General features: G+C 45.4%; 2 protein-coding genes across 5 annotated transcripts; both read right to left on the bottom strand.

Annotated features, from left to right (window-relative positions):
* Window positions 1-38437: 38437 nt before the first annotated feature.
* LOC122376252 lies at window positions 38438-60555 on the bottom strand. Of its 4 annotated transcripts, none has more exons than XM_043356049.1 (11): window positions 60239-60555; window positions 59548-59759; window positions 59198-59302; window positions 56338-56508; window positions 55787-55933; window positions 55294-55386; window positions 54666-54835; window positions 46732-46878; window positions 44025-44221; window positions 43305-43481; window positions 38438-38635 (listed from the first exon to the last, which is right to left on the bottom strand). In XM_043356049.1, the coding sequence occupies exons 1-11, from the start codon at window positions 60327-60329 to the stop codon at window positions 38535-38537; spliced, it is 1611 nt and encodes a 536-aa protein (XP_043211984.1). In that variant the 5' UTR covers window positions 60330-60555; the 3' UTR covers window positions 38438-38534. The 4 variants fall into 4 exon arrangements, with proteins under 4 accessions (XP_043211984.1, XP_043211987.1, XP_043211985.1 ...); XM_043356052.1 differs by having other exon boundaries at window positions 56338-56537; window positions 60239-60553; XM_043356050.1 differs by having other exon boundaries at window positions 59548-59784; window positions 60239-60533.
* A 3175-nt stretch (window positions 60556-63730) lies between these two features.
* On the bottom strand, window positions 63731-65102 carry LOC122376251 (uncharacterized protein C5orf49 homolog). Its single transcript, XM_043356048.1, has 2 exons — window positions 64697-65102; window positions 63731-64425 (listed from the first exon to the last, which is right to left on the bottom strand). Exons 1-2 carry the CDS (start codon window positions 64873-64875, stop codon window positions 64170-64172), a joined length of 435 nt encoding a protein of 144 aa, XP_043211983.1. The 5' UTR covers window positions 64876-65102; the 3' UTR covers window positions 63731-64169.
* Window positions 65103-66130: the final 1028 nt, after the last annotated feature.

The raw sequence follows: 66130 nt of genomic DNA, 5'->3' as shown, positions 1-66130 counted from the left end.
GACCTGAGGTCAAATTTTCAACTTGACCTTTCGAGGTCATATTATATATCATTCGATGCGCCTTGACGAGCTAAGAACGATGGCGTTCGAATCGATCCTCTGTCTTGTGTGCAAGACAAGTTATTCAAGAAAAACTACCGCGAAATTCCTGTTGTGAAAATCGTAACATTTTGTCTTCGGTGACCTCTGGTGACCTCGTTTTTTACCTGACCCAAAAATGATCTTAGTATTTCTTGTCGATCTCATCTTAACCTATCCAACGCCGTTTACCGCTTGTCGCTACGTTGCGCCGTTTTCGAGATCTCAGGGGGGGTTGTTTTCAACCCCCCCTGCAGTTCGTGTTCGGCTCAGACCCGCTGCAGTGCGCGTGTTAACAGCGATAATTGTCGTTTATCGTTTATCGCTCATCCTATCGCATACGGAAGCCACTGCTATAGGCACGATTTCATTCAGGAGGAGTTGGCCCACCTGCTCTGCTCTTGACGGTCGGGCCACCCGGGGGCTCTGGTGATCAGGGCCCCTTCGGCTTCATGTAGGCCTAACCAGGGGGCCCTAAGGTGACCAGGGGCCGTATTCACGTCGACTTCGTAAGTCGATTTTCTTTCGTAAGTATAATTTGGTATTCACGTCGACACTTCTTAAGTTTTTATCAACGGAGTTCACGTGATTAAAAAAATTTACTTAAGAAGTAGGTCAAACTTAAGAAAATTCTTACGAAAATGATCGACGTGAATACGGCCCCAGGGATCCATCAGGTGACCAGGGGACCCTTCGGACCCCTCAAGTGACCACACTGAAAAAAACTTACTCCCCATTTTATAATTTTAGAATGTCAAAAAGCACTCCTGCAATCGAATAATTTTATGACCTGGCAATAAGCGCCTAAAATGGGGAGTTTTGGGGAATAAAACTAGCATATAGAATATATTTAGTATCCGAACGCTTATATTACTCGTGCTAGGGAGTAATTTTATGACGGAGGATAAAAGTATGCTATCTTTGGATAAAATTACACCAGATGATAATTTTATTAACTTAATACTAAAATTACTCCCATTCAGGGAATAATATTGCCATGCACTGAAAAAAACTTACACCTAGAGAGTTATTTTTGGAGTTTTTCCACTCCAGTTTGGCGAATAATCACGCACCAATGGCATATAATGATTATGTTTTGTAGCGTATTCTTACTCTCTGCATTGCATTAAGGGCGTTTTTGAAAGTTATTCTTAAACCTGCACTGAGAAAAAAATTGACTCCATATGGGTCAAAACTCTTGAAAATGCTCCCCTGAAAACTCCTTAAAACCATTGATAACTCCCTTTCCAGCAGAGTTATTGAGTGTGTTCTAGGGTAACTTCGAGTCTTCCTCATTTTGCGATAGAGTTTTCAAGAGTTCTTAATGAATGGCGAAATGACTCCATGTGTGACACCCCATAACTCTGTGACGCAACTCTCCATTACTTCCGAAAACCCTTTCCCGAACGTTCCGACAGGAGTAAAAGGGGAGTTACGAAGGGGTTTTAGCATACGTCGCGAGGAGCTGCCGGTGGCCGCCATCTTTTGCGCGTAGTACACAGCACGTTGTGCGGGGCGGCGGGCGAGGTGGTAGTGAAGAGCGTGTTGACTTAGACGGACCTGACCTATACAGTGACGGATAATTGGACCTTACTTTGGATTTAAAGGTAAGCTTAGCTGTATTTCTCATCATGCTTTTATAGTGCAAAGTGTTATAATGCTGTGATGAGAACATATGGTAACCCCATGTTCTTGATGGGCTGGAATGGTCTCTGTAAGGGTAATTGATTTGTATTGTTCCTGAGTGAGATAAAGATCGGAAACAGCATGCTCTGAGTTTCTAGGTATTGGCAAACATCATACATTATTTCCCTCGAATAAATTGGAAAGTTAGGATTACACAAGCTTTACACGTCATGGATCCTATTGTTATTGCCCAATTATTTTAATATCTATACCAATGACAAATATCAAATTTGAAGGGCTTGCAAAGGAGAGCCAGAAAATAAAACTATCTTGGCATAAAAGCCTTGATTTTCCTAGCCCCTACTATTCAGAAACGAATTATTCGACACCAGTAATATGTATATGATCGGTAGCTTTCGGGGGCTGCTGCCTCCTTCATCAGCCTGCTTTTTAAATGCATTAGAACACAAGACAATACGTGTTTCAAACATGTCTACCAAAAAGTAAACCGCCACGAGGAAAAGTTGTAACGGTACGTCTCAAGCATAGATGCACAAAACAGTTTGATACATGATAACAAATAATAACACATAATTAAGTCGCCATCGTCCGTAACATCCGTAATAAATCATTCGATATTAATCGTGATCCGTGGTCGTAACAATCGATTTCGTGATCCGTGGTCGTAACAATCGAGTTCGCACAATCGGGGTCATGACATATTAATCGAGTAACAATCGAGTTCGTAATAAAACAATCGAGTAACAATCGAGTTCGCACAATCGGGGTGATGACATATTAATCGATGGTAATCGTTATAGAATCGTAGTCGTTACATACTCGCAGGCGCACAAGCTTGCATAAATTCGCTCTGATAGCCACACGCCTATACAACAAAACAATTTTCAACAATCCAAAAGCAAGTGTACCTATTTTTGACAGCTCACTCAGCCTCATCGAAAAACGCCTTACACACGTAGTGCCCGGTACATATCAGGCACCTCCCACCCGGGTAAGATGTTAATGCTATTGTGTCTATCTACCCTGGAAATGTAAAAACCCTCCTTCACCTTTCGTTTACCCCAGTTCGTTTCATAATCCAAAATTTTAACTTCGTCCCATTTGATAGAGTGCCCTGTCTCTAGCACATGTTTAGATATCCCTGAGTGATCCCGGTTTCCGTTTGCTATAGCTCGTTTGTGTTCCGATTCCCTCGTCCTTAGCTTTCTCCCGGTTTCTCCTACATAAATTTTTCCGCACTGACACTTATACTGATAGACCAGCCCAGCCTTCTCCTTCACCCCCAACCTGTCCTTAGGTTTGACGAGTCTAGCACTAAGGTTGGCTGCAGGCCTCGTGCTGACCTTCGCGTAGGGTCGAAGGACGCGCATTACCTGTTCAGTCACCCCCTGGATGTAAGGGATACTTACATAAGCCCGGTTGTCCTCTTCCGCTCCCCTAGCTGTCCGTCCGGAACCCTCCCCCTCCCCCATCCTAAGCCGTTCTTTATTCTTTACCCGCCTCTGAATACGTCGCACCAATCGCTTGGGGTAGTTGTTCTTCTCTAGTGCCCGTTCTATTTTCCCTGTCTCGCGTTCCTCGTCTTCAGGTGTTGTCGTGAGCCGTGATGCCCGTGTGAAAAGTGTCTGTGGGACTGATGCTTTGTGTTGTGTGCTGTGGTGTGACTCAAAGTGAAGGTACTTGTCTGTGTGTGTCGCTTTTCTGAACACTTCGGTCTTCATGGTCCCCCCTCCCAGCCTATGTACCCTTACATCCAAAAACGGTAGCGACCCCTCCCTCTCCTCTTCGAACGTGAGCTCAATCCTCTCATGCTGAGCGTTGAGGTGGTCGAGTAGTTCACCTACCTTGTCTTTCTTTACGATCACGAACGTGTCATCCACGTAGCGTCTCCATAGTTTCACTGGGTGTGGGAACGACTGAAGCGCACTAGACTCGAACGATTCCATAAATAGGTTGGCCACCACTACGCTCACTGGACTCCCCATGGCCGTGCCCCACTTTTGTTTGAAGAACTTTCCGTTAACCCTAAAGTAAGTAGTACCCAGACAGAGTCGTAATAGTTTAATGATGTCCTCGACCTCTAGTGCTGTTTCCGCCCTTACCCTGCTCTCCTCGTCCAAAAACTCTTCTTCGAGTCTCTGGCGTGCTACGTCACATGCTGCCTCTGTCGGTACCGACGTGAATAGCGCTTTTACGTCAAAAGACACCATGGTTTCATCGTCGCTGAGCGTTACACCACGTAAACTCTCTTTGAAACCCACCGTGTCCTTAACATGATGTTCGGACCTGCCCACAAGAGGAGATAGGATGCCTGCTAGGTGTTTCGACAGCGCGTACGTCACACTGCCTATGCTCGACACGATGGGTCGTAGCGGAACTCCCTGCTTGTGCACTTTCGGTAGCCCATAAAGCAATGGCGGAGTCGGGTCCGACGGGTACAGTTTTAGATACGTTTTTCTGTCCAGCTTGCCTTTTTGTTCTAAGTCCTTTAGTGCCCCCCTCACCTCCCGTGTGTACCTACCGGTTGGGTCCCTTTCTAGCTCAGTGTACGTGTCGTGATCCCCTATCAGTGTCTCAATCCTACTCTGATACTGCTCACATGTCATCACACATACAGATCTACCCTTGTCTGCAGGTAAAATCATAATATCTTGCCTAGCTTGAAGGTCATGCAGTGCCTTCCACTCCCCCCTACTGAGATTTTTGTTTTGCGGGGGACGGAAGGAATTAATGGCTTTGGTGACCTCGAGGCTGATGAAGGAGGCAGCAGCCCCCGAAAGCTACCGATCATATACATATTACTGGTGTCGAATAATTCGTTTCTGAATATTTACCATGTCCCAGTACAACAATTCCATATTTAAAACTAGCCCCTACTACATATAAAAAAAAAAATCAGTTACCTACCACTGCCACTGCCCATGAATGATGAAAACCACCGACAAACCATCATGTTTAAATAAATTTTGTCTAAATTGTTGTATGTTTTTAGAAAGTGTTCATAATTGAATTCGTTCTTTAATGTTAACATGGTTACCTATGCAGCGTATAACGTCTTAGCTTATTTTTAGCGACCTGCTCAACTTTTTGAGCGTTCAAGTAGGTACGTTTTATAGCATTGCCCTACTGTGTCTGCAACTAAGATGGAGGCTGTTAACTTGCCCTTTAGACTTTCACTGAAACTTAACTTTATCAAAATTGTAGTGCATAAAAGTATGCTAACTTTGCAATCTCTTGCTTTCATTATTTTGACATCATGTGCCGAAATGCAGTATCAGTGCCAACACTTGAGGTCGCGTATGTCTCGTCTCGTCCATCTTGTCTCATCTGCCTACCTCTCAGTCTCCTCCCTCATTTCTTCCTTCCATCTTTCCTCGCTTCCTTTCTCACTCCCTCTTTCCCTCCCCTCTCTCTCTCTCTCCCTTTCTTTCTCCCTCTATCCCTCCCTTCCTTCCTGTTTTCCTTCCTTCCTTCCTGTTTTCCTTCCTTCCTTCCTTCATCCCTCCCCTCCTTCCCAACCTTTCTCCTTCATTATTTCCCCTTCTTCTCTTTTTTCTTTCTCCTCCATTTCCTCCCACGCAATGTTAAGTGTACCTATAATTTCATGGTTATTAACATTTTGCAGGGGATGAGCTGGAGAGCCTGCAGCGCATCCCGCAAGACACGTCGGAAGCCAACGGAGGCCAGCAAAATATCCATCCCACCATCGTGAAAGGAGAGCCGGACGAAGAAGACGCAGTATTCGTCGAGGCCCAGGAGGTGGTAGGGTAGCGGCACCACCAGACCAAGCATTCCTGCTGTGGTAGGCCGCCTTTTGGATTCTTAACATCAAAACTCGCGACCGTGAAGCATATGGAGTGAGATCCCGGAGAGCGTGCGGTGGCGGGATGTCGAAAGCGTTTGTTAATTTTTTAAGCCTCCCACCGCCCCGGACTATGAATACACATTTCTTGAAATATATTTTTTATCTGTGCTTCGGTACACGACCTTTGGGTGGTTACGCTATTCGTCCAATATTTATTTTCGGGGGGGGGGGGGAGGGGCTGGAGTGGAGTGATGGGAAGTTTGGGTGAGTTTGATGGGGAGTAACAAGAGGTATACCATGAAGCTGTAAACGGAGTTTTGGGGAATCATGGAATGGAGTAATCGGGAGTAATTATGAGGCAGTAGGAGAGTCATTGAGAGTAATGGAAGGGAGTTTCAGGGAGCATGTTGTTTGTTTTGGTAGGGTAAAGGAGAGTAATGAAGAGTTTTCTAAAACGGTAGGGAGAGTTACAGAGAGTTTCTCGAGGGAAGTTTTGGGGTGTAATGGAGAGTTTTAGAGGGGGTGTAATGAGGAGTACCACCTGAGAGTTTTGGGGTGTCGTTTTGGTGAACTCCCCCTGGGGGTGTCATGCGGAGTCAGGATTTTTCTCAGTGTGGTACTAAAATCATCTCTTTTGTGTTTTAGCAAGTGCTAATTTTATCTTCTAATTTTATCACGTGTCCTTTTTATTCTTTCGGGTTATAAATTTATATCAGTCTCAAAGAGGCATGGGGTAATTTTAGCTTATTTCACAGTGATAAACAAGGTCATTGGAATATATTTGTGCTGAACTCCCATTAGATGGTAATAAATTTGACAGCTAGAGTACTTTTATCAAAACTGCATAAAAATAAACCGCTGTGGAGTATTTAGGGTAATTTTTATACTCCATTACGGGTGATAAATTGACGCGACAGAATAAAACTATTCTCATGTAGGTGTAAAAATTACGTCCTTCGTGATAAAACTATCATGTCCGGACAATAATTTTATAACCATGGAGTAATATTATGTGGTAGCATTACTAACATTATTCTTCGGGAGTATTCGGGAGCGTATTTCAAGCAATACTGTATCACTTTCTTGATAATCCTATTCCGTTGTGACATAACTAATCTAAAAGTGATTAATCTATTCGTCCAGCACAGTATTATTCCAAGAATAATATTTTCGGAATGTCTCTGCAGTTCGCGACCATTCGCGACCGCCATTGTGCTCAAGTCGTCAGAACCAAGGCCTTCTGTCAGAGAACCGAGCAAGCGTCCCAGTCCTCGAAGGTAAGCTGAAATTACTGTATACTTTGTGTTTTGTTAGTATGACTTTACAGTAATCCGTAGTATGACCATACAATCCAAGAAATGCGTTGACGTAGATTTGCGGACGAAGATTTCCGCGATGATGAAATTCTGGAAGACAAATTGTCACCCATGACATGCTCAAGGCCATTGAAACCAGGGGAAACAGCCATGTCAATTACCCTGATTTAGGTCAAGTTGTGATCAAGATTGTTATGTAGAGCTCATAAGTTATAGATTTTGTGATATTTTTTAAACCATGCAACTCACAGTGTAAGTAACAATATAAGCATCTCACTCAGGGACACTGTATGGAAATGCTCCAAATACCTAGGTATGGCATGATAGCGCAACTTTCTGCCTCCTGCCGTCGCCGCCGTCGCCGCCCGCGGGGTCATCTGACCGGTTACCCCACGCGCTGCAGTCGGCTCTGAGTCTGCGCCCGCCCGAGAGTCAGAACTGGGCTCCCTTGTCTGACCTGACCTGACCTTACCTGACCTGACCTTCCACAATGATATAATGTTCACTTGATGCTGCTTGATGTTAATTCCATTCATTAATGTGATTTTGCGATGTTTCCAGGTGTATAGACTGACTTGGGAATGATCATGGGGCTCGAGGAGGACGTGAAGGAGCATGTCCTGCACAAAATCAGACATACCGCGAAGAAGTACTCGTATGCCCAGACGATGATAAACGTGGAGTCGGCCGACAAAGACGGTGAGTTTTGAACGGGCACAAGCACACCTTTTCGGATGAGGTGTTCCGCTAGCAACACATCATGCCGGGGGGGGGGGGGGATACTCTTCTTCTATATAACTGGGCTCGAGCCGATCATCGTAGACAATATATTCCTGGCCAGGGCTGGAATAATGTTTAGATCTGACTGATTTTTTTTAGCGAATGTAAAGTTAGGCCCGAGGTATTTTCGATAAATACGAGGTCAGGCCAAAACATTAGCCAAGGCCAAGTGTAGGAAGGTATTTCCCACGCATGCTTCTTCCTGCACGATGGAGAAATGACGTTTCACATATCCCAATAGCGTAATACATTAATAGCAGAGGGCAGGACAACTGTTTATTTTCTTGATGATTTTTTTTTTGCTTAACCCGCGCGGGGCTGGGGGGGGTAAATTTTACCCCCCCTCGCGAATTCTTGCGATATCTCAAAAACGGCGGCGCGCAGCGCCGCCAAACTTTCAGTACCTTTTCGTACATCAATTTGACACGTTCCCTGAAAATTTGAGCGAAATCCGTCGGAAATTTTTGAGAAATTGACGTTTTAGTGACGTCATGTTCGCCATTTTCGCCTCAAAAACGGCAAAAGTTCAAACGCCGCTAACATCTTCATTTTTAAAGGAATCAAGACGTAACAAAAAAGGTTATACGTAATTTTACTTTGTCTATCAAATGGCTATCTCGGTTTTTTGAAAATTTTGGATTTTGGCCTAATTTTTTTTTTCTCAAAAAACTGATTTTTTTGGGAAAATCATTATAAAATCCAAAATTTTGAGTCTAGCGAAAAAAACGGAATATATGTCAGAGAAGTGGTCTATGTGCACCTACATACCAAATTTTAGAAGAATCGGTTCAAAAATGTGGAAGTTATTCAAAATTTTATGACGTCACGACACACAAAAAATTTTGAAAATGACTTTTTTGGAAGTTCTAGACCTCGTACGGAAACAAAAGTAGCACCATTCGATTCGTCGTGAAAAACTGCATCAGATAGACACCTTTTTAGGCCTTAACAACCAACTTCAAAATTTGACCTCACTTGACCTGACCTTGACCTGACCTCGACCTGAAATTCATCCAGAGGTGGTCCATATCACTTATTGAGTGTGCCTATTGAATTCTATGAGTAAAATGACCCATAAAACATGTGTCGCACATGCCCTTTTCTATATTTTATTTTTTGGTGACCTGACCTGACCTGACCTGACCTTGACCTTGACCTCTGAATGATATTGTATGCAACGAATATTGTCTTGGTAGCCTAAGAACACGTTTTGGGCGATCAGTCTCAGTCCATGACTCCATTCTTCGGCAACTACGGTGCAAGGCCGATACTGTAGAAACTTGCAATTTGTACCCTTGACCTGACCTTGACCTTGACCTCAAACTTTAAATTAAGTACATGTTTTTAGTATTTCGTGATGAGAGCTTTCGATTGGCGTTTGAATTTTCCAAATCGGACCATTAGTTCGGGAGATAACAGGGGGGGGGTAAAATTTACCCCCCCCAGCCCCGCGCGTTCGGCTGGAGACCCCAGCCCCGCGCGGGTTAAAGGGACTATCCCACCTTTAACATGGGGTTTGAGTTGAGATAGCCAAGTTTGCGGCGAGGTTCAGAAACCACTATCTATCTAGGTTGCAACCCCCGCGGCCTCTTGGTGTTGAAGAAATTCGTTCCCTTCATTTGAAAATGGGCCTTGTACAAGGCCCTATCTTCAACATGGAGCGACCGTTAGTGTGACGTCACCTCGTTTAGTCATTCTGATTTAAATGGGTTTGTTCGTTGAAAAATCGCTTAAAACTTGGTCTGAACTTTGTTGTGGTGCCTACAGAGTAAAAAGCATCAGCTTTATGACAGTAATGTGGCCTGGGGAAGGAGGTAATTTTGGGCTGTGACGTCACATATTTGAAAGTTTGTGTTTGGAATATGGGAAGCCTAAAATGTTTAATGAAAAATAAATACCAGAACCGTGTTCCTGGTCATCCAATCTATAAAGTCGGGCACAATTTCACTGGTTTTAACAACATTTTAGAAGGTGGGATAGTCCCTTTAAAGGAAGACTGCCACCTTTTTTACACAAAACGGTTTTCACTAGACCTAACCCACCTATGACCTACCCTGAAGTCTGTTTCCCGAAATTCGGCCTAGTTTTCAAGATATCCGCGATTGGACTTCAGATTAAAGTCATCACAAATGTGTGGAATATGGGAATGTAACATTACCATGTTAAAATCCCATCTCCCGCACTTTTTGTGATGGCATCAATGTGAAGTTCGAATGCGGATATCTCGAAAACTAGGACGAATTTCGGGAAGCGAGCTTCAGGGTAGGTCATAGGTGGGTCAGGTCTACTGAAAACCGTTTTAAACCGAAAACCGTAAAAAGGTGGCACTTAAACGACGGGCGGGACAACATGTTGTACCTCACCTTTGGACAGCCAATCGTCGTTGGTTTTGCTATTAGTCAAAAAGTGTTGTTTAACTCTAGTGATATTGAAAAGTCATGGTTGTCTCCATTCAGGTTGTCTCCATTCATGGTTGTCTTTATTGTCTCCAAATATACCACAGTTACATGCAGTTTGATACCTACTTGCACTCCATACTTAACCATGACAGCGGAACATCGGGTACTAATTTCTTATTTCACTGAAATATTTTAACGACGTATAATTATTTTGTAATTATGCACCACGTTTAGTTGTAAGAGTGTATCGCACTACGCAAACGTACTACGCATCGCACTACGATTTTGAGAGTGAAAAGAAATCAGGAAGAAGCGAAGAATCGTCTCCAGATACTGTAGATGGCATAGCCAGCTACTGTACGAACGCGGTTCCTTGTTTATCTCCTAGGTTTCCTTTACGTTTATTTGTACGATATGCATTGATGCCAACTGACTGCAATATTCTTTTTCACGGCAGACGACGAGCTGCTAGCTCTACTTGCCTATGGTTGTGGAACAACCATTGGCACCTTGGCGGATCCGAGAAACGGGGTTCGTCAGGCAGGTGAGGAACTATCGGTGGACGGTGTGGTGGTCTGCCAACTGCCGGCCACCAGGTTGGAGACCGCGTGGCCCTAATGACGGCCGCCCACGCTGTCTTCTACACAAAGTTCACGGGGCCCTGCAGGGCCCTGTTCGAGATTCTTTACCGGAGTGTGGGATTCGATGTAAACCTATCTGGCTTATCACAGAAGGTGTGGGAGGTTACCCAGGTAGTGTAGAACCAGCATCGGAGATGCCCACTTCGAATGATTGGCGACCTGTGGCTCACCTGTGGTTCAAGTGACTCGTGACTTGTGGCTCACCTGTGGCTCAAGTGACTCGCAACGTGTGGCTCACACTACTGGAGCCTCTGTATTATGACTAATTCAGCTGCGGCGGTCTCAGTACGCCAATGAGTCTCAGTACGTCTTTCATAGCCCAGATCACGCTCGTTTTATATGCCATCCGTGGCGGTGGTTCTGTGCGCAGATGTTATTCGTTAGCCTCAGTGTTAACCATACACGCTCGTTTTATCTGCCATCCGTGGCGGTGGTTCTGTGCGAGATGTTATTCGTTAGCCTCAGTGTTAACCATACACGCTCGTTTTATCTGCCATCCGTGGCGGTGGTTCTGTGCGCAGATGTTATTCGTTAGCCTCAGTGTTAACCGTAACGCCCTTGTGAGTTGCGACCTTGAACGTCCTTCCAGTGATTTCGCATTGCGGCCGGCAGAGACGAAGTTTTGTCTCCCAGTTGAGAAGCCGCTTCTCAACTAGGAAGCAAAATTACGTCCCTGTCGGCCGCAATGCGCCATCACTGGAAGTGAGTCCAAATTAAGATGTAGGTACCTGCTGATACTCAGGTACCATTCGTTAATCAATTGTTGGTGTTTCAATACATTGTTTAAATGCATTCCTTATTTTACACTTGGTCATAATATTATCACATCACCCCGCATTATCAGGGGTGGTACTTTTACACCGGGGCTTGATTTTACCGGGGAGTTACTCCGGGGTAAAATTATCGAAAAAAGGAGTGCTTTTTGGCATGGCAATATTATTCCCCGAATGGGAGTAATTTTAGTATTAAGTTAATAAAATTATCATCTGGTGTAATTTTATCCAAAGATAGCATACTTTTATCCTCCGTCATAAAATTACTCCCTAGCACGAATAATATAAGCGTTCGGATAATAAATATATTCTATACGCCAATTTTATTCCCCAAAACTCCCCATTTTAGACGCTTATGCCAGGTCATAAAATTATTCGATTGCAGGAGTGCTTTTTGGCATTCTAAAATTAGAAAATGGGGAGTAAGTTTTTTTCAGTGTGCCAAAAAGCACTCCTTTTTTCGATAATTTTACCCCGGAGTAACTCCCCGGTAAAATCAAGCCCCGGTGTAAAAGTACCACCCCTGATAATGCGGGGTGATGCGATAATATTATGACCAAGTGTAAAATAAGGAATGCATTTAAACAATGTATTGAAACACCAACAATTGATTAACGAATGGTACCTGAGCATCAGCAGGTACATCTTAATTTGGACGCACTTCCAGTGATGGCGCATTGCGGCCGACAGGGACGTAATTTTGCTTCCTAGTTGAGAAGCGGCGTCTCAACTGGGAGGCAAAACTTCGTCTCTGCCGGCCGCAATGCGAAATCACTGGAAGGACGTTCAAGGTCACAACTCACAAGGGCGTTATGGTTAACACTGAGGCTAACGAATAATATCTGCGCACAGAACCACCGCCACGGATGGCAGATAAAACGAGCGTGTATGGTTAACACTGAGGCTAACGAATAACATCTGCGCACAGAACCACCGCCACGGATGGCAGATAAAACGAGCGTGTATGGTTAACACTGAGGCTAACGAATAACATCTGCGCACAGAACCACCGCCACGGATGGCAGATAAAACGAGCGTGTATGGTTAACAATGAGGCTAACGAATAACATCTGCGCACAGAACCACCGCCACGGATGGCATATAAAACGAGCGTGATCTGGGCTGGGGCATTCCACGATAGATCGACCAAAGCCGTAGACCCTCATATTTTATTTTTTGCTTAAAATTGGCCTTATGGGTTGTTATGGGCGGGGAAGCCAGCTGTGCCAAGGATTTTTTTCTTCGAACACCGGTTTCCGAGATATAGCCTCAGGCAATTCCTGGAGGTCACGCTGCAACCCTATGTTTGGCTGCTTATAACTCAGAAGCTATTGGTTTTCAATGGTAAAAACTTTATATGGTTCAACTTGCAATCAACCAGCAAACGTTTTGGCTATCTCGGATTTTCGATTTTCGAAAATTTTGATCACGTGACATCTTGATCTTTTTTCCAAAGAGTGACCTTGATATTTTCCCAACCGAAAGTCGCAATTTTGTCTGATGACGATTAAAGCCTTATCAATTGTCATTCATATGCGACAATAAAAAAGTGGCTTTCGGCCTGCATTGACCTGAGATCAGGTCATTTTTTGACCTGTCCTTTATAAGTCAATGGCAGAAATATCGGCTACCACCGAAACGCTCTGACCGGTTCAAATACTTTTGAATCATGTTGAGTTAGGCTGTTATTGATGGCACTGGTGCAGCTTTGTATCAGTGACCCGCTGAAAGGTCATCCGAGGTCACGCGTTGAACACACAATAATTTTCCGTTTTTGGCTGTACCTTTTGATCTAATAAAGAAAGAGATGTAGAATAGGCACCAATCCGTTTGCTTTCGCCTAGCGCCAGTTCGTTTTGAATTTCGATACCGATGACCTGAGGTCAGGTCAATTTCTTGACCACCCCATTATAAGTCAATTGGGGAAAAATCAGCTCCCTTATTTTTACACTAAAACGCGTCGGAATTGCCTAATATACTATGAGTGACTCCATATGCGACTAACTTTGACTACCTTGAGACTTTTTTTGCTCTTGGTCAACTGTGACGTTGCTCTTGGGTCATGTGACGTCATTAAAGGTCACCAAATGTTTTTTGCTAATAACTCCTTACAGGTTTGAGATACAGCCGCGCGGATAGACTCATTGTGTTCAGCTCGTCAAGGCCCATCGAATGATATATATGATGACCTTAAGGTCACGTGACCTAAGGTCAACTTTTGACCTTGACCTTTCGAGGTCAACATACACATGTTTCGATGCGGATCGACGAGAGGATCACGATGGTGCTATTAGTTTGTTCCTAGATGGGATACTTTGAAAGTTATTCGAGAAAAACTTAATATATATGTAGTGCCGCCATTTAGACTTTCTTTTTACCCCTGTGACGTCATATTTGACCTGACCTGAAAATGACTTGAGTAAAAATTGTAGACCTTATCCATGTGTACCCTGTGCCGTTTACCGCTTGTCGCTATCTTGCTTTGTTCTCGAGATCTCGCTGTCGCTCCCGCTCGTAATAATGGGAAGGTCATAAAAATGACCTGACCTGAGGTCAACGCAGGCCGAAAGCCACTTTTTTATCATCGGATATGAATGACAATTAATAAGGCTTTAATCGTCATCAGACAAAATTGCGACTTTCAGTTGGGAAAATATCAAGGTCACTCTTCGAAAAAAAGGTCAAGATGTCAAGTGATCAAAATTTTCAAAAATCGAAAATCCGAGATAGCCAAAACGTTTGTTGGCTGATTGCGAGTTGAACCATATCAAGTTTTTACCATAGAAAACCAATAGTTTCTGAGTTATAAGCCGCCAAACATAGGGTTGCAGCGTGACCTCCAGGAACTGCCCGAGGCTATATCTCGGAAACCGTTGTTCGAAGAAAAAAAAAATCCTTGCCACAGCTGGGTTCCCCGCCCATCACAACCCATTCGACCAATTTTAAGCAAAAAATAAAATATGCGGGTGTAAATTTTAACCCGCGCCCTGGTGTGGGTCTGAGCCACCTTCGCCCTGGTGGGGGGGGCCAAAATGACCCCCCCCCGTCTAACTCGAAAACGAAGAGGGCTAGGAAGACGCGGAAAAAAGCAAACGAAAGCCCATAACAAGTACGTTCGAAAGTATTTCGGTCATTTTTTCGCTAAGGTCAATATTGAGGTCGCTAGAGGTCATCATAGGTCAAATTTCAGTGTTTTCGGTGTTGCCGGACATATTCCGCTGTAGCTCGGAAACTAGAAGAGCTAGAGAGCCGCGGAAAAAAGCAATCGATAGCTCTTTTCAAGCTCTTTCGCCAAGGTTCGTCAGATTTGACCTCAGCTCAACGGTTTGGCCTACAGAGGTCATGCAAGGTCAACTTGGCAAATTTCGTTGAAAATGTTTTTAACTATAGCATGCATTCACGAGAAAATAGAGAAACGATTCATGCACCATCGTGCTTGGCTCGTCGAGACGCGTCGAATGATATATAGTTTGACCTCGAAAGGTCATTTTGAAAATTTGACCTCAGGTCAAGGTCATGACCTTACCGAAATAGGTCATGCTGCATATCATTCGATCCGCATTGACGAGACAAACACGATAAACGTCGAACGGAGTCTCTATCTCTATTCAATAACAAGTAAGTGCAGAAAAACCGCTGGTGACCTCTGGTGACCAGGGAGATGACCTAGCGTGACCTCAGCGAGGTCACAAGCAAATGGTTTCACATGGGCTGTGATTTGCTGACCCAAGACACTTCAATAACGAAATATAGGAACAATCACGCCCGATTTAGCTGAAAAACAACTACTTTTCGATTCTCCCATTGACTTATAATGGGGAGCAGCGATGACCTGACCTGACCTTAGGTCACATTTATAAAAAATCCGAGATAGCCATTTTGTAGAGCTGGGTGACATCTTCAAGTACTGTAAATTTTACATCGATCGGATAAAAGCTGTGCCTTTGAGAGAGCTTTGAACTTTTTTAGAGGTGGTGTCAGTTTTGGTGACCTTGTGACCTGACCTGACCTGACCCGAACCCCCAAAAAAGGACATGATGTAAAAATGTTGAATAAACAGCTATACAAAGTTTCAGGGCGCTAACTCAAGTGGTTTCTGAGTTATCGCTGAAAAACCACAGGGGGGGGGCCAAAATGGCCCCCCCCCCACCAGGGCGAAGGTTAAGTTTTTTTGGTCGATCTATCGTGGAATGCCCCGGCTATGAAAGACATACTGAGACTCATTGGCGTACTGTGACCGCCGCAGCTGAATTAGTCATAATACAGAGGCTCCAGTAGTGTGAGCCACACGTTGCGAGTCACTTGAGCCACAGGTGAGCCACAAGTCACGAGTCACTTGAACCACAGGTGAGCCACAGGTCGCCAGTCATTCGAAGTGGGCATCTCCGATGCTGGTTCTACACTACCTGGGTAACCTCCCACACCTTCTGTGATAAGCCAGATAGGTTTACATCGAATCCCACACTCCGGTAAAGAATCTCGAACAGGGCCCTGCAGGGCCCCGTGAACTTTGTGTAGAAGACAGCGTGGGCGGCCGTCATTAGGGCCACGGTCTCCAACCTGGTGGCCGGCAGTTGGCAGACCACCACACCGTCCACCGATAGTTCCTCACCTGCCTGACGAACCCCGTTTCTCGGATCCGCCAAGGTGCCAATGGTTGTTCCACAACCATAGGCAAGTAGAGCTAGCAGCTCGTCGTCTGCCGTGAAAAAGAATATTGCAGTCAGTTGGCATCAATGCATATCGTACAAATAAACGTAAAGGAAACCTAGGAGAGAAACAAGGAACCGCGTTCGTACAGTAGCTGGCTATGCCATCTACAGTATCTGGAGACGATTCTTCGCTTCTTCCTGATTTCTTTTCACTCTCAAAATCGTAGTACGATGCGTAGTACGTTTGCGTAGTACGATACACTCTTACAACTAAACGTGGTGCATAATTACAAAATAATTATACGTCGTTAAAATATTTCAGTGAAATAAGAAATTAGTACCCGATGTTCCGCTGTCATGGTTAAGTATGGAGTGCAAGTAGGTATCAAACTGCATGTAACTGTGGTATATTTGGAGACAATGAAGACAACCATGAATGGAGACAACCTGAATGGAGACAACCATGACTTTTCAATATCACTAGAGTTAAACAACACTTTTTGACTAATAGCAAAACCAACGACGATTGGCTGTCCAAAGGTGAGGTACAACATGTTGTCCCGCCCGTCGTTAAAGTGCCACCTTTTTACGGTTAAATATGGTGATGAAATTGACCAATAACATGGCAGTGAGATGTATTTTTACATAACAAAATAGGCCGAAAATATAGAACGAGCTTTCGTCTTACGACATCATCGGGTTCTTTTTACGGTTTTCGGTTTAAAACGGTTTTCAGTAGACCTGACCCACCTATGACCTACCCCGAAGTCCGTTTCCCGAAATTCGTCCTAGTTTTCGAGATATACGCATTCGAACTTCACATTGATGCCATCACAAAAAGTGTGGGAGATGGGATTTTAACATGGTAATGTTACATTCCCATATTCCACACATTTGTCATGGCTTTAATCTGAAGTCCAATTGCGGATATCTTGAAAACTAGGCCGAATTTCGGGAAACAGACTTCAGGGTAGGTCATAGGTGGGTTAGGTCTAGTGAAAACCGTTTTGTGTAAAAAGGTGGCAGTCTTCCTTTAAGCCAAAAAAAAAAAAAATCATCAAGAAAATAAACAGTTGTCCTGCCCTCTGCTATTAAATGTATCACGCCATTGGGATATGTGAAACGTCATTTTTCCATCGTGCAGGAAGAAGCATGCGTGGGAAATACCTTCCTACACTTGGTCTTGGCTAATGTTTTGGCCTGACCTCGTTTTTATCGAAAATACATCGGGCCTAACTTTACATTAGCTAAAAAAAATCAGTCAGATCTAAACATTATTCCAGCCCTGGCCAGGAACTGCCAGGAACTATATTGTCTACGATGATCGGCTCAAGCCCAGTTATATAGAAGAAGAGTATCCCCCCCCCGGCACGATGTGTTGCTAGCGGAACACCTCATCCGAAAAGGTGTGCTTGTGCCCGTTCAAAACTCACCGTCTTTGTCGGCCGGCTCCACGTTTATCATCGTCTGAACATACTTCTTCGCGGTATGTCTGATTTTGTGCAGGACATGCTCCTTCACGTCCTCCTCGAGCCCCATGATCATTCCCAAGTCAGTCCTTACCTGGAAACATCGCAAAATCACATTAATGAATGGAATTAACATCAAGCAACATCAAGTGAACGCTATATCATTGTGGAAGGTCAGGTCAGGTAAGTTACTCCAGCTCACAAAAAGTTTGAAAGCGCGCCACGTCAAGTGTCAACCTCTGGTGATCTTTTACCTGATAAAAATGACTGAAATGCTTTCGTCATGGTTTGTGACAAGATTCCCAACTCCGCCTTGAGCGTTTCGTTACGGTTACGTTGCTTAGGACCCGCCAAGTTAGATGGGAGAGGGGGGGGGGGGCGACTTCCCAGCAGTCGGTAGAAAAACCAGAGGGAGTGGGTTAAAAATTATACAAATTTTCCAGATGTTTTCCTATCCAATTTTGTTCCCTGATAGCGCGGATATAAAATGGTGCCACTAATTATATAGTTAGATCAGTTCAACCATCCCCCGTTAACGAGTTTCAAAATTCCTTTACCGTTACATCACGCTGCCGTGCTGGCGGAAAAAAAGTTCCCACGCATTCATAATACATAGGAAAGTCATACTAAAGTCATACTAACAAAACACAAAGTATACAGCAATTTCAGCTTACCTTCGAGGACTGGGACGCTTGCTCGGTTCTCTGACAGAAGGCCTTGGTTCTGACGACTTGAGCACAATGGCGGTCGCGAATGGTCGCGTCTCGCGAACTGCAGAGACATTCCGAAAATATTATTCTTGGAATAATACTGTGCTGGACGTATAGATTAATCACTTTTAGATTAGTTATGTCACAACGGAATAGGATTATCAAGAAAGTGATACAGTATTGCTTGAAATACGCTCCCGAATACTCCCGAAGAATAATGTTAGTAATGCTACCACATAATATTACTCCATGGTTATAAAATTATTGTCCGGACATGATAGTTTTATCACGAAGGAAGTAATTTTTACACCTACATGAGAATAGTTTTATTCTGTCGCGTCAATTTATCAGCCGTAATGGAGTATAAAAACTACCCTATAATTACTCCACAGCGGTTTATTTTTATGCATTTGATAAAAGTACTCTAGCTGTCAATTTTATTACCATGTAATGGGAGTTCAGCACAAATATATTCCAATGACCTTGTTTATCACTGTGAAATAAGCTAAAATTACCCCATGCCTGTTTGAGACTGACATAAATTTATAACCCGGAAGAATAAAAAGGACACGTGATAAAATTAGAAGATAAAATCAGCACTTGCTAAAACACAAAAGAGATGATTATAGTACCAGGTTTAAGAATAACTTTCAAAAACGCCCTTAATGCAATGCAGAGAGTAAGAATACGCTACAAAACATTATCATTATATGCCATTGGTGCGTGATTATTCGCCAAACTGGAGTGAAAAAACTCCAAAAATAACTCTCTAGGTGTAAGTTTTTTTCAGTGTGTCATGGCACCTGGATCATTACAGATAAGATAATTTGTCATAATTCTTAAAGAATTGGGTGGTTTTGACTCGTTTACTCGAGGTGCAGGTCGCATTTCAATACTTTTCCATAGGCTTGCAATGTAAAGGTCACGACTCTGACCTAACCTCAGGTCACAGCTCAAAAATTCTGAAATATACAAACGACACATACTGCAGGTACTGTTTTGAAGACTTGATGAGAGGAAATAACTTCGTGAAAAACTCAAGCTCTGACGTGTTTGCAAACTTTTCTGAGGTGGGGTCAACAAACCCGCTCTGGTTACCTGACCTGACCTGACCCGGCATTTTTTTTTTTTTTGCTGAGATGTGCGCAATGAGCATTTAGGAAAAGTCACCAAATATGAGCTGAATGTCTCGCGGCGTTTGGCAATTGTACAAGAAAATCCTGAAAGGTCTCCCCGTCCGAAATAGGGTTAATGTGTACATATATGAAGAGTTGCAGATGCCAAACATACCCAGATCTAAGACTGCAGTTCCCAGCGCCGCTGCAACGTTTTTAAAACAAACGTACATAGGACATACAAACATGTTTATTTGCATCTGTTTTGGATAATAGCAACTCATGGCGCCATCACCCGCGATAACTGTTAGGATTTGAGATATATTTTTATTTAGGCCATTAGTTTGGCTGTAATGTTTATTAATATTAGTTGGGCGGAGTTTGGTAGTTTTTTATTTAACTTGTGGTATGTTGTGCTGATTGCGGGTTGTTCAAACCTTTCAAATGTAAGGACCTTATTGAACTCAACCCTACCCCTACACTACCCTACATACGACTGGACGCTTTCCAAGCCCACAAGCATCACGACGCCGAGATGGAATGTATCCGAGAAATCACCCTCGCCATCTGCTCTAGAGCTAATCGTGTGGGGCGGCGTGTGGGGCGCCGCTTAGCCTATGGGGGTGCACTTCTAGTGGATGGGGGACGGGGGTGCACCTGCACCCCTTTCATATGGAAAGTTACTTCCCTGATTACAGCTCCCCGTATTGCACCTAATCAGGGAACGGCCAGCAAACGAAGGAACTATTTCTGGATGACAGGCGAATAACCGCTCACGCAAGGAGCGGAGCTCCGCCCCGTCCAAAGTGGCCAACAAAGCAGAGACAGAGGCAGCATCACATCTTCCATCAAAGAACTGGTTTCTGGCTTGGAAGATGAGCTCCATCTTTGCATCCGAGTCGGTGCTGTCAGGAATCAGCTGGTCTAATGGAGTGAGAGTAGTGAGACGACTAGCTATTGTATCAGAGCTGCCTGGTCTTCGTAGCATTTGCACCGATTCTTCTCGATCGGACTCTGAATTCTGTCCCTCCTGCGTATTACTTGAGGCATTGCTATGTAGCTAAGTCTTTGGCAGAGTTTCATTATCCATGCTTTGCAAACAGTGCCATAACAACACAGTTAATTAATCACCAAGCTTCTTTGCAAGTTCCAATACAGTTAAATCGCACGCGATTTGAGTGCAAAAATCAAGAAAAGTGCCAACTTGTTCCCGTAAAATATTTTGAATATTGACCTAAAAAAATGAGTCATTTCCAGATAAAATAACAGCGAAATCAGTTTTCGCTTGCCAATAAAACTCACAGATATTGAAGCTCCATTATTAAAGGAACATTTTAGTATATGCCATTCTTGATAAAACTTCTTAGCCACGCAATACCAGCGCAAAATAAAGAGACACTGAAAACACGACCAATCACTCCGATTTACCATAGGAAAATACATAGAAAATGTATGTCTCAACTGCGCCAAATATACAGACAGTTATATACCTACATGTGACGTCATGATTAGCCCGACCAATCAGAAGCAAGTTGTTTTCAGCCACAAATAATTAATTTCTGAACTAACTAGGCATTTTTTTAACAAAGTGATTTTAAATTAAATCATTAAAAATTCTGAGCTTTTTTATTTTACCAAAACATACAGAGCATGCAGATAGGTCCCAACCCTATTGCAGAAGTGTTCGGCGATCAGCCCCGAAATCGGCGCCAGCTACGCATCGGAATAAATTCATTCTTCTATTGCATTTTGTTTTCACATATGCTACGTGTTTCATCATTGATAGCCTATTATCAAGAACTATTCCAAGGTATTTGAATGAATTTACCCGCGGTATTACATGTCCGGATAAACGCAAAGTACATTCTTCTAACATTCGATTGTTTTTTGTAAATACCATTACAGCAGATTTTGTAGGAGAAAAAATGCAGCCATTTTTTAAAGACCAGTCATCTAGACTGTTCAACGCATCTTGCAGACGTGGAACAGAATGTGCTGGATCCCTGTCTGTGCACCATATCGCACAATCATCTGCAAACAATGAGTGTTGGATGTCTGGAGATATTTGGTCAAAAATGTCATTGATCATAACGTTGAAAAGTAAAGGAGATAAGCAGCTGCCTTGTGGTAGGCCATTTTCGAACGAAAAAGTGTTGGACAAAATTGACCGAAAGCGTACTTGAAATCTGCGGTCACCAGTCAAAAAGCCCACCAAATATTGCGCAAGGTGTCCACGTATGCCGATTTTGTGGAGTTTGCAAAGCAAGGTGGGTCGGTGCACCATGTCATATGCGCGGGTAATATCCAGGAAGACAGCAGAGGTATGTTTTTTAAATTTAAATCCCTTCCGTATATCCGTTTCTAACCGAATGATGTGATCTAGGGTACTGTGATATTTTCTGAATCCACTTTGATATTTGGAGAGAAGTTGATTGTTTTCCAAAAACCATTCCAAGCGTTTTTTAACCATCCGTTCAAATATCTTGCCAAAGCAACTTGTGAGAGAAATGGGACGATAATTTGCCGGGTCTTGTCGATTTTTTCCTGGTTTTGGCAAAGCGATGATGATAGCCTCCTTCCATGCTTCAGGAAAAACTTGCTTTACCCATAATTCGTTGAATGTGCATAAAATAAACTGCAGAGTGCTGCTCGGAAGATGTCGGAAAAACTGATAATGCAATTGATCGGGTCCAACTGATGTATTCCCGGTCGAGTCAATTGCATTTTGGAGTTCTGACATCGTAAACAAAGTGTTATATTCTTCATTGTTTTCTGATCTAAATCCATTTGCTGGCAGACGAGAATGTTGCTGAGCATATTCAATAAATCCAGCCCGATAATGCCGTGAAGCACTACATCGAGCTAATGTGTGGGCAATCGTATCAACTACTTCTTGCGGTTGCGTTATATTTGTATTGTTAACGTGTAAGACTGGAAGGGAATGAAAACTTCTTTTGCCTGATAATGAACGAACTAAATTCCACACCTTACTTAATGGAGTTTGATAATTGAGCTGAGCGAGGAAGGACCTCCAAGAAGCTTTCTTTGCCTCTCTGATTATTTTCCTACACCTAGCTCTTTCTTGGTTGCGAAGGAGAAGAGTGGTATTGTTTCTATGTCGTAAGTATAAACGAAAAGCTCGTTTGCGTTTTGCTATAGCCTGAGCCACATTTTGGGACCACCATGCGACTCGTTTGTGTTTTGTTGAATATGTTGTCTTTGGGATGGCTTCTTCAGCCGCTGTCAAAATGGTGTCAGTAAGGAAATTGATTCCTTGTTCTGGAGATTGAAATTGGTCGTTATCAATGTTACAAAAAGCTTCAAACTTAACCCAGTCTGCTTTTTTTAGGTTCCAGCGAGGAACAAAAGCAGATGTTGCTTCGGCCTCCGAATGGAAGGTCGTCTGCAGTTTAATCGGATAGTGGTCACTATGATGAATGTCACCATCCACCTGCCAATCAAAGAAAGTTGCTATTTGTGGAGAGCAAATAGAGAGATCAATGGCCGATTCACTATTGTGTGCGAGAGAAAAGTGAGTATTATCTCCCTTATTTAGAAGAACAAGCTGATGTAAATCCAGAAACCGCTCAACTACTTCGCCGCGCTCATCGGAGACTCGAATGTTCCGACCCCACATTGGATTGTGGGCGTTGAAGTCGCCAAGTAAGAGAAATGGATGCTGAAACTGTGCTATGATTTGGTTAAGATGCCTTTCTAGTGTATGATTATCTGTGTTCGGAGGAATATAAATAGAACAAATATCTATATTGCGACCGTTCAAACGAACTGTACAAGCGACTGCTTGTAACTGTGTATTGAGGGGTATTTGCTGATGAACGAAATCATTATTGATGTAGAGTGCAGTACCGCCATGGCGTCTCTCGCCATCTGTCTCGTCATAGCGGTATAGAGAGTAGTTGAATAAAGAAAAGTTGTAGGGGTCTGTTGGAAGAAGCCAAGTTTCTTGCAAAGCAATAACGATGGGTGCTAGAAGTAAAAAGAACATTTTGCTTTCGGCCCAGTTCGAAACTAGGCCTCGGCAGTTCCACTGGAGTAGGCTGTTTATTGTTGTTCTAAGAGTGAGTATCTGTTTGTAGCAGCACGACGGGGCGAAGCCCAACTTGACGCACGGTTGTGGCCCATTGACACTCTGATAGGAGGACGTGACGTGCGAGCGCTTGACGACTGACTATCCTTTGATGGAGGCTGGGGTCGGGAATCTTTCGACCGCTGGACCCTCTTCCAGTCTGTGGTGGAGCGACCAGCTCCGGTAGAGGGCTTTGGCTTCTGGGCGATCTCCTGTGAGATCTCGGGCTGCGATTCAAGAGGGGAGGAAGGCATCGGGTCACCAAAAATGGTCTCCGTCGCGTCGTTGGTGTTCGTAGATGTGGTCGTAGATGCTGTCAGGGGTTTCAGACACTGAAGAGGGGGGAGTGCTGAGATCGGTTCAGTCTGAGTGCTGCATGAGGTGGTCTCTGTACGGGCGGCCTTGGCATAAGACCGACCAGGAGCCGGAGTGGCTGTTTCGGCTTCCACACGGCGACGAGCGTCGGGGTACGAGCAGCCGGACTGAGCTTTGATCTCACAGATACGCTTTTCCTTCTTCCACGTGGGGCACTGTGAGGACGAGACTGAGTGCTCGGGGCTACCACAGCTCAAGCAAGAGACTGGCTTAGTGCATTCGGAGTTCTCATGAGGAGCCTCACCACATCTCTGACAGCGAGCAGCCTGGCGACAAGTGGAGCTACCATGTCCAAATCGTTGGCACTTGAAGCATCGGAGTGGATTTGGGATGAACACCCGGACATCTTTTTTGAGCCAGCCGATGGCTATCTTTTCGGGCAGGGTCGTGTTGTCGAAGGTGAGGACCAGCAAGCTGGTGTCCCGTCGCTGGCCATCACGGAAGGTAGTCAGTCGTCGGATGTGGGACACTCCCTCTCCTCTCAGCTCGGACAAGATCTCAGCTTCGGACATGTGGCGGAGTTCGGGGGCGAAAATCGTGCCTTTAGAGGAGTTGCGAGCCTGGTGGAGAGAGACTGTCACCTTCTGACCACAGAACATGGTTGTCTTCAGGAGTGCTTTCGTGTCCCTTCGATTGTGTGTTTTGATGACGAGAGTGCCGTTAGCTGGAGCTTCGATGTCTTGGCCATGCTGTCCACAGATAGCAGCGATCTGCTTCTGAGGCCAGAAAACGTTAATCTTCCGGAAAGAGAAGTCGCTATCGGTAGCCTTAACCCTCGCCCTGGCAGGGGGGGGGGGGGGTCGATGCGACCCCCCCCCTAAGGTTTTTCGAGGATAGCGTAAAAACGGCGGCGCGCAGCGCCGCCAAATTTGACACAGCCTATGGGGCAACCTTTTTACATATGACCTGAAAATTTCAGGTCCGGGTGACCTTGGGTCAGGTCACCAGGTCAGAAAAACCGGTACAAGGTCATGGTCAAATTTCAATTTTCTTTTTGCACCTGTCCAACTCACAGTTTTGCACTGATTTCCTTCAAACTTTCAGGATGTGCTAAGTTCACCGAGTTGTATAACATATATTTCGGGTTTTTTGAGGTCACTGACCTGAGGTCAGTTAGAGGTCATGACGTCGTAATGTTAAGCCTATGGGAAAATACTAAATTCGGAAAATACTGGAGATATCCGCTTTGTTATATCACTTTTGTGCTTTGAAACCACAGTACTTAACATCAGGTCACTTGGTGCTTCTTTGTTTGGTGTACTTATCCATGGGTCAGGTCAAATGAGGTCAACTGAGGTCAAATGACGTTTTTGCTAATAACTTGGCACATAATGACGCTAGAGCTTAGAAAATGGTATCATTGTGTTCCTGGTGATCAGCTGAATCGAATGATATGCGATATGATGCCATTTGGTTAACTTTAACTTAATTTATTAATTTAAGTTTACTTAAAATTTAAGAAAAACTTTAAGTACACTTAAGCAAGCTAAAAAGTATATCATTCGACGCGCCTTGACGTGCTGAGTTCACTGGTGCTTTTGTTTTTGCTCTATCTTAATTAGATCAAAAGTTATAAGCGAAAAACTTTTGACCTGTTTTTAGCGAAATTTTTACATTTATACCCCCCAAAAACCCCCTAAATATTAACCTAGAGCAACCAAATTTGCACAGGGGCGAGAACTCCAGGGGGCCCACCTACCTACCAAATTTGGTGTTTCTAGGTGCCATAGGAGCCACTTCCCCTCACTTCCCCTCCTGACTCCATCCCAGCCTGACGTGCGCCACATTTGTAGCCCGGTGAAGGTCAGCAGTTGAGAGCATGGGAGCTCTGATTGATTGAGTGAAGTGTCAAGTTATTCAAATTGATTGAGTGAAGTGTTAAGCTATTCAAAGAAGAAAAGTAAAAAGGTTATAGAAATCATCCATCATCAGTTCAAAAGCACCTACCACTAGGGGGCGTTACGTGTCAACTAGCAGCCAGCAACAAGTTGGTAAGGAAGGTGCCGATAAAAAAGAAGAAGAAAGCGCCAAAACATCCCGAGACAAAACTGGAGGGCATGGATCGCAGGATGTGTCCAGTGAGAGTGATTATAGCCAGGAAAGTGATGAAGATGTTGATCTGGGTGGAGGAAAAGTGAGTGGTTGGTCACCAAGTGGGAAAAAGAAGAAAGAAAGGTATGTGTGCAAGGGGGGACCCAAGCAATGTGGGCTGAAAATTTTGGCTAAGGATGATAGTATTATGTGTGATGCTTGTAGGCAGTGGTACCATCCTAAGTGTCAGAAGCTATCTGACAAGGAATTTAGGGCTCTGTCCGAGTTCGACTTCCTATGGGTGTGTATGGAGTGTAGACCAAACATTATACCCATCGCTGAACTGAGAAAAGAGTTCCGTGAGGGCATGGAGAACATTGAGAACAAAATTACGCAGGCACTGAGCGACGCCAAGTTCAAAAAGGAGATAGAACAAAAACTCCAAGCTCTAGAAAACAATGTAATGATGCGCGTGAAAGAACAACAGGAGCGGGTTGAAAAATCGATCAAGGAACAGGTTAATGTGGTGCAGAAACTGCCAGAATACACAGCATAACTGAAAACGAGTGCCAAAAATCTGCAGAAGATAGTTGAAAACAAGGCAGAACAGGATGCTCGAGAAAGGAACATACTGCTGCACAACATAGAAGAAAGCCAGTCTGACAATCCAGAGCAAAGAAAACATCATGACACAGAAATATTTCAAAGATTAGTGACTTCACTGACAGGCAAACAGGATGTAGAAATAGTCAACATCTACAGACTAGGGAAAAAACCTGAGAACAATGAAAATGAAGGAACGAATGCACGGAAGCGGCTGATGCTGGTGAAAGTGAAAGACAGAGAAATTGTTAATGAGTTGATCAGGAAGAGAACAAAGTTGAGAGAAGTGGGCTTCCTGAATGTTTACCTGACCAGGGACCTCTCGCCTGAAGATCGTGAAACTCAAAAAAAGTTGAGGATGGAACTGGAGCAAAAAGGAAAAACAACCCACAAAATCTTTCGAGGCAAGGTCGTCCCTCGCTAGCGCGAAGCAGAACCAAGATAGAAGGTTTTTAAAATGTATGTACACAAATGCCAATAGTCTTAAAAACAAGTTGAGTGAGTTGAGACTGCGTATTGATGAAGGCAAACCAGATGTAATAGGGATTACGGAAGTGTGGACAAAAGATGAAATTGTTCTACAAGGCTATCACCCTGCCTACAGATATGACAGAGAAGAAGATCAAAAAGGAGGAGGTGTCATGCTCTTTGTTAAATGTGACCTGGAGGTGTCAGATTGCCCAGAGCTGAGCAGTCCCAATATAGAGTCTGTTTGGTGTTATGTCAAATTGTCATCCAAAGAAAAACTGTTAGTGGGTGTCTGCTACAGGCCACCAGCCAGTTCTGTTGAGTACAATGAAGGATTAAATCATTTATTGAAGCAAACTCCTTCAACACGAACCAAGCATATATTAGTAATGGGTGATTTTAACTACCCGCAGATTGATTGGGATACTGGCTCAGTTGATGGTTCTGAGGGATCAAGTCAAGAAAGATTTTTTGATGCTGTCAATGACTTGTTCTGGTTACAATGTGTCAACTTTCCCACCCGCTTCAAAGAAGGAAATGAACCGTCCTTGCTAGATCTAGTATTTGCAAATGAAGAAAATGCCATTGAAAGCATTGTGGGATCTGACCCACTGGGTAAAAGTGATCACTGTGTTATCACATGGGAATACGTCTACATTAGCAAGGGACCAAACAGAATGAACCAAGACAAACCAACCCGTAGAAACTTTAAGAAAGGTAATTATGCTCAAATGTCTGATGACCTTAGTCAAATAGACTGGTCAACTCTTGAAAACATGGGAGTAGAGCAAACTTGGAGCAAGATAAAGGATATTGTCAATATCAGCATTGAACAACATGTACCCTTGTCACATCAAAAGAACACCATACCTCGTAGTCCGTGGTGGACTAAACGGCTTGAAGCGGCTGTAAAGTTAAAGTACAGCTTGTGGAAAGAGTACAGAAGGACTAAAGCTACAGAGGACTACAAGAGATACACAGTGCAGAGAAACAAGACAACTAGTCTTATTAGACTAGCAAGGTGTCAGCACGAAACCAAGATTGCTGAACATGCAAAACAAGACCCAAGTAGTATATCAAGGTACATAAGGTCACAACAGAAATTGAAGCCAAAGGTTGGACCACTTACAACTGAAAACGGTACATTGACACAGAGTGACATGGAAGCAGCCGAAGTGTTAAACAAGTTCTTCCAAAGTGTATTTGTTGAAGAAGACGATTCTGAAGTTCCAGAATTCCCAGCTCGTGTACAGGACGAAAATATCCTGGAGCATATCGAACTAACACTACAAGAAGTGCACAGGGAATTAGAAGCCCTAGATATCAACAAGTCGGCAGGACCAGATGGCATACCCAACAGTGTAATGAAAATGTGTGCAGATCAAATGGCTGGACCACTGAAATGCCTCTTTCAGAAAACCTTGGACTTGGGCAAGCTACCAGTTGATTGGAAGGAAGCAAGGGTAACACCGCTATTCAAGAAAGGGTCAAAAAAAGCCCCAGGAAATTATAGACCCATCAGTTTAACAAGTCAACCATGTAAAGTTTTGGAGAGAATAGTTAGAAAACGCATTGTTGAACACCTGGATGACCATGACCTGATCTCAAAACACCAGCATGGCTTTACAAAGAGAAGATCATGCCAAACCAACTTGATTGAAGCAATGGAAGAATGGACCAAAACATTGGATGATGGACATGCTTTGGACATAGCATACTTGGATTTTCAGAAAGCGTTTGATACCGTACCGCATAGAAGGCTAAAGAAGAAATTGTATGGCTATGGAATACGAGGAAGACTGTTAGACTGGATTTGTGACTTTCTGCACAACCGCCGACAACATGTGACTATAGGAAATAGTACTTCGAACTCAGTGGATATAAAAAGTGGCGTACCACAGGGTTCTGTTTTGGGTCCAACATTGTTTTTAGTTTATGTCAATGAGTTGCCAACAGAGATCAAAAGTAGCATAAAAATGTTCGCTGACGACGCCAAAGTGTATCGACCAATCCGACATGATGATGACGTAGCTGCACTGCAGGCCGACCTACAAGCTCTGTGTGCGTGGTCACTGAAATGGCTACTGAGGTTCAATGTTGCCAAGTGCAAGATAATGCATTGTGGTTTGTCAAACCAACATAACCGGTATTACATGACAGAGAATGGTTTGAATAGAGAACTTAAAGCAACTACCATGGAGCGTGATCTTGGCGTGATAACCACAAGCTCCCTCAAAGCAACTGAACACTGTTACCAAGCAGCCAATAAAGCTTCTTCAGCATTAAGATTACTGAAAATTGCTTTTGCTAGCCTCAACATGAACAACTTTAAGCCATTGTACACATCCTATGTGCGCCCTCATCTTGACTACTGCCTGAGTGCTGTCGGACCCCATTTAATTCAAGATCTTAAAGCCTTAGAGAAAGTCCAACGGCGTGCTTCGAAACTGGTTCGTGAAATCAAACATCTTCCATACCATCAACGACTGGAAAGGCTGGAACTACCTACCATTGAAGAGAGACTCAGCAGGGGTGACTTGATAGAAGCTTACAAGATCCTAACAGGTAAACTCGCTGTCGATCCAAACCAGTTTTTCGAGAGGAACTTTGATGACAGGACAAGGGGGCACCACCTAAAGGTCGCAAAAAGAAGATGCAGCAGTCAAGCACGGGCCAAATTCTTTGCAAACAGAGTGGTTACTGCCTGGAACAGTTTACCAGAGGAAGTTGTGGCTGCAACATCTACAAACCACTTCAAAAATCTGCTGGACCGACATCGGGCTGCTGCACCCTGACCTGTCATCTTGTCCCAAACCAGTATGATGTGGGTCCTGAATAGACTGTGTCTAAACCTAACCCACTACATAAACCTAAACCTAAACCTAAACCTAAACAAGGACAGTCGCTGTCGTGGCTTCTGACACGAAACAACCGGTTTCCCGTCTATGCTAACGAGCGCCCCAGGTTGAGACGTTTAAACCCGCAAATGCCCGATATGCACAGACACAATAGGGCTTTCAAAACCCCCACAACGTGCGAGTAATATTTGGCAAGCGTACACGCTGGCATACAATGCTGGCAATATACACAAATCGGACGCCACATTTCAACTGCATTTTAACTATAGGCGGCGGCCGAGCTATAAAAATAGAGCTCGCCACCACCACGCGACGTGGTGTGGCCCGCCTGGTCAAGGTGTCTTTTCATGGACTAAAGAAACGCGGCGGGCCATCAGCCACCGCCCGCGCCGCCCGGCGAAGGGGTATCGCGGGCGGCGCCCCCTATCCACCGGCCGGGCGTGCGAGCCGTCGACTTGTAGGGCCGGCGCCCCGCACGCCCGGCCGGCCGACCGGCCCCAGTCGAAGAGGCCGGTCCCGGGTTGGCCCGGATGGGTCTTGGGAGCGGTGGCTGATTTTTTTTATTAACAGACACACAAACCAACAGCAGCAGCAGCACGTACGCAAGCGCACTTAATGATGCTCAAACCGGTGAGGCCGGTCACAACGGCGCCCACGGCGACAGCGAGCAGCGGCAGCGGCAGCGGCGCGACGGCAGCAGCGACAGAGTATCCTATGTATAGGGTAAGTAAGACACCGAAGACCGAGGAGCCCGACGCGCGGAAACGGCGCTCACCACGTCGCCCGCCGGCCACGCCCCCCGCCGGAACCAGCCCCCGCCACCGGCAGCGCCAGCAGAGGCCCGCACCGCCCGCGCACGCCACCGCGCGAGCTCGCCGGTCCGCCGGTCCCCGCCCGCGCCGGCAGGGTCGCCAACGGGCCACGCCCCGCCAGCCAGAGCACTGATTACCGTGATAAGAGCCATTGTACCTACAAATCGGGCAATTGGCGGCGCGTCTCGTCCGGCCCCGGCCCGCCGGCAGCTGCGTGCGCTGCGCATCTCCTTACGCACAACTTGGCAATGGATGATAAGCTTGTGACTACACGAGCTGACTACTCGTGTTGTAAAATGTTTTTCAATGCCCCCCATTTCGATTCAAACACCCTTATTTTGTTGACGTGTCTAGCTGTTATTATTTCAGTTTCAGCTTCGCGCTTTAATTTATATTTAAAATGTACTACGTTTGGAATAGCTTCCTTCGATCGTGCTTCGCATATTACTTGTTTCATCAAGGTTAAAATGAGTACTTCAATTGGGTTTAGGTTTTGTACGAAAAATATTGTTTTTGGAGTTATTTGAAGTGTAAATTGGTGTGTAGATTGTAAGAATACTTTTATGTCGGTAATGAAACTCTGAACTTCGGTACAGGACCAAAACATGTGCGCTAAAGTTTCTGCGTGTCTGTGACAAAACGTACATTTATCATCGTCTTTCACATTGATGATATTCAGAAATTTGTTTGTAGTGAGAAATCTGTTAACTATTCGGTAATGTAGCATAATGAGTCGTGTTGAATGAGTGGCGTTCATTACAGCCACTGTGCTATCCTCTACAAAGTGTCCAATATCTGTCATCCATTTCTGTCTTAGACGCTCATCCGCATTCTTTGTTTCGGCTTTCTTTGATTGTATTGCCATCTGATATGCATAGCGTGAGAACTTCGCATGATTCATAACGAGATTTAATCTCGTTGGTATTATTGGTTTCGGTATGTCGTCGAAAGATTGACGTTTCACACATTCAGGTAAACTTCTCACGAGGCTTGAATAGCACAGAATGGTCATTCTTATTCCAAACCTATCTTGCACCGCTTCCCTCGTCATTATCCGCCCAGTTTGTTCGTCAATCAAATCTGCTATGAACCTAAGTCCTTTTTCGTTCCAATTTTTCACGATAGAACAGCTATATTTCGAATAGTCCGAGAACCATAGGCTCTCATTTAGTATACCGACATCGTCTGGGCTATAGTCTATGCTAAAGCGGCTGTACGCTTCCAAAACATCCTGCCAGAATGGATTGTTTATTTTGGAGCGGATCCTTAATAACTTTTTGCTTCCAAATTGAGGAATGCTTTCAACACATGGTACTTCATTCTCAGCTAGTCTTACCCACGAAGCTTTAGATTCCCGTAACCTCTTAAGCCATGTCAATTTAAGGCTTTGGACGAAAGCTTTAATATCGATCATTTGCAATCCACCTGCAGCGTAACTTTGTATCGTTTTGGCTCTTTTTATAGGATCCCTTCCCCCATTCCACACAAAAGAAAAGAAAATGCGTTCTAGCTTTTTGAGTATGAATTGTGAAGGATTAGGCAGAACAGTTAATAAGTGAACTAGCTTCGACAACAATAAAGACTTAATCACAGTTATTTTTCCCAGTTGAGTAAGATTTCGCCTCCGCCATTGCGCTATTTCTTTGTTAATCTGAGCGATTTTTGGTTCCAAGTTCGTTTCAGTTATTCCCTTATTGTTGTTAGAGAAAGTTATTCCTAAAATCTTTATTTGACTAACCCATTTACAGCCGAAGTTCTCAGACTCGTATCGCCGAGGGTCTACCCCGAGAGGAAGACATGCTGTTTTTTCTATGTTGAGTTTTAGGCCAGAAAAATTTGAAAATGTTTCTAATTCTGATAGTGCTCCTCGTATTGAACTTGCCTCACCGTCAAGAAATAATACCGTGTCGTCCGCATATTGCATGATTTTTACTTCGCTATCAGGAGAGAGCTGGATACCAGATAGTATCCGAGATTGTTTGATTTGATTTGCTAGAACATTAACAGCCAAATTGAATAGGTATCCTGATACCGGATCCCCTTGACGTATACCGCACTTCAGATATATCTTTTCTCCCAAGAAACCGTTTAACAGTATTCTTGAGAAATTTTCGTCACTCATATATATGTTCGTTAACATGGCTCTGAAATTTGCTCCAAACTTACTATACTTTAAAACTTTGGAAACGAAGTCCCAAGATAAGGAATCGAATGCAGCTTCAAAATCTGCGGAAATTATAACACCTGTCTTTCGATCTTCTGACAGTTTTTGTATTACGTCATAAACAAGCCTGGTATTTTCCCCGATGTATCGTCCCTTGACATACGCTGTTTGACAGGGGTCAGTCAATTTGTCTATTACCCGTTGCAGCCGTGCTGCAATGGCAGATGATATGATTTTAAAATCAGTGTTAAGGAGGGTGATCGGACGCCATGCTTTGACCTGGTCCGGAGACTGACCTGCTTTCGGAATCATAGTAATGACTCCTTCTCTATGCGAAGAAATTACTTTATTTTTTCCTGAACAGAAAACATATGCTCTATGAAGGAAATGCCCTAAAATGTTCCAAAAGTGTTTAAAGAATGATGATGTGTACCCGTTCGGGCCCGGAGACTTCCCGCTTTTCATCTTTCGCATTGCATTAGTTAACTCCTCGTATGATAACGGCAAGTCGAGAGCGTCGCGCTCTGGATCGCTTAGTGTTTCTGTAACGTTTCTTCTGATAAATTCGTCCGTATTTGACGGTAAATTGTGTTGTCTAGTATATTTACTCGCTAGGCTGTCTGTAAATGTTTCCAGAATAGAGCTAGTTGTTGTTAAAATTTGCTCTCCAGTTTTAATGATTCCAACTGATTTTCTCAAGGCATTTCTTTTCTCCAAGCCGAGAAAGTACTTTGACGAGCGCTCACCCTCCTCGTGCCACCTTGTCCTCGAGCGCACGATCAGACCGTTTATCAGAGGCCTTCTCATGTTTTCCAATTGTTCTTTATACTGTTCCAGGACGGCCGCACTACTTTCAGTTTTTGCTTCAAAATATTCTGTTTGAGCTCTTTCGATTTTCATTAACAGTTCTCTTTCTTTTTCTTTATCCCGCTTAGCTTTTTGTTTAGCAAATTTAACAGTTTCCCCGCGTATCATCATGAGTAGCGTTTCGTAAAATAGGTCCTCGTTTATTTGAAACTTAATATCTTTGTAGTTGTACTCATCAGTTAGAAACTCATTCGAATATATCGGTAACGCATATTGTTTGACAGTGGACTCAATACATTTCCGCACCCCTACTAAGTAATCTTCATTGCTCAATAGGGACTCATTGAATTTCCATAGCCCTGGGCCTCGGGAAGCATCGCTGCTTTTGATTTCTATTGTAATAATATTGTGGTCTGTCCTATATCCCGGCAAAATGTTTTGGTTGATGCACAAGCTACATAAATGTTCACTTATAAAGAACATGTCTAATCTAGCTACCTTGTTGGGTCCCTTCCACGTGAATTCATGCTTATCTGGGTTATAAAATCTCCAGATATCAATGATTCTATGCTGATTACACATCGTGGTGAATGCATTTCTGGCATTAATATTATTTTCTCGAACATATCCATGACAGTCTTTTTGATAATTCATCACAAAATTTAAGTCTCCACCCAAAATGATGTGATCGCATTCGACACTTTCCAGTTTTTCGCCTATTTCCCGATAAAATTCTGGCTCGTCTTTGTTTGGACCGTATATGCACCCAAACACATATGTGTCTGACCCTATTTTACATCCAATAATAACATAATTACCTCTCCTGCAAACGAATTCAAAGAGCATGGTATGTTGAAGACCTTTGTCGATCAAAATTGAGGTTCCTCTACTGTTGTTTGTGAAGCAAGAATGGTATGTCTTACCCCGCCACAGCGAGTTTAGAAACTGAACTTTATTTTCTGTGAGGTGAGTATCCTGAAGGAAGATAATGTCAAAGTTCATAGTTCTCAGGTAATGCATAACATCTCTGCGTTTCTCTTGTCCTCCCAGACCCCGGACATTTACTGATGCAATTTTAATGTTTCTCATAAAATGTTAGTGTTTGTCTCTCGACCTTAGACGCGGTGCTGAATTTTGCTCCAAACCAAAACTTCATTTTCCTTTTTGCACTACTTTGTTGTATGTGTTGCTGAGACAATATAGTACTACATTGGACATAGCTTTCTCCTGGTGCGTTACGGTACGGCCGATCCGTCCAGTGACCATACTCACGAAAAGGGTGCCACACTGCATCTGCAACTCGGGCCGGGACTGGACGATTCGCGACAGAACGGCCCCCTCGGCGGGCGCCAGTTGGCATCCGGAGACGCGGGGCGCGGCAGCATGGCCACCCACACCAGCGGGTGGATCGCGGGACCGACGGCCGCCGCAACGTGCACGACCGGCACAGACCGCCACAGGCGCCGCCAGCGACGGGCGCCGGCACCGACGGAGACCGCGGCCGAAGCACACCAGAGGCGGCGCCGATCACACATCGAGCTCCTCGGCTCCCATTGCACGTGTAGAAGAGTCCGACCCCGCCGCCGCCGCCGCCGCCGCCGCAGACACTCACAGCCGATGCACCAGCCGAGATCGTCGTCTGCAAGGCAGACATGGGACAACGCAGAACGAGAACGAGAACACAATTGACGAGTAGACATGCACACACATCAAACATCAAAGTCAACAACGATCCTTTATCGTCGAGTAAGTAAGCGACTAGCAGAAAGTGAACACGTGCTGGTAAGCGAACTTCGCAAGGCTGTGTAAGTGCGTCAAGCGTGAACGAGCAACCTTGACACCTATATATGAGTACGCTTATTCTTTGACGCTGAACCCTAGCTGACGAGCCTTAGCAAGTGATTCCACCCGAGTACTTGTTCCAAATTTTTCTGATTTGTAGTACACGTGTCCCCACCTGGTAAAAACAGTGTAGATTTTTTTCGCTTTCTTAGCCTCCAGCAGAGACCGCTGAATCTGGCTCTTCAGGGCGGTTAGACTTTCGTTGATGTACAGGTCGTTGCTCCCTCGCAGCTCCATCCTTCTCGTCATGAGTCGCTCCCTTATCGATCCGGAACCGGAGTGGACGAATCGGACGATTACACGATGATTTGGTCCTGGGAGGCGGTGAGCCCTGTCGATGTCGCTTACAGAGATGCCCAAGCCCGGGAACCGGCTTTGCAGAACTCTGATGACCAGCTGGTTGACATCCTCCTCACTCGTTCCCTCCCCAGACCTTGCACCACCGACACCCCCGGCACCACCGCCGCCGCCACCGCCCAGCGCAGCACCGCCGGCCGCGCGCTCCTCGCTGGGGCCGGCGGAGTCCGTGCCCCCGGGCGCCCGCCCGCCGGCCGGCCGCAGCGGCGCAGCCAGGCTCGGGTTGCGGTGGGGCGCCATTGCTCGGCCGGACAAAATCAGGCACGGGATTCGCGAGTTCATTTCAGCGTTCTCACTCCTCTCGCTAAGCTTCTTCATTTCTTCACGCGTTTCTTTCAGTTCCGTAGACATTCTCTCTATCTCCAGATCCTTTTCGTTCACGTGCTCTTCTAGGTCCTTGATTCGCGCGTGGAGAGCATCAAATTTTGTCTGGAGACTGGCTTTGAATTCGTGTAGTTCTTTGGAAATGAACAGGGACAGGCGACTCTCGATTCCTTCCACTGCATCCTCGATGAGTTCCTTCACCTCTCCCTTGCGAGGCGAGGGGTCGAGCGGCCTGCGCTTACCCATCGGCGCGGTGACAGAGTCACCAGACTCGGAGCGGTCTCTCTTCCCCGCTCCGTCGTCGTAGCTCCGGACCAACTCACTGACGGACGATCCTCTCCGGAGCGACCTGGCAGCTGCAGCTTCGACACCACCAGAGTCGCGACTCGGATCGGCCATCGTGGCCCTCGCCTCACACACAATAAACACCAGTTACCGTCACTGCACTGTGGCTGTCGGCGCTCGGGCGCGTGCGTCAGAGCGGAGCGCTGCCCGCCGCGTCCGTCCGCGCCGGGAGTGACCGGTCAACTGACATCATTCATCCTTGCTGCAGTGAGAATAAGTGTTTTGTTCACTCGAGTGTGAACAAAAAGTTTCTGGTTTTTCGAGTGAAGGAAAGCGCTGCAAACGCGACCAAAAAAATTTACCGGAACCAAAAGTTACGCACGGCATAGCTGCAAGGCATCCCTTAGAGATAGGCTTGCGACTTCCAGGCCATTTCAGGCCACTCAGGGTCAGTGTGGACTCTCAGAAGCCTGCTTAGGATCCCGGAGATCGGCGTGGGTCACCCCAAATATTTACGTGTATGTGGTGCTTACTGCTTTAGGGCTTTCCGAGCCTAAGGTGGGCCCGGAAAGCCCTTTAGGGCACATGAGCTTTCAGAAGCCAGTGTGGGCGGCGGGCGCTAAGAGACTAGGCCCAGGGTGAGCCTGGATCCCTCGAATAACAGTGTGAACCGTCGGGGTCTGTGTCGAATCCTTAAAGGGACACTCCCACCTTAACATTAGTTTTGAGTTGAGATAGCCAAATTGGTGGCCATGGCCTGCAACTACCGGTTTGGGCACTCACAACATCGAAAAATGCTTTAATTCGAAGATATGGAATTTCAAACTTGCAGTTTTCGGATTCTAAGGGGCTAATGCATTGGAATGCCCCCTTAGAATTTGTGACGTCAGCGGAGATCTAGCGATTTTTAAATCTTAGACTAAAACCATCGTTAACACGTGGGGTATACGCTGCTTTGCGCGCAACGTCTGCCGCACTTTAAGGCTGCCAAATTATTGCTTCCAAATAAAGTCGCTAGTAACAGGGGAGATCCCAAAAAGTAAACAAAAGTAAAAGCCTAATATCTTGAAAACCAGTGAATATTTTTCGGTGAAATTTGGTAGATATTCGTTTTCGCTCTTTCTGAACCAAGGGACATCACTTTCATGCCAATTCATTAACTTTTTTGAAGGTGGGAGGGTCCCTTTAAGGACCCTACGTAGGTAGGGACATAAGAAACATGTGTTGCGGCCCTCAGAGGGACACGTGAGTTGTGACCCCTCAGATGCCGGGTTGGGGTTAGTAAAGTCTGTCGCCTCAAAAGTTCGGCTGAACTATCAGAGGCCAGTTGAGGTTTTCAGAAATTTTCGAAGGCATCCTCAAAGATTCGTGTGGCCCTTCAGAAGTCTACGTATGTATAAGGTCCTCAAAGATCCCTGTATGGGCCCTCAGAGAACACAGACACCAGTGGGACTCTCAGAGGCCGGTTTGGGCCCTCCGAAAGCTTCTTAGATAGAGCTCAGTGGAGCCCCTTAGGAGCCTGTGTGAAAAGCAAGCTCATGAGCCCTGCGGCACTTGAACGGTACTTGTGCCTGTCGCAGACATTTGACAAGAGTTGAGAAAGGCCCCGAAAATTTCGTGTCACGCTTTGAACGAAAATTATGTGTCAGCACTCCAAAACTTATGAAAATCAGCTACAAAATGTAATAAAGAACCAACTAGGAACATGGAATGAATCACAGCATTGACATTTCCGAGTCTGGAGTCGGAGTCTTGAAGATTTTGGCGACTGCGACTCTGACTTAGGTTTGAACTGCACGCTCCAACAGAGTCTGACCTCACAGGCATTCTCAGAAAGGTACCCCCATTTTTTCCCGACTCCAAAATCTCATCGGATCTGTATCGATCTCAGGGGGTGCCCGGTCCGAGGTTGGGGGGGCAAGCTGCCCCGCTTGCCCCCCCCGTGGCGACGCTAATGTCCCAGACTATACCTACCTCAGCCAGAAGGTTTCTAACGAGTTATTTAGACTCTTCAAAGTCATCCTCTACTAAACACTCGCTCAAAATTTGATTTTGTATAATGAACAACCAAAGGACGTAGGTATATCAAACAAAACTTCACTGCTCATCCCGAATCGCACTCATGTTCTAGCCACGTTATGGAGGTCGACGTCCTCTGCTGGTCATCTTCTTGACAAACTCTTCGGACATGTTTTTCATTTCCATCCTCACTGGCTCCATGTCGTCGACTTTTCCCACTGAAACAAAACGAAGACAAACACATTACCTTCTACCGGAACAACTAAACCCGGTACAAGATGCCCAACTTTTACACCGGAAACTTCCGTTTAGGTTTTTAGTGAGTTTTCTGAATTAGTCGACTGATCTCCTTTCCACATGATGAGTGAGGCACAAGATGGGAGGATTTTTCTTTTTTATTAACCCGCGCGGGGCTGGGGTCTCCAGCCGAACGCGCGGGGCTGGGGGGGGGGGTAAATTTTGCCCTCCCCCTGTTATCTCCCGAACTAACGGTCCGATTTGGAAAATTCAAACGCCAATCGAAAGCTCTCATCACGAACTACTAAAAACATGTACTTAATTTAAAGTTTGAGGTCAAGGTCAAGGTCGGGTCAAGGGTACAAATTGCAAGTTTCTACAGTATCGGCCTTGCACCGTAGTTGCCGAAGAATGGAGTCATGGACTGAGACTGATCGCCCAAAACGTGTTCTTAGGCTACCAAGACAATATTCGTTGCATACAATATCATTCAGAGGTCAAGGTCAAGGTCAGGTCAGGTCAGGTCAGGTCACCAAAAAACAAAATATAGAAAAGGGCATGTGCGACACATGTTTTATGGGTCATTTTACTCATAGAATTCAATAGGCACACTCAATAAGTGATATGGACCACCTCTGGATGAATTTCAGGTCGAGGTCAGTTCAAGGTCAGGTCAAGTGAGGTCAAATTTTGAAGTTGGTTGTTAAGGCTTAAAAAGGTGTTTATCTGATGCAGTTTTTCACGGCGAATTGAATGGTGCTATTTTTGTTTCCGTACGAGGTCTAGAACTTCCAAAAAAAGTTATTTTTCAAAAATTTTGTGTGTCGTGACGTCATAAAATTTTGAATAACTCCCACATTTTTGAACCGATTCTTCTAAAATTTGGTATGTAGGTGCAAATAGACCACTTCTCTGACATATATTCCGGTTTTTTCGATAGACTCAAAATTTTGGATTTTATAATGATTTTCCCCAAAAAGTCAGTTTTTTGAAAAAAAAATAGGCCAAAATCCAAAATTTTCAAAAAACCGAGATAGCCATTTGATAGACAAAGTAAAATTACGTATAACCTTTTTTGTTACGTCTTGATTTCTTTAAAAATGAAGATGTTAGCGGCGTTTGAACTTTTGCCTTTTTTGAGGCGAAAATGACGAACATGACGTCACTAAAACGTCAATTTCTCAACATTTTTCCGACGGATTTCGCTCAAATTTTCAGGGAACGTGTCAAATTGATGTAAGAAAAGGTACTGAAAGTTTGGCGGCGCTGCGCGCCGCCGTTTTTGAGATATCGCAAAAATTCGCAATGGGGGGTAAAATTTACCCCCCAGCCCCGCGCGGGTTAAGTTTGCTGATAGCTCGAATGTTTGAATGGACGAATTGACAGAGCCGGAGCCTACGCAAAGCAGAGCTTGTTGCGTAGACCCCGACCCCTACCGTCCGATCGCGCAATTCCGAGTAACGGGAGCCAAATTAGATGCCAAAGTTTAACGTGCCCTTCAAAGCCGGACACGGCCTGTCCCACTCAACTGACTTCAACAGGCTGTATAGCTGCTCCCACCAACCGCAAACCATCCCCGTCAGGGGTCTCAAATATCGAGGGCCGGGGCGATTCGAACCCGGGCTCTCACTACCGGGAGTCTAACGCTCTGTCAACTGAGCTACGGGACAGGATGAGATGAGTGGGCTCTCACCCTGCTTCCAATAAGTTATTTCCTTTCGCGACAACGTTGTGGGCCTGGCACACACATTAGCCACATTTAACTGCTGTTGTAACGCTAGAGCATCTACCAAAAATACCAGTGGAGCGGCGCACTTCGTAGACCACTGAGCAAACTTTCCTAAAGTTGAAACTCTCCGAGGCGGCCGACCTGTCTCAGTGACGTATAGGAGCGCAGATAAACAACAACAAACGGCGCCCGGCTAATCACCTGCGGGCTCCAGCAGGGCATCCGTGGGGACCGCCAGCCCTGATTAGGTCGCCGAATGCCAACACAACACTGCAATTTGGTGATGTGAGCGCATATGTGGCCGACGATGGACTTAGGTATCTGTGGGCTGGATGGGCTTATAATGTCAAATGTGACCGGCGCGGCGGTGGTCTTTTTTCTTTTATCGGCGATAGAATTATCATTAAATACCGCTGGGGCAGTGACCCAAAACCCCATATGACACTACACATGTGACCCATTAACCGGAGTTTTTTTTTTTGAGGTAAAGCCAACAAAAGTGCTTCTCTCTGAGAAATAGCAAGCATCTACTCATTCTGTTGAATTTTGTGAATTTTATTTAATTTAACTTCATATTGAATCATGCTTCATCTGCAACATAACTTTTGCGTAAACTTCATTGCACACTTGCTGTCTGTTGCGTGAAGGTCAGCATTGAGCCTGCTATGTAGGAAAAGAGAGAAAACCTTCTCTGGTGCCTTATCACCGCGCTCTGCGCCCAGTGGCGGCGCGGATTCCAATTGATCCACTGCCGGGCTGCAGTGAAAATATCCCCTCCTCGTGCCGATAGACCACGCAACTAGCAGGCGTCCAATCGAGCCGTCACAATTCCAACGCCACCGGATATCGCCGGGAATTTATGAGTGATTCTCGGTCAGCGCAGAGGAAAATAGAGTGAGACTGCAGGAAGTCCCACTTCGGAGACATTCTCTCCCGAATAAATGGAAAGTAGAATGGCAAGAACTATTTCAATTTATATATCACGATATGCAGAACTTGTCACGGTGCCCTAAATCGCATTTCAGTGGATGGATATGTATCGCCTTTTTGCATTAAGAACGAGTCATAATTAAATTCCAATTTTCTTTGAATCCGCCTAATAAATCCACCTCGGTGACAAGACATTTTGATTTATTAAGCGGTGGCTTGATTAACCGGACCCAGTTATGCTTCTATGGAGAAAACCGCGAAAGGCTCAAATGGCCACAATAAGCGGTTGAATTTATTATCCAATAAGGGTTTATTAAGCGGATGCTACGTATTGTCCACAGCTCCTAACGCCTATTACGGTTAAATTCAAGGTGCATACGAATATCTTTAGTTTAACCATAGATAACATGATCCATGTTATCTATGGTTTAACATAAGCAGCGAAAGATTAAGAGAATAGTTTCGAGGTCAACAGGGTCACTTCAATAACCAATAGTCCTCTTGGGATAATGAGCCGAGACTCGAGAGTTAATTTGGTTCTGCCCGCCGTCCGAGACGTACAATGAAACTTCACAAGAATGAAATGGCATATTTGACTTTGAATATGTTTCAATATCAAATTATGCCTAAATACAACGCATCACACATTCGATTGCTGGCTACGTGACGAATACGCAAGGCTGCAGGTTCTTCGGAACCATACGGATGCCTACTCAAATCTTAAATCAGTTACCATTACTAATTTACGAGGGAGTGTATCTTAGCCCGGCACCGCCTGGGCTATTTCCGTACCCACGACAGCCGGGGGGGGGGGGTCGGATCCGACCCCCCCTGTTATCTCGAGAACCAATGGTCGTATCGGGCCCCGCGAGGCGGCGTTCGAAAGGTCTCTACGAAACCTTCCCAAAGCACTCTTAAGATTTTAAGAGTGAGGTCAACTTTCGGGTCAAGGTCAGGTCAAAGGTCAAATTCTGGTGTTTTGCATGATTAGGCTTACGGACAGCGGAATCGATAGCTGCCGTTCGAAACTCACCAAAAATGACCTCAAAGGCTAGTGAAGGTACCATGTGCGTATAGGGGTCATACTAAGTACGGGTCAAGGTCAGGTCAGGTCACGAAAGGTCACGGTTTTCACTTTCTGCTACATGGGCGTGTGACACATGTTTTATGGCTTATTTTTCACGCCGAATCCGATGGTAATGGTTATATGTGACTCCAAGTCACTGTGCTGGTGATAAATGTGCATTGAAAGCATAGAAAATCGTTTATACCATACATAACTAAACGAGGGCTAAGAAAAAAGGTCAATTTTTCAACTTTTTATTTTTGACATAAAAATGCACTTTTCTAGACGAGCTTTGTCCCAGGAATCTAGTGGTGCAGGAATTTGTTTTCACATGCGATGTTCATAAGTGCCTCTAATTCACGAAAATGCTTATGACGTCACCATGCCCTATGCATGTTGGAGCTATTTTTTACAATTTGGGGGTCAAAAATCAAGATAGAAAGTTGAAATTTGGGACATCTAATGTTCTAATAGAGCTCTATAACATATATTCCGGTTTTGGAAATTCTCAAAATTTTGGATTTTATTAGCTGTTTTCCAAAAATATAGTTTTTTGAATTTTTAGGGGTGAAAAACGCATTTTAAGGAACATCCGAGATAGCCATGTTAAAGAACTCGTTAAGCTGCGTCTATTCATGTCCTTAATTTGCAATTTGCTTGAAACCTTGATTTTTGGCGATTTTTTAAACATTTACCACTTTTTGACTGAACCCGCCATGTAGTTACATCACTAAAATCAATATATATCTAAAAAAAATTGGAAAAATTTTCTTGAAAGTTACACAGCAGACGTCAAATTGATGGGGGAGAAGGTATGCCAAGTTTCAAGTTGATAGCGTAAGCGGTTCATGAGTTATTCAAGAAAAACGGAGGGGGGGGGGGGTCCGACCCCCCCCCAGGCGGTCGCGGGTTAGTGAGTACTCACTTTCTGCGGAGATGAGCGAATCCCGTGCCTGCCGGCCCACTCTGTACTGCGTCTTGGGCGCGTCCAGGGCCTCTGAGCGCACTGACAGCTGAGAGTCGGGCCGTAGAGGGGCACCCAAGGCCACGAACCGCTGCTGCAGGCTGATCAGCTTCAGACGCAGCAGCTCCAGGTCACCGGCTGGGGGAACAGCGGGTCAGAGGGTTTCAGATGGGTCAAGGGGGTCAGGTGGGTCAGAGGGATCAGACATGTCACTGTCGGTCAGAGGGCTCATCGTCTGTCAGAGTGGTCACTATTGGTCAGAGGGGCCACTCGGAGCAGACCCGAGTCACTAAGGACCATAACAATGTATGCAAAACGGTAAACGATCCAGGCATCGCAGAGCCAGTCATTTCTATATTTTCAGACGTGATGCGAACTGTGAAGTCTGCATCTATAAAGTCTGTCGAATAAAAGTGATGCTCGTCACAAAAGCGAACTGCTTCACGACTTTTCAGCAGTTTGACGACGGGACTGCTCGACTGAACTTCAGACTGTTCAAGCAATTAAGTTAAAATCGGGGGCAGAGGTGTGCTTGCGATCCATGCAATCAAGTCTATCGCCAGGAGCCCTCGAAATGACAAAAGAAAATCCATAAGCAAATATGGGTTATGACTCATTCAGGAGCACTCGGTGCTTATATTCAACATCACCATTTTGTGTCAGCATTTACTTTGCACGCACCCATTTCATTCTGGTCTGTTCGTCGACTCCACCCCTGCGGCCGTGAGACGAATTTGAGAGCGCGCAGCATCTGCCGCAGTGTGGCGCGTGTGCCGCTCAGAGAGCTGCCCAGGACGTGCAGCTGCTCCTCGGCGGCGTCACGGCGCGCCTGCTGCGAGTGCAGCTGGTTCTGCAGCTCGGCCAGACGACCGTCCAGTCTGTGGAACACACGCAGACACACACAGAGAGGCATACGGTAACGTCAAATGGTAACGGCAGTGTCAAAACTAAGGATGGGTGCAAAAATGCGTCAGCGCCACTTCACGCGTCATTTTATCGCACGCTTAAAATCAAAAGTGAGGGAAAAGTTTTCATTCTGATTTTGTTCAATAGCAGCAGTATCATTAACTTGAGAGCAGTTTGGAAAGGATGTGGCGGCAATGATGACCGGACGGTCATCAGTACATTGATAAACCTGCTCATTATACAGTAGAATCCGTACATATGTTTTCACACACGTACACACAAATATTGCACAATTCCATTTTCCATCGATTGCTGTACTGCGGCTCGGGCTCAGCCTTTTTGCCAATAATACACATGTTTACGCGAAGAGATTATCGAGTTATCCGCCTCAAGGCAGTAACAACTTTTCTGAGTTTGATTGACGGTATAGGCATAGGAAGGACAATGGCAGAGCTCACCAGCAAATGACATGTTTCCTTGAGCGACCTCCATCAAATATTAAACTTCATCGAAAAAGTAAGATTGTCGCTTTAAAAATCTAAACGACAAGAAATGAGAAAAGGAAGCTCTATATGTTGTTCAGAGTTTGCACCTGACAATTTTAGAGCTCCACCATCCAGTGGTGGCAAATAGTGGTTTGGCGCGGTGTGTCCATTGAGACGCCCGGGCGGCGGGCAGACGCGTTTGGAGCGGTATAACACGTCGGGATCGATGGCGTTGTCTGGGATCGATGGCATCGTGTACGACCAACGCTTCAGGGCGGGCCGATCAGCCCACTGCCGCGCTGCAAAAATGTGCCTAAATGGTGTACGAACCCAACACCACAGCTTGATGGCCGCTGAATTGGTGTCCGACGCAATGCGTTCTTTCATTAAAACGTTGCAGAGCTGCAATGACTATTGTCCATTGATCTGGCCACGGGTAAAGTTCTTCGATCTATTTCAGTGTCGTCTATCTACGTGGGTTGACAAATGTTTTGAGTTATTTATTTGCGGTGCCAATGGATTTTTCGTTATATATATAGGGTACAGCTACCGACCCCGAGCTAATTCATCACCAAGTTTTTGACCGGGCAGTCTATACTAACATATAACTTGTCATCTTGCACTTATCTTGAGATTAATTAAGTGAAAGTTTGGTGACGAGTCCAATGAAATGTCGATCTTACTCAAAGTACATAACTTTGCCAGCTTCATTTCCCCTGTAGTCTGCATCCCAGCATCGTAAAAAGTGCGCAAAGGTAATCTTATGCTCGGGAATTATGCAAACTTAGAGAAGAAGGCATCGTTATTGAAATATAGCAAAAAAGATAAAACTGAAGCAAACTTGTTTTATGCTAATGACAAACAACTTTGATAAGATATTTCACACACTAGTCATCATGTTGCGTGTTTTACACCAATAGTAACTACAATTCACATGTATAAGAAAGCAATTACCTTCTCATTTACTATACGATCCGTGCTCGAGTCATAAACACACAAATACTCGTACGCTTGTTGGCACGCACACATATTCACACGCACTGGGCCACGCCCGCACGCCATAGTATCGATCTCACCCTGTTGCGGCATTTTCACAAGTCGCATGTCGTGCTTGTGCTATATAGGCATAGTTAGTGGCTATGGAACGATGAATTATTATATTCAATTCAATGTTCAATTCCTCCCTGAAATAATAGTGCAATGTACTTACCTGTGTTACTTTATGGAGGTGAGTGACGTAAAGAACATAAACACAGTTTGGAAATAAAAGCAAAGTTCAAAGGAGGAAACAAGAAAAAGAAAGAAAAGCAACCAAAACTAAACATAAACTCACTGACATCGATGCATTATCCGCGGTTTACATTGCAAAGCGACCAGCCTCTAGAAAAATACCGATTGTTCTGCCAAGAGAGGCTCATTCCGTAGCAAAAATAACAACAGGCTCAGGAAGGAGAAGGGCTCGCCGCATATGAAGTATCTGCTTAATATTATAATGATTGCTTTCTTTGCATCAATGCTTAGAAACGCCTACTTCAACAGGCACACTCTAGAATGAAAACGGTCGAAAAATAACGGAGGGAAAAAGATTCACAGGTCAGCTAAGGTCGTATATCAGCCACTAAGTTAGTGCTAACTGACATTAGGCTCGAGGTCATAAAGTGATATTTTGTGTCTTGCATGGTCTATTATCCGGTACTGCATATTGTTGTAACGTTTTATTTGTGGCGAATACAAGCTATTTCATTCGCAGGAACTGATCAAGAGCGTATACAAGGGTGGAACGAAGGACTTTTGTAGTGCTAAGGAACTGCTAAGGCTGCACCATCTGCACCACTTGGAGGTTGTCGCAAGTGTGCTTGTGTGTACGTAGATGTTCGTATGAGTGCAGTGCACTGGTCTGAATGTATTGATTTACGCGTGCATGTGAATCTATGCGTGCCTTCAGATGCACTCTGTAGTTATGCATGTTTCCTGCGACCGGACGGGGCAACACTCACGCCTCCCGCTCGGTAGCTCCCGTGTGTCCCACGGAGGAGAGTACCGCCTGCTGGTCCTGCAGCGCCTGCAACTGCGCCTGGCGCTGCGTCTCGATCCGCTCTCGTTCGTTACTCAGGTAGGTGTGACGCTCCACCAGGCCCTCAAACCTGCGGGATCGAACCAGGGGCGCGGGCAGTTAAGCCAAAGATATAGAGATGTCAACAAAGAGTAGTTAGTCTATTAGTATGGGAATAGACGTCAGAGCTGGCCAGCATTCAAGATAGCGGAGCGTGTTGACACTTGCAGAGCAGGGCCGTAGGTTAGTAAAGGTCAGAACATAGCTCAACACACATTCATCCCACACATGCATGCGATGGACACGTAACTAGGTGATGCACCAAATCCAAATTTCAATGAAGTCATAAGAAAGCTCTGAACTAATGTGTATGCCTTAGTGTATGTTACATAGTTCTAGAAGGCTGCACAGTGCACAGTGCACAAAGACCTTTTGAGTCCAACGTGCAGCTCCATACTGAGCTTGACTCTGGTAGCCCCGGTCACATACTCGAGGGCAGCGCTTTTCGAGGAGCGCTGCGGCCCGAAGGTTGGGACTTTGAATTGTGAAAAAACGCCCGCCCGCCGCAAAACGCAAACACCGCAAAACGCGCAAAACGCACGCCCGAAACGCCAACGCAAACGTCGCAAAAAACAAACAAACAAATAAACGCCCGCCCGGCGCAAACCGCAAAAAACGCAAAACGCCGCAAAAAATAAAACCGCCCGCATCGCACGCACGCTAACCGCCAACCGAAAACGCCTAAAAAGCGCCCAACTGCCGCGCCGCCAACCGCAAACAAATTGAACACCGCAAACGACGCAAAAAAAGAAAACCGCCCGCATCGCTCACCCGCCCGCCGCCAAACACAAACACCGCAAAGAGCACAAAACGTTCGCCCGCCGCAAAACGCAAACACTGCAAAACGCACGCCCGAAACGCCAACGCAAACGTCGCAAAAAACATACAAATAAACGCCCGCCCGCCGCAAACCGCAATAACCGCAAAAAAGCCGCAAAAAATAAACCGCCCGCATCGCACGCACGCTAACCACCAACCGAAAACGCCTAAAAATCGCCCGCCCGCTGCCAAACGCAAACACCGCAAAAAACGAAAAAAATAACACCAAAAAGAACGCAAAAAAAAACGCCCGCATCGCCCGCCTGTCGCCAAACACAAACACCGCAAAAAAACACAAAACGCCCGCCCGCCACAAAACGCAAACACCGCAAAACGCGCCAATTGCACGCTCGAAACGCCAACGCAATTAAGACCAAAGTAACGCGAGACGTTACATGTATATATATATACATATGCGTACCTCACCGTAATTTATTTTAATAGGTACATGAAACTGATCAAAGATTCTTTAATTTTAGCCACTTTAGGCAATTAATGGCGCACTAGAGACAAAAATGGCGCACAACAGCATATTTTATGCCTCGCTTCATATGTGGCGCAGCCTAGTTTTGTGCACTACCGTTGCAAGTTTCGACGAAACCGGCCCGTCGAAATAAATACGCGTAATATTCCCCAACTCAAGCCACTGTAGCTAAAATGACGCACTAGAGACTAAAACGGCGCACATCAGATTGTTGTATTCATTGCACCGTATGTGGCGCAGGCCATTTTAATGCATCAATGTTGCAAGTTTCGTCGAAATCGGCCCATAAATGGCAAAGTTATGGCCAAAACGCCTTAGGGGAGAGCGGGGAGAGTTGTATCATGTCCAAGTTGTATCAGGGCGAATTGTGCCAAACTTATTCAATAGATAGCGCTCGTGACACGACCAGCCGACGAGGTTTTCCGGGCGCCATCTTTCCCTGTTCTGTCGTGTGGCTGGGTGGACGCGTCTCGAGGTGAGAGCCGATTTTATGTTTTTTAATGTCATTCTAAAAAAATGAGTTGCAAGAAAATGTGTGTTTTGGGCATTTAGATGCGCACGAATTTGAAAGATCTCCGTAGCGGTGGTGAGGGTAGGTTCTAAGGCTGCGTGAGTGAAAATGGATTTCTCCAGCTGTCCGCTGTTTTTGAGCACGAGGATGTTTTTTTCCAAGATGGCGGCGAGGTACATGTTGTATCAGAGCCGGGTGGGGTATATTGTAACATGTATGTATGTATGGGTATGTTGCTTTTGATCGCGAAAGCTAAGCCCTGTCTCGCGTTTATAGGTAGCTATAGTCAATAGGTATAGTATGTCTAAAAAGAATGTCCCCTCGCCACCACGCGGCGCTGCTGTCGCGAGCCGGTAGTTGGCTGAATCCGGACCAAGCCACGTATTCCCATGCGCTGGGCGACAGCTACGCAGTGGCTGGTAGTAGCGTAATCCCGAACCTTCGTGACACGACCTCGGGAAGGAGGGAGGGGTGTGGGCGGGGAGCGCGTGGTGCGCTCCCCCGCCCGCTAAGGAGGGGTGCGCCGCGCGGCGCGCGGTATAGGCTGGCGGCTGTCTCGGCCAAAGGGCAGGGGTCACACACCAAGCCAACGAGTGCTGATGAGGGTTTGTAGGGACTGTGAAGTTTTGCCACGTTTGACACGTTTGCTACGGGTGCCACGTTTAGCGACGTGTCTGAGCCAAAAAGGAGGGTTAAGGAAAAACATCTGGTTAACCACATCGTGGTAATAGAGTTTGCCAATGCAGGCCTTCATGACCATAAACAGCTTTTCTAAGTTCGCAGAGGCCACCATTGAATAACAATATCCGGATCGAAGTTAACGATGCCGAGATACTATCGCTGCAAGAACACTCCTGGAAATTTGTGAAAGAAAAATACACGCATTTTTTGTTTTTGCTATTTTAATGTTTTGTTTTAGTTTTCCTTTAATTTATCAGAAAGAAAAACAAAATTGAAATAAAAAGGAAATTTTACCTTATTTTCATAAAGTGAGAATTTTGGATAGTTCATCTTTGGTAGACGCCTAATAAACAATAGTGTTCGCCGAGGAAACTTATAACGCGTTAGCCAGGTCAGGGTCAGGTAATATGGCCCAAGGCAAGAAATCGGTTTTTGATAAATAACCGCAAAAATGGCCGCAGAGTCGCGGTTTTGGCTTAATCGTTTAATTCGCCTCGCTCAGAGGTGTCGAATGGTAGGCATACGTTTTGTTCGGTTGAGGTCTCAGTTGACCTCAGATCAAGGTCAGGTCAGAGTCCCAGGTCACGAAGCTGGTTAAAGGAGGTGATATCGCATATCATTTGATTCGACAGGTCTTCCACTGCATTGGTGAATGGTGGTTTTCCCGACTCGCTAGCCCAATTTGATCGGGAGCTATTGACGAAAAAATTATGGCCTCAATGACGTCATAAATGACGTTACGCAAGGTCAACAATGCAAAATTTGCAAAACATCAAACCATGTAAGAAGTGCATGAAATCACGATTCCCTGTGCTTGAGATAATTCGAGATCGTTCCCGGAGACAAAATATCTAGCAGTTTTCATTTTTCCTTTTAACTAATGGTTTGGTCACGTGATTGTCTTAAAAATCACGGATACATTTACAAGTCGTGAGACCTCTTTGGGACGCTAGGAGCAGGTCCTGAACGTTTCAACTCCCTGTGAAAGCTGCTCTGGCACTGAGGGCGTTGCCAAGTTGCGACATCTGAGGACCATGCAGAGGTTCACCAATGACGTCATAGGTCATTGACAAGGACCTGAAAATGCGGTTAGTGTCACAAAATCTAGCTTGAGTCAAAGGACAGATATGCCAGGTTCCAGCTCTCTCTCTCTCTCTCTCTCTCTCTCTCTCTCTCTCTCTCTCTCTCTCTCTCTCTCTCTCTCTCTCTCTCTCTCTCTCTCTCTCTCTCTCTCTCTCTCTCTCTCTCTCTCTCTCTCTCTCTCTCTCTCTCTCTCTCTTTCTCTCTCTCTCTCTCTCTCTCTCTCTCTCTCTCTCTCACTCTCTCTCTCTCTCTCTCTCTCTCTCTCTCTCTCTCTCTCTCTCTCTCTCTCTCTCTCTCTCTCTCTCTCTCTCTCAAGATAATACGCTCTATAAACAGACTTCCTCGTGGGTTGCTGGTTCCAATCTTATAAACGCCGGGGACTGGATATGATGTCACTTACGGTTATTATTACGGCTAAGTGCAAAATTGTTTTCACGCATTGAAGTCCATCGTATATTGATGGGATCCCAGCGCCCGATTTCATAAAGTTCGGTAGTGTCTTCGTTTGCAGCAGCGCGAATTTTACGCCCTAAGAAATTACACCCTCTATAGAAGTGGGTGACTATTGGAATGGGAGAGCATATTATGAAGCAATTGTGTGCTTGATGCTTCCGTTTGTTTTGGACTGCAGGTATGTTTAGTGTTTACACATCCACTGCTGAGTGCTGGTATCACTATAAATATTACCTAATGCCGTGAAAAGAATAGCACTCCATTTATAAGATTGGGCCAGTGTAGTCGCGCCCCGCGAGCTCGGCTTCACCGCTCAGCCGCTACGGGCCGAGGAAATCGGTCCTCGCCTGAGGGCAGGACGGAGGTCATGGAGGGAGCGCGGGGTCAGCCAGGTATCGCCCAGTGCCGAGCGGTTGCCCCTCCTTCCCCTCCCTTCCCCTCTCCGACCCTCCCTACCTCGGTGGCGGATTCCGCCAAGTTACCGATTCGCCTACGGTGGGAGAGCCAAACCAGGGGACATACTTTTTAGACATACCGTACTCGTTCCATTTCGGCACAATGTGTTGGCTTCTTTGCTCTTAACGGGCCACTTTTGCATCTAGTCTGTTGATGTTTCGTTCGTTTCGATGTTTCGTTCGGATTGCATTGACCTAAGTTTGGTCTAATAAAAGTGAAGCCTTTGAGCATATACATTGTATTAACCCCATTTAATGTTGTTGTTATGTTCAAAACCAGTAGCAAGCACACTCCCTGAAACGTGAAATACCTAGTGATACAAATTACCCCACCATGTGATACAACTCACCCAGGCCATGGGGCAAGTTGTATCAAAAACATTGTTCTGTTCGGCAGACCGTAGAAGAAAAACTGGTAGAGGTAGCGGAAAAGTTACTTTGCACAAAAAAGCAGAAGAATCAAGGAAGGTGATAGTATGGAAATAATGAGTTTATCACGGATAGTTACGATGTTATGGGTTTCGGAGTAAAATCTGATACAACCCACCCCACTCTCCCCTACATTGAGAGTGCACGTGGTCTCTCGAGGTGGGGTGCCACGTGCCACGTGTGGTCTAAAGACATACAGCGACCACCCTTTTGTACCATATGAAAGGGGTCGTCAGTGCCCATGGGTAGACTTTCGGGTGCGCCACCATTGTCTCCCAGCGGCCGATCAAACTTGGCCAATCTTTAAATTAGGGCTTACCTCACTATCGGTCACAATATCTCCGGAATGGAGAACCCCGGGCGGCCTCGTGTTTGACACGTAGTAGACCCAACACCAATGGTCATTATCGCAACCGACTTGGAACTCTGGCTCAAACCCATGCAGTGAGGTTATCACCTGAGCATAATTATGCACCAATGGCTACCTATCCCAAAATGCTACACCCACGTGGCGCACGTGCGAAAACACGTGCACCACGTAATCAGGTGTACAACTATCCTAGAGCATCCCCTTGACGACTGACCTCGATTTGTTCCGCTGGCACGCATTGTTTGCGCGGCACAGGCCATCATACCAGCAGTGGTCAAATTTTCACGGAGGTGGTCCCCTCAAACAAGTGCGGGGCGTGCACGTGCATTTCAATCGCCCCATATATGGCCTATGCCACCTGGTAGGCGACATGTGGGTGCATATCATACTGAAGCATTTTTAACATCTAACGTGGAAATTTTGAGCAAAATCGATTTAACCCTCGCCGGACCTATTAGTTTTCTACATACGCGCCGGCCGAGGGGGGGAGGGCGGGTACAACCCCCCCCCCTCGCCGTTTCGCCCCTGGTGGAGCTAGCGCGTCGCGGAAAAAAACGAGCGTGTGCGCCGTTACGAGACGCAGAGATTGGTACCCGATTTTAAGGTCCTAGGTCAACCGGTGACCTCTGAGGTCAGGTCAAGTGCCCCAAGGTACGGTTCAGTTTTTGGTGAATAACTTCACAAAAAACGGCCGCAGAGCGCCGATTTTGGCAGCATCGTGTTCGTCTCGCTCAGGCGCGTCGAATGATATACTTTTTGTCCGGGTCAGGTCAACTTGGAGTGTTGACCTCAGGTCAAGGTCAGGTCAGCACCCCCAGGTCACGAAGTTGGTCGAAAGGGGTCATGTCGCATATCATTCGATTCGGCAGGTCTTCCTGAGTCCATTGGTGGCTTTCCCGTCTCGCTGGCTCAATTTGGTCAAGAGTTATTGACGAAAAACTAATATGACCTTGATGACGTCATAAATGACGTCACGCAAGGTCAACATTGCAAAAGTGACGCATATAACCTTGCAAGGAGTGCATAAAATCACGATTCTGTGTGCTTGAGATAGTTGGAGATCGTTCCCGGCGCCATAATAGCTGTTTTCATTTTTCCCCATTGACTTATAATGGTGAGGTCACGAAAATGACCTGACCTCATATGACCTTTAGGAAAAATCCGAGATATACAAGTTGTGGGACTCATAATGGATACTAGATCCTGCAAGTTTCATTTCCCTGTGACATCTCCTCTGGCAGTGAGGGCGTTGCGAAGTTGCGACATCTGAAGACCGTGCAGAGGTTCACTTATGACGTCATAGGTCAGTGACCTGACCTGACCCAAAAATGCGGCTGGTGTCAAAAGATGCGGCTTGGATCAAAGGTCAGGTATGCCAAGTTTCAGCTCTCTATCGCCAGCGTGTTCGGAGCTATCGCGAAAAAACCCTATGGGGGGGGGGGCGGCACCCGCCCCCCCCCCTCGGCCGGCGAGGGTTAAGTAATTTTTTCAAGAAATCCCATTAACTTAAGGCGTGAAAATTTGTGCGTGTGCCACGTGCAAAAAAGTTTATTATATTTCAAGCGATTGACATTGTCGAACGAAACTACTGACCGACTACCAGAACTAAAAAAACAAAGAAAATCTATCGAGCCGATTTTGAGCAAATCGAGAAAACCCGTTTTGACCCATTTCGTAACGTTAAACCAATGGCGGCTGCACGTGCAATTTGCACCCCCTTTCCGAAGCTGCCCGAAACGGCGCCGCCGGCTCATGGTAGATGCCGGGGCGGCCACCCAGCACATAGAAGCCCATCGCATTACAAGCACCCGTCTGCGAGAAATGCGATGCCGAAAATCCACCTAATGTTGAAGCCTATGGGCCTAAAACACGTGCACGTGCCACGTGCAAGAAAAGTAATTATATTCTTAGCTGAGGGTGTTTCTTGGTAGATAATCTGTGGGGGCAGCTGCCCTGAAAATTTAATCAAAATCTATCGGTTCGTGTGCAAACGGTGCAAGGTGCCCCAATTCGCTGCACCAAACACAAATCCTATCCCGAAATGGAAACACCCTCAGTTTGTTTTTCAATAGAAAAACACAATTCTAAAGAATAGTGTTTGTCTAATGAAGAAACAACCTTCGGGTATCATTTGCTGGCGAACATGGCGGAAAAAAACTGTGGATGTGGGAGCGTGAAGGTGACGCCGAATGCGTACCACTCCCCGCACACCAGAAGCACACTATAGGCGTGGGAAGAACCATATCGCCACGCCTCGCGCTGCTACCGATATACAGTGTCCAGCTGGCAACGGAGACTCGTTATCTAACGGGTTATCGCAGGGAGGAGAGCTGAAGGTCATTATGCAGAGGCGCGTAGTGAAGTCAAATCGCGATCAAGGGTCGCAAATGCAATGCAGTCATTTTCTACGTAAATGGTTGAAATATAATATCGGCATGTCTACATATGCACCATAACCATCAGGACTCAGACCTCAAGGTTTTCTTTTCCATGTAAAGGTATCCTTGCATATTTTCTGATTCGCCAAACTCACTTGGCGACCACGCCGGCCATATTGGTGCCACGGGTGACCTCTCGCAGGGCCTCAAAGTTGAACGACCAGTTCTCCAGCTCTGCAATGGTTTTGCGCCGCTCCTGCAGCTGGGCGAACATGTTCTGTTGGCCCTTCAGAACCTTGTCCAGATTCACTTCTGTCAAAGTCGCCTGCCGGGAAACGCAGATACATAACTGTTGCAATGCATTGCACATGACATAGGCGTGGCTGCAGGGTTAGCGCGATGATGAACGGATAAAAGCAATACACCTATGCGTAGATGCATAATCACAGACACTGCAGAGTCGCGGACTCGGTATGGGCGAAGGTGAGCTCGCAAATAACGCTGCCGAGAATAGCCTCTGATGACATGCTGAGCTGAGGAATAATGAGGCAAATGCCCCGTTTGCTTGGTCTGGCATAAAGGTCGGTTCGGATTAATTACTGCAGATATATGAAAGGTAAATGTACGATATACATATAAGCGGATTGCATGCAATATATTACCACCGCGCCTGCCGCAACTCCACTTCTGATGCGCATTTACAAGGCTTGTATGCACTGTGATTACCATATTCAAGCGGTAACACATGAGCAAGCTAAAAACGATACAACCGTCCGAGCTCACCTTTTTGCCTTTTGCCTGGTCTGCCTTCTTGAGCACTTCTTTTCTCAGACTTTTCAGGTCATGATCACGATCTTTCTTCTCATTGGTGTAGGTCTGTAATCCGAGGGGAAGTAAGTTTTTTTTTCGCACAAGCTACTGTTTGTCTGAAGAAAACTTTAAGTTTTGATAAACGGATAAACACAACGCGGATTAATATAAAACTAAGATGAATTTTATGCGATAAGTGCGGTTTATGAAAGTGAACTTCGACGGTCATAAAAGTTTCCAGCACTGCATTCACACCGTCAAACTTTGGCAACAAAAATCGAACTGTTATTACAGCAGTTTTAAATAGACTACACATTTAATTTCCGTGTAGGTGCCTATTTGATCTGATAACTTATGTATTTACATACCTTGCGAAGAAAATGACAGATGCTGGTTTTTGAAGTTTTACGATATAATAGAATTTAGCATTACATCATCTAAAGGCTATGCTTGCTGGAGAGCTAACCTCAGTTGCTTCCTCCAGGCTGCCGGAGGCGTCTTGTGATAAAATGTGTCCCTTCATCATGATGTCGTGACACACTTCCAAATCATAGATATCCTGTTTTATGCATTTCTTGAGGTTTTCTAGGCGCGGTCCATTCAGTTTTCTTTCCTGAAAAAAATGTTCGAATCGATTGTGTGGACATCATTTGCGAATAAATGATGCGCGGTAGGCCGCAAAACCGAGGCAGCAACGTTCTAAGCCTGGGTAACACAATATGGTCCTACCTTACATAATTGTTCATCCTTCTAGCTGTTGTAACTATATGAAAAATCAATCGGCTGGGGATAACACTGCGGGTCACTCGACGCTACGAGCATGCAACTTTTAACATACTTTATAATGTTTCTGTGGGCAAATGTTTAGCCCGAGAACGTTGCGACTATTCTCTTCCAATCTAAATTTTCCATTACCTGTCAGGCTGTCTGTAAGACTGCCAGTAAGTGTACCAAACTGCTCGTTGATCTGCTGGCCGCTCTGCCTGTTTACCCAGCTGCCAGTACCGGAGCACTCACCGCCTGCAGGGTGTTGATGAACTGCCGGTACTTGTGTCGGCACCTGTCGGCCGCGGACAGCTTCTGGTCCAGCTTCTCGAGGTTGCACTCCAGCTGGCGGCACTGCTGCTCCTCCTCCGGGAAGGTGTTGACGCCGTACTCCTCCGCCACCTGCATCGTCGCCAGCGTCTTCTGCGGGCCGACAGAGTCGCCAGACTCAGCTGTCAGGCACTATCAGTCAGTTGCAGTCAATCAACCACAGCTCAGGTGGCTTCTAACAATGGTTGCAATGTCAGGGAGCTTTCACGATTTTCGCGTTTTTCAACATTATTATGTGAATATTGGGGATCTTCGACACTCAGGCACTCCTTCAGTCCTATAAAGTGTCAAAATTATCCTCTAAGAAGGAGACAAAAATTAAAGCAGCTATACATCTCACACCACTTGGACCAGACTTTCAGGGAAACATCTGGCTAAAGTGTTCGCCGTGTTTGAAGTGTTTCTCTAGTTCTGGACGAGGCAGCCGTTTTTTGTTCATATGTACGACTATCAGGTCCATTTCAGGGGATTTCCCTCCAATTGAAGTAGCTGGTCGGCTGCTCCCAATTATTCAAAAGGCACTACAATGCAGTACTTAATTCAACAAAGTTTGTTCTTTTGTAAGAAAAGTGGCTCGCTTCTAAAAGGTCAGAAGGTCGACCGGAATGTTCAATCGCAGACTGTTTTGTGGTTGGGTGCACTTGCTTTGTCCGGGCATAATACACAAACAGCACAATATGTCGATAACGTTAAACATTGTTCGCAAGATATGCTCTCCAACATACTTGAAAGGCGCCACTGCAACCTGCTATCCAAGATAAATAAAATAAATCCTTTGTCAGGTGAAGAAATGTCAAACGACAACTATCAGAAACAATTGCTCACCTCCTCAGAACGTCACCAAGCGTGAAGGCACCACTATTCATCGACAAACAATAATCTTTATCGCTATTGTTATGATCCAGCATCCCCCATCCCCATTTGCCTGACACAAAGAGATGATGCAAAGACCCGAGACAAAGGCGAAACCGGCACGCCGCCTCGTCTCCATGTCTTCACCGCAAATCAGTGTGCAGTCTGCGACACCCTAGGTGGCCGGCGCCCGTGTCATTATTGCCGCGAGAGACAGGCCATTATTGGCCCAGCGTGTCCCGTTCATGGCTGGTCACCTGAGGCACGGAGTCCGCGGAGGCAGCAACAGCAGCGTCGGAATCGGATGAATGCCACACGGTGGTGGTGGGATGCCTTAGAACCAGCTAGTAGCAGCGAACTGATTCTCATTATTGTTATCGGGATAATTGGGCGGTTGTGGCCTGCATGGATAGGTCCGTTCCACTCGACAGTTGCAGGCATTGCCAGTAGATGGCACTGAAGGCGTGCGCCTGGAGGTATGCTGTGCCGCACGGCTCTGCCCTGCCCCATGTCACTGTGGAATCGTCATTGTTGTTGTTAGGACGATTCCACAGCTGGCGTTTTATGGCCACTCATCGCGTCAAGTGCCATACTGGAACATCGGTGCCATTTAGCCGAGGTAACATCAATCTCTTCCTGCAAGCAATCGATGTTCGGCCTTGAATACTGATCCGAGATGAGATGCTGATACAAGCGTTTCTATCGAACAAGGAATGTTTATTGGTGTGATAATTGATGGTTGAAGCTTGCATCACAGTCATCACGGACGCACAGTTATTAATATCGCAGTCGGTCCCATACAAAGATGTAATTTTGATTTAACTCCAAAATGAGAATGACTCTTGTTGCCGCGCAACTGATTAGAGAGACTTGATACTCTTGAGCTTTGAAACACAACACCCACCCCACAGATTACACCACATCCGCCGGGCAGCGCCGAGCACGCAATTGTGTCTCAGTGGGCGGATCCTGATATAGAACTGGTCCCACAGGAGACGTCTGCGCTGTCCACCATCCACTCCACCGGCGCTTTGCCGCGCCGGTTGGTAACAGATAGGACCACTCCCCCTCCCCCCCCCACCGAGGGACGGTCAGCCGGCGATCGCCCTCTGCCCGGTGACCGGTGAGCGTCGCAGACCCAGCGATCGCCAACGCTGTCAGAGACGATGGATGGATGTGGCAATGTAACACAGGGGACTCGTCAAGCTGTTACAGCTCTGCCCGGCTCGGCAGCTGCCAGTTCGATGACGGCTGACGGGGGCAGCCTCCATCACAATCAATGGCCGATTGGATGGGCACAGGGCGGCGATTAGACGGGCAGAGGCCGGGGAAAGAGATTCGCTCACATGTAGATTCACATGTAGGTCGTACTTAACTGCATCGTATGACGACACGGTCATAACGCTCGGGTGGCCGTGCAGAAGAGAAAGGAACTTTCGAAAATAAGCTACAAATGCTCAACAAGTTCAAAGTTTTATGGTGGTAATGAATAGGCGATCTAACAGCGCAAATGAGACCCTCACAAATCACAGCGTCCGTCAACAGTGGATTGTGTCTTACGGCGCCGTCGTGGCCAACGCCGTCGTGTTTCACATTGAATTGCCCGCCTGCTTCAGGGGCGTGCGGCTGACTGGTGGCAGCTGAGCATCGTATAGGTATTCCCTTGACGCTTAGAGCCGGCAAGGGTGCTTTGAGAAACATAAGCAGCTGTGTGTTAGAGGAGCGCAGAAAATGAGAGAGAAGCACTTCTGTCGCTGCTTCCAGCTAAAATAATTGGACCGGCTGCGCTAGGTAAATTATATAACGCTCCAGGCACTACATAGGGTAAAAAAAAAACAATTTCTGATCATCAGGCCCAATTAATGGAATGTGTGGTTTTTAACAAAGCGAACAGCCGTGCTCAATTACCAGAACTAGTTCGATAACTTACTTGTTGATCCAGAAGTGTTTTTGTTCGTTGTTTCCGCTTGTTTGAGATGTCGTTAAGAACGTTGTTCAGCTTAGCAATTTCTTGGTCGATGTTCTCAGATGTTTCCTGAAAAAGTTTTACGAAGGACGTAGAGTGAATATGAACGAAATTTATACGCTTGAGATTGTGTTTCTAATAGCTCTAATCCAAGATATTGAAAGAGTATAATAGACAGTCAGTACCGCAAAGAACTCAATAAAAAAATATTTACCTTACGTCTGTTTACCAGCTTTGACATTTCATACGTGACCAAATCATGAATGATATCGATTATTAGAAGTGAAGTCATGCCATTGGTAGTTGGTACTCACTATTGCACATTTTCCACGATACTTCAGTCGCTTATTTTTGTCATAAGTGCACTCCCTAACTAGAATTTCTTCGGCTTCCTCCGCCGACTTGACCAGCATTTTGGCAGCGCGCTTCCTGTCCTCCATATTGTTCTCCACGAGCGACACAATTTCATTTTTGTAAGTGGCCACAGCTTCTTTTACAGCACCACGAACGGCCTTTTCTTCCTTGGCTGCCAATATACATGAAAATACGTCCTTTCCTTACATAAATGGTATAATCATACGGTTCTGAGGATAGGCTACCATTGTGGTGGTGGTGGTGGTGGTGGTGGTGGGAGTGAGGGTAGGGGGCACTCAGGATAATTTTTTAAAGGTCACACTGTGCCGCTCGCGCTGTACCTACTGATTTACAATCAGCTGTTTTTACCATGATCATATGTTCACTAAAATAATTGATAGATGTTTTGCTGTTGTTTTTTCTTAAATAGCCTTACTTCATTCCCTACAAATCTCTGGAGCTCCTTTCAATCACGGGAAAATTGGTGCCTATGCCTAAATTAAAAGATTAGGTATTACCAGAAGACCCAAAAAACACAGCGGCTAACAACTTCATATAATATACGCATCATGCTTCATAGCATGCAAACAATGTAGCTAGTTCATTTGTCACTTATCACTTACCTTGTACCTGGTCATTGTCACCACTTACCTTGCAGCTCCCCTTTTCCTCTGGCGAGCAAAACCTCTGGTTTTAATGGCCAAATACGTTCGTCAGGGGGTAGTTTAATTGGTTGACTCATTTTCAGTTTTTTAATGAAGCCGTTGGAGTAAAGTATTCCTACAGATGTTCCTTGAAATTAGTATGCAATGTCGAATTTAGTTGACCCGATGCCCTTCATGCTATAAAATTTATCTAATGATGTAATCCCTGAAAATAACGCATGACCCCCTATCCCCCTATTATTTCCCTACTCCCTGAAAAGCAAACACATTGAAGATGGGACTTTGCTGAATTTGCATGGATGGGAATTTTGGATGGATTGCTGCGAACCACGTGCACCGATGAGCCCCGGTCTTTCTACAGTCATGTTTATATGTCTACAAGTCTGCAATCTTGAAATACATTTTACCGTAGTTTTAGGGCCTTGGTTTCATCTTTTTTTGTCAGCTTGGTGTTTTATCTCTGCCTATGAATAATATGCAAGATAATTACTGCGAAAAATCACTGCATTGCAAACACTACACTTAGTTTTAACTCTGGCTTTTTTATTCGCTATTCATTGTATGGTATATGCATATTACCAATAACAGTTATCTTAGGCTGTGGTATTCAAATATGATAATAACTGAAACGACACAAAGACAAACTATTTGTGAGTACATCCGGGAGACGCTTACCCTGGAATTGGCTAATAAGACCGTCAGCTACATATGGCAAAATCATAGTTTTTACATAAGTTGTTACTGCTGCTAGTGTATAGATTCCGGCACGGTGTTGCGGCGTGGAAAAAACGACTTATCCTTCGCCACCCGTCGCTCACAGCTGTGGTCAATGCTATTGACCGCTTGACCAGTGCACGCACACTCTTGGCAGGAAACGCGGTGCTCTGGAAATGCTGGCATGGCGTGCGGAACATCGTTTGCTAAAAGCGATTGGTGGAGTCTTTACTCAGCCCGACAGGAGGCAGGGCTGCTGTAACGTCAAACTTCGACTTATGCGACTCTTTTTGGCTGTGTAACACAGAAAACAATTATTTATTCAGAAGATGTCTTTCAGGCTAATATCAACACTTTTACGAGTATAGCCTAGCACAATGCCCATTGTCCTACCATAGCAATACAAGTCTAGAAGTTAAATCATACAAATACATGTACTTACGTATTTACCAAGGTCTTGGACTCTTGATCTTCACATGATCTACGCAATATAATGAAAGACACCCTAGCCAATATTGGCAGGGGTTGAGTTATTACAATGCAAGGGTGGTGCGTTGCTAGTTCGGCCACAGTTCAGGCCCAAATTCCACTTGAAAATGATAAAACCTTATTAACCCGCGCCGTGCTGGGCGCGTTTTTTACGTCACCCCTCAGGGTTTTCGATCTCGAAAACGGCGGCGCTACGCGCCGCCATTTTTGGTACACCTGCTCATACATCTTTGGCACACATGTTGTGAAAATTTTAGACCCGGTTCTTCAAGGTCAGGTCACGTCCAGTGACCTTACCGTTACAGCTACAGCTGTAACGAGCCTCTGTAGCTGTAACGAGTCTAAGTTCAAAGGCTCGTTACAGCTACACCGACCAAGCAATCACTTTGAAAGTTTCAGTGATTGATGAGAATAGCAATGTGTACAAAATGTATATGTCGGATTTTTATATGTGTGACCTAAGGTTAGGTCAAATTTGCAGCCTCTCTATTAAGTATAAGTCAACGGGACAAGATTGAAATGTGCCTCTTTTGGTCAAATGTCGTTCAAAACCCTCTCAAACATCGATTCATAGGTAAACATGACAGATTGAATCGGATAAATGCACTTGTGACCCCTCTGTGTGCCTCTGAGGTGGTCATCTCAGGTCATGAACGGTCACCAGCAGCTATTTGGCTATAACTGTTGATCGAGACGTGCTAGAACGGTGAAAACACGTCAGATGTGTTCAGCTCGACGATACGGGTCGACTGATATGCAACATGGCCCTTTCCGGTCAATGCCCCTGCTGTGAGTCTTGACTATGCCTTTTAATCTGCTCGCCCTTTGGCGATCTTTTGAAATAATTAAGTTTATGTTGTTGAATAATATAAAACAAAGCCCATAGACATTATCAATGCTTCAAATTTATACGGTGGATCCCACTCCAAATGCACCACTAGTGCACTCTTGTTATGGACTACTATGCATTTCAGACCATCTGGAACAGTCCTTTTTGGCTCTTTCTCGTTACTTATACGCTTGATTTCAACTAAACTTTGACACAATGAGTTTCAAGGCCCTACCTAATTTTTACTAATATGGTCTTTTAACAATATGTCAAAATGAAAGGCATTTGTCATTGACTTGTAATGGTAAAGATTGATCGGAAAACTCTGCGCCGTGGTAGAGGCTAGCATGGCGTAGCAGCGTCAGCTGTTGCGCCGCAGCTAAGCTCCGCCCACTGCGCCGCGACACCGAGACCGGTCATTCGCCGCTCGGGGTCAGAGCAGTGCGGAGCTCTGACGGATTGGAACAAGACACACGCTAACGCAGGTATCCTCGCGTGAATTTATGCCGTATCTTGGGCGGAGAGAATAAGGATGAAGAATGTTATGCATATCGGTGTTTGTATAAAACGATAAGCACTGCTTCCAGTGACAGATTAACCTCCAGAATGTTATTCCCTACAAAATTAAAATAATGTTTTTTTTTCAATAATTTGTTGCGAGCTTCTCCGCTGCCCTGTTTTCCTACAGGCTATGGTGCATTTAAGGAGTAACAAGGCATAATCTACCGGATTGTCTTTAGGTACGCATGTGACATTCAGCGGCCTTATTTAATTGAGGATATCCACATACCTATGTACTTGCGTTTAGTTAGAAAGATTTTTTTTTTGGGGGGGGGGTAAAAATAGTCAATCTTTCCATAATATTTCCACAACGCTTTAAGCATATTGTTGATAGATCTTAGGGCCGAAAAACAATAAAACAGGGAAAGATAGGATGACTCAATCTGAAAATGCAGATATGCAATATCGAGAGTTAATGATCTTGATCTCCCATCCTTCACTCCCCCTTGTCAGTCTCTCGACTCTCTAATCTCTATCTCCGTCACTTGTCTCTGGTCTACCATCATTGTCTGTCTTTCGTCTACAGTCTTTGTCTCCTGTCTCTGCTCATAGCGTTAATGCATATTGTTTGCTGTCCACTAGCCACCGTCTACCGCTCGTCTCATTGTCACTTTGTTTCCTCTTCCTTTTCTTACTTGCTCCGTCCTTATTTGTTGTAGTAAAAGTTCATGACATGCAAACAAGTGATCCACTCCGCTGCGCTGCGCGCGCGGCCCGCACGCCGGCCGGCCAGACGGCGACTGCCGCCGACATGACCCGAGACTGGACCGCAAGTGGGCGGAGCCAAGCCGCAGTGCGCTAGCACGTCACGACCAATCAGAGGGGAGACAGCGCCCAGCCTGTGTCAGCCTCTAAGCAGGGCTCTGATGACCTTAACATTGTCAATCAATGACAAGTGCCTTTATTTTTCATTTTTTGTTAATAGACCATATTGATAAAAATTAGGTAGGGATCTCAAACTGCCATTACCAAAGTTTGGTTAAAATCAAACGCATATACAACGAGAAAAAGCGGAAAAGGACTGTTCCACAGGGTCTGAAATGCATAATAGGTGCTTGGGCATCGGTTTCTGCCATTAACCTATTACACACTGCGATCCGTTACATCCGGTCCGTTTCAGCTATTCTATCACACCTATTGTCTGTTACATCCGTTACACGACACCAGTTTCTTTACAATCAGGATGTTACACTCGGCCCGTTTCAGCTGTTCTATTACAAGCGTTTCGTTACACCCGTCTCGCTACACCCATTTCGTTACACCTGTTCGATTACATCCGCTTGCCATCGAGGCGTCCACCGTTCGCCCGTGCAACATCTCTCCTCTACAGTCCGTCGCCGGGGAAGACGTTGCGCGGTCGGCGGAACTCCTGCTCCACTACGTGGATGCGCTGACTGTTGGTGGTCTTTTTGGCGTCGATGGCCGGCCGGTGGCCGTACAGACTGCTGCCCAGTGCGGGCACCGTCCGGTCGGCCTCCTCTCGCCACATGTGAACGGCAGCCAGTTTGTACTGCGCGTCCTCTCTATGCAGTCGCTGGTTCCACGTGCTCTTCTGCCGGTACACCTGGTCGTACTGACATCTGCCGGCAGTGGGGGATGGTCACCTTTGCCATAATCACGCGCTCATCAATGAACGATAAAGTGTAAACGTTAAACCGCCGGTTATATGATGATAAGCAATAAGCATGACCAATTCGCAATGCTTTTCCAAAAAAGCGGGACCCTGAAAGTGTAACAATCGTCATACCGCGGAATGACTTATTGGTTCCTTCGAACAGAGTGAACGGTACCTATCAGTGACCATCACACGTGCGAGGCAATCAAATGGGCATTAGATGTGTTCATACTTACAAAACGTCTTGCTTTTTCTTTCGGTTGCCAAAGTAGGTAACCTCAGGGTCCATTGACACCGGCTTTTCTGGATGTATTGCCTTGAAGCGACAATCGAATTTGTCAAACTTTCCCATCAACTCTTTGGCAAACTCATCATCCTGAACGTGAGTGTAATCGTGAAGGAAGAATTCACCCATCTTTAGAAAATGTGGTCACTATATCAAATCTTTACTGGTTTGGGCGAAGTTATGTTGTGATAACCTTTTAGACTTGATAGAGGTTTGATGCTTGCTCTTCGTGAATACGCCAACAATTTGCGGAGCTTCAAAGAAACCGTTATCAATGATATCTCAAAATGGACGAGACTGGACAAGACCTAAAAAGAAACTGTTTTGAAAATCCAATGAAAATCAAGTAATTCACTGGCATGGATCATATGCTAATGAAATAGCATAATTTCGTGACCAGCATAGTCCAAGTACCTCTGATGTTCCGTTCGCATCACTCCTATTAATGACCAATATCCGGGCCGCCATTTCCAATCAGCACGTTCCGATCAATGCCACTCGGGAACGTCCCGTCGAGAGGTGACCAGGGAGCACTTTCTCAGCGCGCTGCCTGCCTGGCAACTGTCGACAAAACAGACTTCGACAGAGCCAATCTGCAAAATGTCCACCCCTAAGTAGAGCTCCGGGTAAAAACTGAATCATAGCGAAATCGCTGTCGCTTCCCAGGGATTAATATCAGAACAATGCCGTACTGTAGCGCGATGTGCATCAGGGTTCTCAATGCAACCCCCTCCGTTTTTCTTGAATAACTCATGAACCACTTTCGCTATCTACTTGAAACTTGGCATACCTTCTTCCCCATCAATTTGACGTCTCCTGTGCAATTTTTAAGATACAAATTTCAAACATTTTTGAGATATATCGATTTTAGTGATGTAACTACATGGCGTTTTTAGTCAAAAAGTGGTAAATGTTTAAAAACGCCAAAAATCAGGGTTTAAAGCAATTGCAAATAAGGACATGAAAAGACGCAAATCAACGAGTTCTTTAAAATGGCTATCTCCGATTTTCCATAAAATGCATTTTTCACCCCTAAAATTCAAAAAACTATATTTTTTGGAAAACAGCTAATAAAATCCAAATTTTGGGAATTTCCGAAAAACCGGAATATATGTTGTAGAGCTCTATTAGAAAATTAGATGCCCCAAATTTCAACTTTCTATCTTGATTTTTGACCCCCAAATTGTAGAAAATAGCTCCAACATGCATAGGGCATGGTGACGTCATAAACATTTTCGTGAATTAGAGGCACTTCTGAACATCGCATGTGAAAACAAATGGCACCACTAGATTCTTGGGACAAAGCCCGTCTAGAAAAGTGTATTTTTATGGCAAAAATAAAAAGTTGAAAAATTGAGTTATGTTTTGGTTTAGTTATGCCCTC

This window comes from Amphibalanus amphitrite, unplaced genomic scaffold (assembly GCF_019059575.1).
Source record: "Amphibalanus amphitrite isolate SeventyFive unplaced genomic scaffold, NRLGWU_Aamphi_draft 002067F_arrow, whole genome shotgun sequence".
Taxonomy (NCBI): Eukaryota; Metazoa; Arthropoda; class Thecostraca; order Balanomorpha; family Balanidae; genus Amphibalanus; species Amphibalanus amphitrite.
This window is presented reverse-complemented; position numbering and strand designations above follow the sequence as displayed.

Bases quoted from the DNA above. Each gene is read 5' to 3' on its own strand.
- LOC122376252 (XM_043356049.1), bottom strand. From the start codon at position 60,329: ATGAGTCAACCAATTAAACTACCCCCTGACGAACGTATTTGGCCATTA. The intron at 55,387-55,786 runs GTTAGCTCTCCA...CTCGGATTACAG, and splicing joins GCCTGGAGGAAGCAACTGAG to ACCTACACCAATGAGAAGAA. The intron at 54,836-55,293 runs GTGAGCTCGGAC...GTTTCCCGGCAG, and splicing joins ACCAGGCAAAAGGCAAAAAG to GCGACTTTGACAGAAGTGAA.
- LOC122376251 (XM_043356048.1), bottom strand. From the start codon at position 64,875: ATGGGTGAATTCTTCCTTCACGATTACACTCACGTTCAGGATGATGAG. The intron at 64,426-64,696 runs GTAAGTATGAAC...CACTGCCGGCAG, and splicing joins AAGAAAAAGCAAGACGTTTT to ATGTCAGTACGACCAGGTGT.